Source organism: Tursiops truncatus, chromosome 5, assembly GCF_011762595.2.
Source record: "Tursiops truncatus isolate mTurTru1 chromosome 5, mTurTru1.mat.Y, whole genome shotgun sequence".
Classification (NCBI taxonomy): Eukaryota; Metazoa; Chordata; class Mammalia; order Artiodactyla; family Delphinidae; genus Tursiops; species Tursiops truncatus.
The window spans coordinates 77696771-77768859 of record NC_047038.1 but is presented as its reverse complement, the minus strand read 5'-3'; the positions used below and the strand labels follow the sequence as shown (position 1 = coordinate 77768859).

Genomic DNA, 72089 nt, shown 5'->3' with positions numbered 1-72089 from the left:
AGGAACCCAGAGAGTCCTTGTACTTCGTTCTAAATTTATAGATGAAGACACTGAAAGCTGGAGAATTTAACTGCCTGCTCAAGCCAAGACCTAGTTGGTGGTCAATGTTACATTAATTCAGATTTCCCAACTCAGGTTATGGATTCTACACTCTCCCACCTCTCAGATTAAAATTTCATTGGAAGAATACTCTAGGTATTTTGTAAAAGCTAGAGATTATAATTGGGCTAAACTGAGTCATGAATTCCATTCTTCCAATTAAAGTTCCTTGCAAAATAAAAATGTACATTATAAGTTATAAATTTGCTTTTGTAATATTAATTTAAGTATTTTTAAATGTAATATTAGTATTTTTAAATGTCATATATCAGAATTGTATTGAACTTCTAATTGAATATATCTATGACAAACTTTAAGATTGATAAACATTTGATATTAAAATCTTAAAAATAGAAAGAATTCTGAATTATGAGTAAAAAGGATTGTACTCTACTCCCAGTCTTTAAATGAACTATATTCCTTGTGGAAGTCACTTTGCATCTCTAAATTTAATTTTCATCAACTGCAGACCAAGGTATTTGAATTTAATGTCATTTGTGATTCCTTTAATACTAAATTCCCACACTCCTGTTTGAATTTCAGTTATCTCACTCTGATTGCAATTCCTTTCTAATTGCAAGCTCTTTTTTCCATCCCTCATTTTTCCAAATATCTTACTCTCTACTGTCATATTCATTATCCTAAACACTGCTGTGATAACAGCATTCATGCAGAATCCTTCAATGACTGCTCATTTCATTATAATTAAAAATCAAGTGTATTACCCTGGAATTTAAGACTTTACTTTTTGTTTGTTTGTTTTTTTAATAGTAGGGTCCTAAACAAACTTTCAACCTGTAGCAAAAAGTCTATCTAGTTTAGAAGGCTTTAAAAATTATTCTTGTATATCAAACATTTACAATCAATCAACATTTACAATGTTTGATTTACAATCAAACATTGATTTACAATCAAACGTTTACAGCTCTTTATTTTTTTAAAAAAAATTGAAATCAAAAGAAATAACTGTGAAATACACTTCATCTTCTGTACTATCTACACTAATTTTCCTGTACCGCCGGCTTGCTGATAGCATATCCTGGGAGTTCTTTCCCTTTATAATCATGTGACCCAATCCCTCATAATAAATTCACTTCTATGTATCTGTGTCTATATCTATATTTCCTATTGATTTTGTTTTTCTGGAGAACCCTTGTCTTGAGAAGATTTTTTTCTCAGCACTATACATTAAAATATTCCAGTATCCATTAATAGAATTACTAAAAGCAAAGCACTAAACAAATGAGAGGGTATATAAGATAATGAAAGAAACAATAGAAGAAAAATGGTTTTAGCCAAACTAAAGGAGTTTTCAGATAGAAAGAACCAATAAGTACCTCTTTAAATGAGTGAAAAAACTTCCATACCTAATTTCGTTGATGTGAAATGTAAGAACACTAAGATTCAAGATTTAAAACTAAATATCCCCAAAGACAAAGTATACTACAGAGGAACAAGAATCTGAGTGTTGTTACAACTTGGCAAACACTAGCTGAGGATAATAGAAACAGACTCAATGGAAAAAGAAAGACATGATGAATGCATGTAATGTGACATCTGGTTTTATTTATCAATATGTCTTTTCCTAAGGACAGGTAAAAATATTTCATCAGGTTTGACTAAAACAATTTTCTTATTATTGGTATGATCTTAATTTCTTATCTTTCTTTTTTCCACTTCTGATGATGAATTTTATCTGCTTCCATGTCTCTCAAATTACTTTTTCATCCACACAGCTCTATGACAGATCTTTAATTCCTCAAATCATAACACATTAATTAAACAAAAATAGACTCCATAATTGAGTAAAGATTATATTCTAAGTTTTAAAAATCTCCATTAATTGACTTTTAAGATAGCTTTATTTCCTTTCTCTGGAACAAATATACATTAGTGTGTTTTACTACCCACCAGACAGTCGTTTCCCTTTTCTATTTGCACTGTGCTCTAGTATTTTTCTCGTCTGTGTGTTTCTTGTTAATCTGTGATTATGTTCCCTCTGTTGAAGTAATAAGTAGTATTTTTCTAGATTGTCTTTCAGTGAGGACAATTAACTTGAGATAGTTCAGAGCTGAAACAGATTTCTAATTATATAGATACAATGATGCCACCATACCTGTTAAAAACTACCATGCTTTCTTTTGGTTGTAAAACTCTGGGTGACTTTTAATCATTTAAGATATATTTTCATGTCACTACCATACATAATTTTAGTGAACACATGTTTCTTGTCAACTATCAATTCTTTAAGGGAATCAGCCTTCTTGAATTCCATATGGTCTAAGAGAATGTGTCAATGACCATCTCAATCCTTCTCAAAAAATATACAGTACATCCTGGTCACATAATTGATTCAAGGAAGAACATTCACTGAAGCCAAGTGAGCTATGTAGTTTTACTCTTAGGATTGGAAGTATAGACCCTGTCCTACCCATACAACACAGTATAGGTTGGATTTAATCTTGAACCATCTGAAGTCAACTTCCTTACTTCACCTAAAGAGAATAATCTGAGAATGAAATCTACATACGAAAGGTAGAATACAGATGAAAGGAGTAACAGAAACTTGACCACATTGCAAACTCCCAGTATCCACTTGTATTTTAAGCTATGGGTTTCCTAATTAATTCAGCTGAATTTCTTTCACTTGCACTTGAAAAATTCTCAGTTAATACAGAGGTATTATCTCAATTTTACATAAGATGAAACTAAGATTGAGAATTTAAGTAACTCTGTCAGTGTCATGCCCACATGTGCATGCATGCACACATTTATTGATCTTTTTATCTACTTGCTTGTTTGAAACATTCTTATTCCCTCCAAAATTGCAAAACAAATATTATATAAGAGACACCATGTTAGGCATCTATATTTCACAATCTAATATCCTTTCATTAAAACAAACTTGTAAATAAATAAATAAACAAATACACAAATGAACTAACTACAACTGTGGAAAAGACAATTAATTGATCACTTAACATAAATACTTTCCCCGTTCCTCTAAAATTATTTAGTTATTAAGGCCATCTGAAAACATTAATGTCACAAGATATACTGTGGTGCAATGGGTGGGTGGAATTTTGTTGGAAGGTTTCTGAGAGGAGTTACCCTTCAACTTTTCTCACCATTTGCTAGACCGGCCCAATTTTTAACAGTAGGAGTGAAGCTCTCATACTTTGTAGTATCAATGAAAATCACTGAAATATGGAATAAAGAAGTAGAATATCCAGGGATTCCTTTAATATCCAAATCAAATAATTAATACTGAGGTTGTAATTGGACGTGTTTCCTCAGGTGATACCTCCCTATATGTAGCGGTTACGTAGCGCTTTACTAAGATCTGCTAGAAAAATATAAACTCTCATTTCACTGGCTTTTCTGTGTAGAGTCTTTCAACATGTGTTCTTGATTTATGGGTTCCATCTGCTTAATTCCAGAGTTAATCAACCCCTATATGTTTTCAGAAGCGGCCCAACTAATTTAATACCCAGCATCCTTGACAATGACACATAATCTCCACCATCCCAAGTGTATTTCCTAATACTAAGCTTCCTAAACTGTCTGAAATCCAAGTATCGCTGATTTTTCTATAGTCCATATACACGATATTAATGGGAACATAATCATTTTTCTTTTCCAAACTGGCTTCCTTAGAATCTTATAGATATAAGATCCCTAAAGAATCCACAATGAAATGTACTATTTGGCAACGTCACATATAGAACCAAGTATCTATTTCTGGATTTAAGAATTTTTGAAAATATTTCCACAAAATTTTCTGCAATATCTTGTCACATTTGTTCAAAATATCCATATAGCTCTTCAGTTCTGTACTTAGAAGACTGGCTCTATTGGAGAAGTACACTTCTCACAATGGTTTTAGGGTTGGACACATGACTTTCTTTAGAAAAGGAAATATGCACAGAAGTGACATAATCCACCTCCGAGTAAAAGTTCTAAGAAACAAGATTAGGATTTTTCTTTCAGTCTGGATCCTGAATGAAGACTCCATAAGCAGAGCCAAATCTGACCCATAGCAACATACAATATGAGCAAGAAATAAACTTTTGGTATTGCTATGTTTTAGGAGTTATCACTACAGCATAACTAGAAAAAGCTAATATATTCATACTACTTACAATTCTTATATGATACTTATTTTTGGTATCTGACACTAATTTTGGAAATCTCTTGGCCATTATTTATTCCAATATTTCCTTCTTGCTTTATAAATATTTGTTTCATTTCACAAAATTTGATTCTTATGGTGAGTAATGAAAATTTGGCTAATCTTCAAAACTGTTCCAGTTAGAGGAATCTGGCTACTAGTATTCTCTATGATTCCATGAAGGTCTTTTAGAATATATCTGCTGCGATTAAAATTAGAGTTGGAAAATTTTTCAGATGTTTCTACTCATTTGCATTATATTATTTTTCCTTGTAATTTACACTGCCTCAACTAATACACCTAGGAACTTAACATGCTTTCGGCTTCCTATATTAATATTTTCTCTTCTATACTCCAGATCATCATAAATATATTTGAATAAACTTCCCCATTAATACATAGGGATAAAGACAACAATTTTCTCAGAACTGATAATCAAACTGAAGCTAGAATAGTCAAGACAGTTCACTGGAAAATGAATTTTTTTCTGTCTTGTTTTCGTAATATTTAGTATTTATCTTATTTTGAAAATTGCTTTTATATCTAATTTTATGATGTTATGAAACCAAAAGTTCTAAACTTTTATTCACTCTTTTTTTGGCAGCTAGCTACTGAGCACCTTTTACATATCATAGATTGTGCTTATTCCTGTATTTATCAAAAAAATCACGAGCAATATGAAAAATAATATGCCTGTTAGTGATTCATTTATGTTGTAATGTTCAGAGATTAACAAAATCTATGTAAGTATTAAGAGGAACCTGTCATTAATTCTTCCACTAATTTATGTCATCTTGGGTAACATAAAATCTATATACTTCAGGTTTCTCAAAGAAAAAGGCAATATCTTATTTTTTTATTTCATAGGGTTGTAAAGCAAAAGCAAATGAATATATCTATGATACGTTCTAACATTTGAAGACTATAAAACAAGTGAAAATCACCAAATTAAATGATTTTTACTATGGACATATTTTATAGTAACCTATAAAAAATGCATCATATCCCTTTATTCTTTATAAAGTACTGTTTCAACAAAAAAACATAACGGAGAAAGTGGAAATCAGATTATAAAAATGTTTTCTGGTCCTATGTGTGTACAGGTGCACATCCACACACAATTACCTTCAGTCTACAAAACATTAGTTTCCTAGAAATTGCCTTATAGACACACACTCTCATTATCAAATCATGAGCATCAGCACAGCTGTTCATGTCAGCATTAAAATGATTATCTTCAAATGGGCTTCACATGTGTGAAAAATAAGAGTTTTATTCTCTCATCTCTGCCAACTTTCTCACTAATCTATCCTCATTTTACTTGAAGCATGTCCAGATAAAACCATAAAAGGTAAAACTATGGGTTTAATGTCCTGCTGTTAGTCCATACATAATAATTAGAAAAAAATATGAAAGACATTTCAATCTGCTCTCTGATTTGTAGTACATCTAGGTACATGATACTATGTTAAATATTTTAATAAAGAGCTGATATATTTTAATTAGTATATGTGTATATATATTTATATATGATGAATCACATTTATGACTATACGTGTGCATATTTAAATATGCCTATTATTTATTTCTCCATAATACAAGCAAGCACACATTCATAAGTGGAAACTACAAGTTGTTATGTTCTTTATTCATAGCTATATTACTATGCAAAACCCATTTTTACTAAGTCGTATGCTTTCCTTCTTGCATATATGTCAATAAAATTTTTTCTCAAGTCATGGTATTTTTCATTCTTTTTGGAAATAAACAATAATCGACCTCCCTAACTGGGAGGTTGCATATCAAAGGTACCTTTAATTCTACGGTACAGCTCTGCATGCTCAATATTTGTTTCACATCACTGTCATATCCTGGCAGATTTGAATGACAAGTCCAAAAGCTGCCATTTTAAATTTTGTGTAAAGAGAGGAAAAAGCAGACTGTTTTGTAAATAGGTTTTCTTGCTTTCTAAAATGAATGGGGTGCATGAATTTGTGCAGCCCAGTTAAAATCTATAATTATAACGACATGGCTGCATCAAGAAGGATTCAGCAAACACCAAGAAACTGCTAACTATAGTTGAAAATTTTATGAATACCAAATTAATACCCACTACAGAGCCACCTTTAAAGTCACATTTACTGAGGGAAATGTAAATTTGCTGGATGCTATTGAGAAAGCAAACATTATTTCAAGCACTAGGAATGAAAGTACAGAACTTAAATAAACACCTATTTCTAGTTTTAATCCATGCAATTAAAAAGGTCAAAAGTGCTAATGTTGATAAAGGTCTTTTAGAAAGAGAAGTAGTAGATGAGACCCTCGTTATCAATCATCATCAAGAAATGTCCTGACAGCAATTACCACACCGTCATAAAATAAGTATCTCAGAGGATTCTCAAGAGCATAAGCTCATTTTCGTACCCAAACAAACTCTAATTTTACATTATTAAAGACACAGGGATAAAGGTGTATTTCATACATCTAACACAATTATGCTGAAATTTGCAAAATATGCTTTGCAGATTGGATATGTTTGGTCATAATTATATTAAATAGTAGCTCATATAATATTTTACTTTTGATGTGTCCTCTCAAATTATGTACTCTGCACAGGGCATGGTATTTCCCAGAGCAATTGGATATTTGATTTCATTATTATTATAATCTTTTGGTGATAAAGTGGTAAGATTTCTATTTTAATAAAGAAAAAGATGCAGGATTATTGTAAGATTTTATGCTTACAATAAATTTCTAATTTAGAAAAAGAAAGTAAATACAGGCATTAAAATAAAAACATATGACTCAGAGATGATAAATGAATCTAAAGAAGTTAGAATTATGTGATATCTTCCAAAGTTACTCATTAGTAATTTCACAGTTTGAGAAATAAAATGCGAAAGATATTTAGTAATAAACATAAACAGTCATTCATTGATTAATTTATACACTGAGTCCCTATTAATTTCCAGTTAAGTGTACTAGCCACTTCTTATATACTTAATATAGTGTACTAATATTGGGTGTCAATAACAGTAATATTCTAAGGGGTATATAAAAATGTTGGTTACACCTTCATTAATTCACCATTCACTAGTCATTTACACTAGTCATTGTGATAACTTCTAGTGATAAAAATAAAGATGAGAAAAATTCCTTGCTCTTGGGTAGCTCTAGTACTAATGTTACCCACTGCAACATGATAACTACATTGACAGAATTGTGTTTAAAATGCTGTAAGAGTCCAAATGTTACTCTGCCCTACGGGATCCAAGAAAGATGGCAGAGGCAATATCAGATAAGCAATGCAATACCAGATGAGTAATTTCAGCAGAGGCGTGGAAACAGTAAGAAAGAATAAAATTGGAATGCTAGAAATAACCACAAAACACTAACACAAATGAAAAATTACTTAATGTAATTATCAATAGACTCAACATTGTGGAAGAAAAAAAATTTGTGCATTTGAATGTTGGTCAATAAAAATTACCCCAAAAGCAATGCAAACAGGAAAAAAGGTTAAAAAAAAAAGCAAACAAATAAAAACAAAACCCCCATACTATTCAAGACCTAGGACATGATATAAAAAGATTAATATACATGTTATTGGAATCTTAGAATGAGAAGACAGAAAGAATGGGGAGAAAGAACTATTGAACGAAATAAGAGCCAAGAAATTTCCAAACTTAGTGTCAGACTCCAATAATGTCTTGTCAATATCAGGTATTACCTAACACGATACAGTGAGAAGGGCACTTCACCTCCCTTGTATTCTCCCCCAAATCAATAACCCCAGTCTCATGATGAGAAATCATTAGACAAAGCCAAATCAAGGGACATTCCATAAAATGCCAAACTACTAATTCTTCAAAAGTAACAAGTTTAAGAAGAATAAGGAAAGATTAAAAAACTCACAGATATTGGGGTGTTACTGGGACATAATAACTAAATGGAATATGATATTCAGGACTGAATCTTGGCACAGTAAAATGACATTACTGAAAAAGGCTAGCAAAATTTGAATAAAATCTACAACTTAGCGAATAGCATTGTACTACTGTTACTTTCTTGATTATGATAAATATACAATGTTTATGTAAAATAATAACATTTGGGGAGCTGAATGAAGGGTGTAAGAGATCTTTCTTTACTATCTTTGCAACTATTATCTTTGTTAATCTAAAACAGTTCCAAAATAAGAGCTTAAAGAGGTATTAAAAAATAAATTTGGATACAAAAATGTAAAATAAAGGTTCAAAATAATATAATTCTGAAAGTTTCCTATATTCTATAAACATATACTTTATTTCCATATGTTTCTCTTCTAATGGCTGATGTTTATAAAATATAAAAATTCATTTTGAATTTAAAATGCTTCTTGTTTCTTTAAATTTAATACTCATAATAGCATTTAAGAAAATGCAAATCAAAGCCTACTGCCATTATTAGAAAACATTAAAGTCTAAAAGGAGAGTTAGTTGTATTCTGAGGAGGTAGAAGTTTGAAAGGATTGTCACATGAGCAAAAGATGCAAATTTAAATGGATTATAGTTGGAAATAAATATTCTGATTATATTATATATGCTATTTGTTATTTATATTAAATAAATATTTTGATTATATAACCACAATCTTCCTGGTTAGTCAAATGTAACCAGACAATTTCATTACATGTAAAGCAAATCTAAAGGGATATCACAAAAATATGTTCAGATAATGGAAAGATTCATTAAGTAGAAAGAGAGTCGTTATAAAATCTGTTAACAAAAACTCTCTTGTCTAAACTACTTAATGGACACACAATTCCAGGTTAATATGTGTATGATGCAAAACACAATGTCAATCCTTAGTTTTATCTAATCTAATTGTAAGGAGATTTTTAACATTAAAAGAATATCCAGTTTTAGTGCATTCTAGTTATCTATGCATTTTGTCCCTATGCATATTTAATACTCTTAAATAATTGTTTATGTCATATAGCTTCTACCATTTATACATCTCTCAAATTATTATCTCTGCTCTCTTCGTGATGCCAAATCTTATTGAGAACAATAATCTTTTTTTTTTTTTAACAAAGTTCAGCAGGATGTATGTGAATCAGTGTGTGGAATATTTGCAGAAATGCATCTTTATAAAGAGAAAAAGTAAGAGGTGTATTTCTCAAAACATTCCTCATCCTCACATTCACTGCTTCATATATACCCTACTAATTTTGTTTTAAAATGATATTGCAGTATAAAAAGAAATAAGTAGCATGAGATTTAACAAGTAGGAGTATCCTATTTGTGTTTTGTACCAAAGCTGTTGGGATATCTCCTCTGCCATCAAAATTTGAGAGAATGTAATTCTATCACCTGCCTTTTCCATCTATGCAGTTCTATAAGATTTTTATTAATTCTTATCTTTTCTATTAAACCTCAATAACTCCTTAACCTTTTTCTGGGATTATAGCCCCCATTGCCTCTGCTATTCTTACTGTAGAAACTTGCAATGTTTCTTACAGTGATATTTTGTTTTATTATTTTTGTTATTTTAGTTATCAGGTGATCTTATTTCTTGTTTACATTGCTATTAAAATTATAATAGCTCAAAATATATTTGTATGGTGAAATAAAAATATGATGCAAGGCACCAATAACTGCTGCAGAATATATAACCCACATGGTGCAATGATATTAATTAGAATGTAATGCATCTGTGCACATTATTGGTGATTCTAGCATATGCCATGCATGAAAAATGTAATCAGTAAATCAAAGAAAAATGTTTGCATATTATTGTAAGACACTGATAAACCACTTTAGCAATAAAACTAGCATTACTTGGGGTTTATTATTACTTTTGTGCATACCTAAAATTCTATTTTAGGTACTCAGTATTCTAGAAGTTCCTTTATCAGAACATTTATTACAAAGACATGTCATAAAAAGTATAATAGACAGACTTCCTATTCATAATTTGAAAAGAACTTTAAGTAGTTACCACTATCCTTACCATAAGAAAAAAGCTGAACAAACGACATTGATAACTTTCTTTGGATTTATCAGAGAATAGAGTTTGCATGGGAGATCTCATTCTTCACTCTGGAGAGACAAATTAATCCAGAGTCACAGCCATGATCTGCTGACCTTGAGCAGACTTCACTGGAGCCATAAACTGTAAGAACCTTTAAATGGTAATTTAGATTAATTGTTGGAGGCTCGGTGCAGACTAGCTTAAGAGTGCAAAAATCCCAGATGACAGTATTTGCAGGGGGGGACCACACTTTCATAGGTTTTACCTCTAAGAACCCTAACACATTCTCATGATTAAAAGCCAAGAAAGATGTCCTCATGAGTATGACAGGGCAAGGGAAAAAGCAAATGTTGTGAAATATGTCTAGAACGTTCTTCATAACAAAAACCTACCCTATAAGGGGAAAAGACTTTAACAGACCCTTCTATCAGTTGAGAGAAGAGAATTTCTCCAAATCCAGACCCCTCTAGTCCTATATCACCTAAAAAAGGAAAAAGAGGTAAGAAACATCTGTGAATGTCACAGCTCAGGGACAGGGGCCCACTAAATGACTGAGATTTAATCTTGGAATTATCTGACAGAGAATTTAAAATAACTATCATTTATATGTTAAAGACATATAACAAAAAGTAGACAACATGCAGTAACAGATGGGTAAAATAGAGAGATCTGGAAATTCTGAAAAGAATTAAAAGAAGATGATAGACATTAAAAAAAAAAAAAACTGTAACAAAACTAAAAAACGCTTTTGATGGGCACGTTAGTAGGCTGGACATGACCAAGGGAATAATCAGTGAACCTGAAGATTGGTCAACAGAAACTTTAATTAAAATGCAAAGATAAAAAAAAATAATAAAAAGACCAGTATGGGCAAAGGATTTGAATAGATATTTCTCCAAAGTAGATACAAAAATGGCCAATAAGCACATGAAAAGATGCTCAACAACATTAGTCATTAGGAAGGTAAAAACCACAATAAGATATCACTTCACACCTCACTAGGATGGCTAGAATCAACAAAAAAAAACTCTCATAAATTGCTATCGGGAAGTAAAATGATAACAGTTATTATGGAAAACAATTTTGTAGTTTCTCAAAAAGTTAAACATAGAGTTACCATATGACTCAGCAATTCCAATCCTAGATATATACCCAAGAGACTGAAAATATATGTCCACACAAAAACTTGTACATGAATATTCAAAGCCACATTATCCACAGTGAAAAGTGAAAACAACCCAAATGTTCATCAATTGATGAATGGATAAATGAAGTATGAAATATACATACGGTAGAATTTATTTAGCAATTAAAAGGAATAAAATACTGCTACATGCTACAACATGGATATAACTTTGAAAACATGCTAAATAAAAGAAGCCAGACACCAAAGGCAAAAAAAAAGAGACCAGAATATGCAAAAAATGTGAGAATTTCAGCAGGTATAACGTACATATATTTATAGTACTAGAAGGATAAGAAAGAGGGAATAGAGCAGAAGAAATATTTGAAGTAATATGGCTAGGAATTTTTCAAAATTAATGACAGGGCTTCCCTGGTGGCACAGTGGTTGAGAATCCGCCTGCCGATGTAGGGGACGCAGGTTCGTGCCCCGGTTCGGGAAGATCCCACATGCCGCGGAGCGGCTGGACCCGTGAGCCATGGCCGCTGAGCCTGCGCATCCGGAGCCTGTGCTCCGCAACGGGAGAGGTGACAGCAGTGAGAGGCCCACGAACCGCAAAAAAAAAAAAAAAAAAAAAAAAAAAAAAAAATTAAAGACAAATACTGAACTTCAGCTTCAGGATGTTCAGAGAAAACCAAGCGAATAAATACCCCCCCTCCAAAAATCTATAACTAAATATATCATATTCAATATAAATTAAACCAAGACAAGGAGGAAATCTTGAGAGAATCCAGAGAGAAGTACAATAAAGGCATAGAGGCCTTAAGCAAAGTGAACATGAATACAAAAGAAAATTGACATTTGTCTTGGCAATATTTTTTTTGATATGACACCAAAAGCACCACCAACAAAAAGAAAAATAGACAAGTGAGACTACATCAAATCAAAAAAGGAACGAATCAACAAATTTAAAAGGAAACCTATGGAATGGTAGAAAATATTTGCAAACCATGTATCTGATAAGGCTCACTATTGAAAATATATAAGGGACTCATAGAATTCAATAGCAAACAAACAAACAAAAACACCCAAACCCCAAATAACCCAATTGAAAAATAGGTAGAGGACCTAAATTGACATTTTCCCAAAGAAGATAAAGAAATAAGCAACAAATATATGAAAAGGTGCTCAGCCTCACTAATCATCAGGGAAATGCAAACCAAAATCACATTCATGTATCACATCACACCTGCTAAAATGGCTATCATCAAAAAGACAACATATAATAAGTGTTGGTGAGAATGTGGAGAAAAGAAAATCTTGTGCACTGTTTGTGGGGTACAGCCACTATGGAAAACAGTATGAAGATTCCTCAAAAAATTAAAAATAGAACTGCCATTTGATACAGCAATCCCATGCCTTACTGTTTGTCCAAAAGAAATAAAATCATTACCTCGATGAGATATCTGCACTTACATATTCATTGCAGCATTATTCATAATACCTAAGATATCAAAACAACATAAGTATTCATCTACAGCTGAATGGATGGATAAAGAAGATGTGAGATATATATATATATATACGTATATATATATATATATACACACACACATATATATATAGAGAGAGAGAGAGAGAGAGAGAGAGAGAGGGAGAGAAAGAGAAAGAGAGAGAGAGAAGAGTTTTTCGGTCATGAGAAAGAAGGTCATCCTGTCATTTATCACATGGTGGACCATGAAGGCATTACGCTAAGTGAAATAAGTCAGACAGAGAAAGACAAATACTGTATAATCTTATTTATATGTGAAATCTCAAAAAGCCAAACCCATAGAAACAGAGAGTAGAATGGTGGTTGCCAGGGGCTAAAGGGGTGGGGGAAATCAGGAGATGTTGATCAAAATGTACAAACTTCCAGTTATAAGAAGAAGTTCTGGGGATCTAATGTATAGTATGGTGATAATAGTTAACAGTACTGTATTATATACTTGAAAGTTGCTAAGAGAGTACATCTTAAATATTCTCGGTGCTAGAAATAGAGCTTTAATTGGGCTTTCTCAACAACAGACCAAGAAACTGACCTGTTTGGAATGTTACCCTCTCAATATCAGGAAGCAAAATATCAGAGCAGTATCCTTGTGTCAAGCTAGTCCTTTTTGCTATTAATTCCAAGAATATGGTGAAAGACTTGACCTACATTCCAGTATCTTCACTGACAACAAGAACAACAAAAAACTATGGGGGTCATGCAATAGGTTACATATATAAAATAAAACTCTAAGAGCATATTCTGTATTAACTGCTATCTATACATCACAGGTTTGCTAAGTTCTGTATGTAATAAGAGGTGAGGGTGGACTGTATTTGGTGGTCTACTTTGAACTCTATAATCAAATAAATATATATTTACTTTAAAAGCACTTGTATCATGAGTATACTACCTAACTGGCTTCATCAAGAATGGATATTAAACCCTAGTATTGACAGCTATGAATTTCTAGCAACATTTGTGCTCAAATGGGAACATTCTGGAATATAATTCATCCTTGGCACAATTATTATTTTGGGCTTATAAACTTGTATCCATGTCTTTTTTTTGGACAATATGTTTTGAAGTCTATATACAAATTTCTTCATGGGTCTCAGTTACCACTTCTGGTACATAGTTCTCTGTTGTGATATATTCATCTCGAGCAATCTTCATTGACCAAGTAATAGTTTATTATTGCATGTAATTCTTCTATGCTACCCTGGAGGGAAATGGAATGGGCTAGATCATCAATTCATATTTTCTCTGGAAAATATATGTGAAATTACAGCCTCTACTTAGTTCCAATTCCATTAGAATTTAAACTCAGTAAGCAGCTATGACGACTACAATACCTTTTTCACAGTAACTGAAAAATTACAAAGATATGACTTGCTTATTAAATACATATTGAAGAGCATAACAAAATGACCTAATCCCTAAAGAAAGAATGTTAATGAGAAGTTTGAGGAACGAGTAGTAAAGGATCTTCTAATGCAGTAAGAGTAGTAGATTTTAAACTTAAAGCAATGCCAGACTTTTTAAAACTGTAAGTGCACATGTGTGTTTGATATGTGTGTATATCTATACCAATGTAAATATCATTATAGATAAATTGACTAATTCTGGTTAATATTCCTGAGTTTAATTTATATGAATAAGTTAATATTTATGATTATTAGAGAGACGAAGTAGATTAGTGATTGCTAGAGTATAAGAGGAGGGGAGAAGGGAGACAGGGTGTTCTTTGGAGTGATTAAAAAAATCTTGAAATTAGAGAGGTAGTGATTCCACAACAATGTGAATGTACTAAATGCCACCTCATTGAAACATTTATTTATGGCCACTGAAATTTAAAGTTCATAGAATATTTATGTGTAAAATATTTTAATTTTTATCATTTTTCAAACATTTAAAACGTTAACATTCATTCTTAATCTGAATCCCCTAAAAATCAGGCTGTGGGCTGGATTTGGCCTGTGGGCTGGATTTGGCCTGTAGGCTCTACTTTGCTGATCCGTTGGTCTAGAGACAAAACATTTCTACTTTTCTGGAAATGAGCTTTTGTCCTCAAGCAAGTTACCAACTCCTATGTTTTCTCTATTTATGGAAGTTTATCATGTTGAGGAAAACAAGCAAATCAGTCTAATTTCCACTGAAAGTGCAGTGGCAAATCAATGAGTAAGATATCTGCTCAACTGTTATTGAACTTGCAAATAATTTCTTTAAAATAAGGAAAACAATGGGTTTACAAATATTTACTTTAAATAATTTAAAGTGTTTTCTTAATTACATGTTGAAATTTTTTAAAAGTTTTATGAACTCATTCCTACTAGTGTAATTAAATATTCTTCTACAATTAAAAATTTTTCTACAATTAAAAATTTTTCTACAATTGAACTGTGCTGATAAAGTGAAAAAAAGTACAGACCATTCAAAACTAAACATCTTCCCATAACTTCTCTCCCAAGTAATCGTTGCTTTAGACTTTACGTACATATTAACAATTATCATTTATAGGTGTTTTATTGGTAATGCTATGTATACAACTTTGCAACTTAGATTTTATGTGTATATCTCTCTGGACTTCCTCTTAATACACATTTAACAGGGTATAATTACATAGGTGGGTGGGTGATTATTTGAATTAATGTCTGTCTCCCACACTTGACGGTATGATCTATGCACACAGCATTAATAACCGTATAGTATAGTGCTTGCCACATACTAGAGATAGCTTTCTCTTCTTAAGCCTTCATTTTATGCTATTATATGTTTATACAACCTTTTGTTGATGTATAGTTAGATCGTATATACCACCTTTACTGATATACAATTGGGTCATTCCAACAGTTTTATCACAAACAATGGTGTAACAAATACCATGGTAAAACTATAATTGCCTTTTAGAAGTGGATTTACTAGGTCAAAAGGTAAGCACATTCATAATAATCCCACTAACAGACTTCTTGTTGGTAACTTTTTTTTAACATCTTTATTGGAGTATAATTGCTTTACATTGTTGTGTTAGTTGCTGCTGTACAACAAAGTGAATCAGCTATACGTACACATATATCCCCATATCCCCTCCCTCTTGTGTCTCCCTCCCACCCTCCCTATCCCACCCCTCTAGGTGGTCACAAAGCACTGAGCTGATCTCCCTGTGCTATGCGGCTGCTTCCCACTAGCTACCTATTTTACATTTGGTAGTGTATATATGTCAATGCCACTCTCTCACTTCGTCTCAATTTACCCTTCCCCCTCCCCTTGTCCTCAAGTCCATTCTCTACATCTGCATCTTAATACATGTATAGTTTTTCAATATCCCCTAACATACAAAATGATTCTCATCATATGCCTTTTCTCTGAAGCCTTGATGTTGAAGGGGCAGGCAAATATAAAACCATTGGTTATCATGCTTTATATTTTAGGAGATTATGAAAATTTGGATAGAGGCACTCGGATAGAAGTACTGAATCAAAACAGAATATTATTTGAATATAAACTTGCCCTCATAATGCAACATTGGTTCTGTAAAAAGAAGCTTGAAAGTCAATTAAAGAAGAGAAGATTTAACAGCTTTCTGACAGAGACCTTTTATGGATGGTTCTTTGTGAAAACACCTTGCTTGTTTGAGGTCAAAATGTTTCTTTACCAGAGTTAAACAAAATAACAAAGATAACAATGAGACATGAGCCACAGCTACAGATTCTAGATTCAAAGCCACGTGGTAATTTTGTCTGACTGAAAAATACAACCAAAATGCCTATGCCCATTCAAAAGCAGCTAAGGAAGAAAAGAAATTCAAGCTGATGACTAGAGACATATAAGAAACTGACATGTCTCCACCTACTGGCTTTCCACAGAGAGCTTGTGATGGATGCATTTTGTGTTCGTGGGTTTTCAATTTGTCCTAGGAAGCTTCAGAAAAGTCCATGTTTATAATGTACACAATGTGGTTTTTCGTATTTTGAAGATTCAACCAGAAATGTACTACTAACTATAATGATAGATATTTAAAAGCTATCTGGCACTTGATTGTATAACATATCACATTGTCAGAATTGCACCTTATTAAAATTAAAAAGTACATTTCCAGGGGCTTCCCTGGTGGTGCCGTGGTTGAGAGTCCGCCTGCCGATGGAGGGGACGCGGGTTCGTGCCCCGGTCTGGGAAGATCCCACATGCCACAGAGCGGCTAGGCCCGTGAGCCATGGCCGCTGACCCTATGCGTCCGGAGCCTGTGCTCCGCAACGGGAGAGGCCACACAGTGAGAGGCCCGCGTACTGCAAAAAAAAAAAAAAAAGTACATTTCCAGATGAAACAAGTAGCAAGTAAAAGCATTGAAAAAGTTGTAATATTCTGAATATAATAGTGGAAAAGCGTAAGTTTCACTTGGTTTAGACCTAAATGGAAGTGCTCAGAAACATTGCAGATACAAGAAGTTATATATAAAATTGAATTTCAAGGGCACTTTATGTAACAAGTCATTTCTATTTAACAAAGCTTACTTATCTATAGTCCAGTGTTTGTTATATACTGTAATGGAGCATTCATAATTTGGCTGAAGCCATTAACGCACCCAGATCAGATTAAACTGTAGGCACAATGACTCAAAAATCTTACTGGACTGTGTACTGATGGTGAATCTAGTAGTTATGAATAATCAAGTGTATTTCAGTTTGTTAGCAACTCAATGTAAATTTCTTAACTTTTCAGCACAATGCTTCACAGATTTGAGATTCATGTTAAAAAAAAGAAGCCTAATAGCTTTTTGATAGTTGTTAAATATATTTAGACTCCTTCTAAAGGATTTTTAAAATAAAAACATGACTCTAAAAATATATTTTTAACTGTTTTCTCCATTGACGTTAAGGTTATCTTCTAGGATGTATCTGGTGTTTCTGAAGTGTGGACATTTATTTAGGCATTATTTTAAATTAGGTATTATTAATGTATAAAACCTGAACTTTTTTTTTTTTTTTTTTTTGCGGTACGCGGGCCTCTCACTGTTGTGGTCTCGCCCGTTGCAGAGCACAGGCTCCGGAGGCGCAGGCTCAGCGGCCACAGCTCACGGGCCCAGCTGCTCCATGGCATGTGGCATCCTCCCGGACCGGGGCATGAACCCGTGTCCCCTGCGTCGGCAGGCGGACTCTCAACACTGCGCCACCAGGGAAGCCCTAAAACCTGAAATTTTTGGCAGAGATATACCATTTTATAAGAAGATTTTTATTTATTTTCAAGACCAAGTTATGTTATAATTAATGTAAACAATGTTTGATTTTTTTTTTTCTTTTTTTTTTTTTTTGCGGTATGGCTCACAGCCATGGCTCATGGGCCTAGCCGCTCCACGGCATATGGGATCTTCCCGGACCGGGGCACGAATCCGTGTCCCCTGCATCGGCAGGCGGACTCTCAACCACTGCGCCACCAGGGAAGCCCCAATGTTTGATTTTTTCACAGGCTTTTTTTTATTGTAAAAGTACTACTCTAATTGCTTTGAAGTTTCAGAAAATTATAAGAGGAAAATAAGAATAATCTTACCATTCAAAGGTAATCACTGATACCACTTTTTATAAAAACATTGACATACTCTGTGTGTCTCTTCTTTCTTTCTTTAATAATAACCATGAAATAATGTATCCAACTCTGCAATCCAGATTATTAATTTGATATAATATTGTATTATTAATAATTACAGAACAAGTCCAGGTATTAATCAAGATTCTTTTGTTTGAATATGACAACCACTCACCTGAATGATGCTAAGGGAAAAAAGAGGAACTTACTCATTCAACCATATCCTAAAAAATGTCAGTGTGCATAGCTGTTTCTCAGGGATAATGAGATAAAACCTTCATGTGTGACTGCCTTCCAGGATTTTCCTTCTGAGTCTTCTCTGTTTTATGCTGCATTTTACATACATATTTTTACTATACTTCATGTATGAAGAGGTTACCATTCCCATAGCAATTTCACAGCCTTGTTATGACTGGCATCTTCCATCAGGTAAGTGTGATTTAAGCAGAAGAGATGTCTCCCATAAGAAGGCTGTGCTGCTTCCATATGATGGTGGTGTGACCAGTTTAACAATTGTTACCTGTTATCTTCCGCCACATTACCTTTGCCTACAACTGAAAAAGTCTCCTAGCTTTTTCTATTCTACCCCCCCGCACCAGCCTAAATTCCTCAAAACCTACCAGTGTTGACTTTCTGAAATATAAATCAGATAAAATTACTCCTCTTAAAATCTTCCAGTAGTTTTCCACTGAACCAAGAATAAATCTGAATTCCTTACCATAGTCCACATGGTCATAAATTATCTGTTCCTGCCTACATTGCTGGCCTCCTTTCCTCCATACCAGACCTCACCCTCTCTCATGTTACTTCAGCTAAATCATCTTCTGTCCATCCCTCAAATACATTAAACTCATTTTCAGGATTATGAATTCTTAAATCATGGTCTATGTACCCCTGGAGTCACTGAGACAATTTCAAGAGCTCCAGAAGGTCAAACCGATTTTTATCGTAATACTAAGATTTTATATGCCTGGTAGGTTTTATTCTCTCATCACTTGTGAGAATTTCCCACAGTGGAATTTTCAAGAGTCTACATAAACTATGATATCCCACAGGTTAAAGGCAAAAGCAGATATAAGAACCTAGACACGTGTATTAAGGCAGATATTAAAGAATTTTGAAAAAATATATACTACACTGACATTTTTCTCCATGCTTATTTTGTTTTGGAAGATATACTTCAATTAAAACATTATTTACATCTGTGTCTCTATTTCTGTTTTATGAATTATGACATATATACACTATTGATACTATGTATAAAAGAGATAACTAATGAGAACCTACTGTATAGCTCAGGGAACTCTACTCAGTGTTCTGTGGAAACCTAAATGGGAAAGAAATCCAAAAAAGAGGGGCTATATGTATACGTATAGCTGATTCACTTTGCTGTACAGTAGGAACTAACACAACGTTGTAAAGCAACTATACTCCAATAAAAATTAATTTTAAAAAACATTATGTTAACATGTATGTTTATTGACTTTAAATACAACATTTAATATATTTTTAAATTCTCAGTTTTAATTTCTAATATGGCAAAAAATGGTAGATACAACCCAAAAAACACAAGTTCTTTGATTCCTCAATGATTTCTAAGAGTGAAAGGAGAGCTTACCCCAAAAGTTAGACACCACTGCACCAGACTTTTGAGTTAGCTTTACTTCTGTTTATTCTTTCCCAAAAATTTCACATGACTCTTCCATCGTATGCTTTCCATGGCCTCTTTCTCAAAATTCATGTCACTACTCAGAAGTCAACTCTTACGGAGAAGTCCCTCCAGTGACAGAGTGAAATAGAAGCTCACCACTGAGCTAGCACAAAGGAACAGATTTTTAAATCAGATATTATAAATCAAAGATAACACCTCACATAAAGGGTACAAGAAATCAGCTGTCATGGACAAATCAAAGACAGTTGTGAGACTTTGATGGTGACTCTCGTCCTTCTTTTCCACCTGAGACACACTTCCTCTAACCCAGAGCAACGAGTTTTCTAAGCGAAGTACATGGCTTACTTCTCACAGAGAGAACCTTGTTTATGACATCACTTTATACACCAAAGTATTCTAATAGCTAACGTGACATTTTCTAGGGATCAGTGCCTGAAAAATTTATAGATTCTGGGTTTACCATGAGTGATCCTATCTGAGGACATCCTGCTAAAATTATTCCATGTAAGTATTCTATTCACTGCAAATACTATTAGTCTATTTGTTAGGGAATCTTTCTGGCAACATATTCATGAGATCAGGCCACTTATTTCTTTCTTCCCCAGGTGCATCCCTTTCTTAATAAGGAGAGAAAATAAGCATACCACCTACTTTAATAACTTTCTTCCAAACATTAGAACCCTAGTTCTTAGAAAAGTACTGAGAATACAGTAAGTGTTCAGTACAATGTGTTATCTGAGTGACTGGAAATCATTATTTCAATGCTCTTGAATATACAATTTATGCCTTTTTAAAAGACAACTGGAGACCCTTTACATAACATTGTGGTGAACCTTCTTGCACATCTTGATACCTAATTCTTAAGTTAAATTCTCAGAAGTGAAACTCTAGGTCTAAAGACATATGTATATACATATCACGTTTTTAGGCATGTGACAAAACTGCCATTAGAAAGATTATAACACTTTGCATCCCTGTCAGTACTACGTAAAACTATCTACTAAGTCACAGTCTCACATATATTTTGTAATGAAAGACATTAAATGTTGCTAATCCTACAAGCCAAAATAAAGGAAACTTTTAAAATGTATATTTCTTTGACTACTAGTGAGAATAAAATATATTTCATACAATAATAGTAATTTTTGATATTTATAAATTGTTGATATTCTTTATTTTTTCTGTATTTTTCTCCATATTATCTCTGTATTTTTCCATTTCCAGGCTTATGTATACACATATACATATTTTCACCTGGTTAAGATAAGAATTAAACATGCCACAACTCTGTACATATCTGTTAACCTCTGATTTTTCTGGGTATAGTTACCATCATGCTTTGAATGACTGACTGAAAACTACACCATGAAATGTGGTTTATTATTGATATGCATGGTCTTCACAGAGTAGGTATTATATAATTGTAATGTCATAAGCTATAATTCAGCTCTGGATCCTCCGCTCACAATTTTATTTAAAAAAATTAGCTACTTAACACAGAATATTTGTATATTTCATTGTACTCCTGAAAAAGTTACTTTCTGCAAACTTTTAGAAATGATTTTGCTTCTGTTTTATTTTAAGGCTTAAAACAGAAGTCATAAATCAAATATCTTCAGGGGACAGACAGGTAGTTTTAGTGTCCAAAAAAAAAAAGGTAACATAATAAGGTGTGGTGCCAATGGTGGCCAACTTCATTTTATATAATTAATTTTGCTCAAACAAAACCTGTTTACTGGCTGAATCCAGAGTCAGTTCTAATAGTTCTCAACCTTTAGTTTTCTAAAGAACTAAAGAGAATTCTATATGTTCAGTAAAAACCATCACTCATTGTAAGTTTCATAGAATTGATTAATCCTTGTTTTAAACATACACACATGTACACGTGTGTGCCCACACTACACATGAAAATATATGTGTATGTATATGCATATGTGTATAATATTTTCACTATCAGTTTGAGTCAGACATGTAGGTGATATTTTTTGTTTCCGTATTCCATATAAACTTTGAAATTGGCAATAACAAAACAAACCAAAAACCACTGTGTAGCAAAAAAATTTGGATGTAAGGCTAGTTTGTACCCAGCAACAAGAAAATTTTATGAGATATTTATTTAATAGCATCCTACCCAACTGGAATGAGTAAAGAAGCCATTTGGAAAGAATGAATATTAATTGTTCTTATCTCTCTATTTCTTCCTAGAATATCTTTCTCACAATGTTTGTTTTTTTTTTTTTTTCCAATCATCTCATTTAATGTAGGTCAATTTTTATGTTCATATATTATATTGGTGTTTTAATGATGTTCTTTATGTATGTTACTTAGAAACTCTTTATGAGATATCAGTTTGAAATTGTTGAAATTACATGAAGAAAATGTGGTACTCTCTAGAGGCCAAAACATTTATGTATTTTATATAACTTCTCAGTTAAGTGCAATTTAAATTGGAATTCAGCTGCTGTCTCAAAAATTCTCTTTCCCAGGCATTTGAAAAAATTGTTATAAACTTTAGGTCTCCTACTAATTAACACTGGAGACTAACTTGTTAGAAGTGTTGGAGTTTCTTGTATTTTGCCTTTAAAAAGCCCTTAATAATTAATTTTTTTCTAATGATCTGAGAATGATTCAATTTATTGATATATATAGTACATGGGTAAAAAATGATATTTCCATTTATTTCTGGCTTTAATAATAACTACTGGAATAAACAGAATATCAGTGATTTTCTTGATATGATATTCCTCTTTTAAATACATTAAATGAGATATGATAAAAACATTTACATTTTGACAGTGGTAGGTACAAAATGGAAATATGGATAAGCACAAGAGAAAACACATGTACCTATAATTAAAGTAAATAAATAAAGTAAAATGATAATTACAGAAAAATTTGATTCAATAATACTTGGATTACAGGATTAAATGCACCAATTTGATGAGTGATTTTAAAGATATTCTAACTTACTGATTAATATTAATTCATTTCTTTATCCCTTTTCTTTTTTCTTAAATGGTGAAAAAATCTAATTTGTGTTATTGAAGCAGAACTTTCTAATTATGTCAAAATTAATTGATCTCTAAAATTTTATGTAAAGTAAAAAATTTGGTATTTCTGGGCCAGAAAATTTCTGAGAAAGAAAGAATTTGGAGGACAGTTTTGTATCTAGCAAAAATAATGAAATAGATCCAGTAAGCTGGAGAGCTGAGCATTATTTTAATAGACATGGGAAATAAGGGCTGCACCTGCCTCTCTCAGCTCTGGTTTGCAATGCTTCACTCGCCCTGGCTTTCAGCCATTTTCAACCATGCTATGAATGAGGTATATAGTTAACATTAAGTGACAAGGTCACCACTAATGATGTCCTGGAGGGTAGCCAGTCTAGTCCTAAATTCTAAATTGGCCATGTGGAAAGAAATGGACATGAAACATGAAAAATTGCTGCACCTAAATTCAGTAATAATAATACAATAATACATAGCTTCTATGCTTTACAAAGCACATTAATGTGCAGAGTTTATTGCAATAATCACAATAGGGCAATGTTTTCAGCCACACTTACAAAGATATCTATGTTCAGAATCAAATGGCAGGTTTAAGGTCAGACATTTATTAAAAAGGATTCTTTCTTAAGCAAGACAAGGAGAAAGAAAAATGAAGCCCAAAGTGATAATTGTTAATCTGAGTTTAAAAGTGATACCCAATACAAAATAGCAAAGCAACTCAATACATGTAAAATAAAAGTCCTGGTTGCAAAAGGGAATAGAGAGGAAAAAATAAAGCAAAAGGCTCCAAAGATAGTAAACCTGATGGTAGATGCCTTTTACAGTTCTGACCAAATGTGTGATTCAATAAGCCCTTGATTCTATGGTTTGTTAAAGAAAAGTCTAACAGCAAAATAAAAATTATATAAATTTGACTCAAATCACATGGCCTTATTTTCTTTAAGTATACTAGCTGCTCCTAACCATTAACTACCTTTTCTTGTGACCTTGCTGAAAAAAGTTTGCATTGCTTTTTCACTGAATAATTAGTTATCTACGTTGTGAGCTGTTGAGTCTCCATTCTCTTTTTTATTTTAAAACTGAAATCAGTTTTTCAGTTTGCTATACATTGATACTACTAATATAAATCTACTAATATGAATGTAAAACCTATGTCCTGATGATATTTAATCATCAATATCTTTAGCTCTTATTAGACAGTTTCACTACCCCCATTTCTACTATATTTATATAATTCTTGTGCTAGGAGAACCCCCAGAAGGCTACTCACTTTATCTCACAGATGTGACACAGGTTTAAAAGATTAATCCTCACCTTAACCCAAATAGTGAAGAAAGCAAGCTCATACCCCAGTCACTAATATGCCACTATTTGCAGAATAGCACTGAAAGCTAGATAGCTAATTTAAAAATTCAGGTCCAATTTTTTTCTTAGACAAATATCTAACCCTTCTTCAGTTTACATCAAGTAATGGCAGGGTGACCAGTTTAAAATCATTCTAAAGGAGGAGAAAAATATGTTAGAGAAAAATGCAAGGCTAATTATGTAGCTCAGTAATGAATGCATAGGCTTCTTTTTGAACACTGGGTTCAGTGAGTTAGTGAATGTGAGAACAGAGGGCACACCACTTACAACTTACCAGAGGGTAAAAGATTTCTAAATAAAACCCCAAAACTGATGATCTAAAATACTGTAGATTTATTAATAGAACATGTAATAAGCTATCTGTATATTTCAAAATTATCATGGCTATATGTATCTATGACCTTAAATATGTATATCAAGATAGAAAAAAATAGACTAAAACTGTGGTCTTGTTTTTTTAATTCTAAAGACTTTATGTTTTTAGAGCAGTTTTAGATTCAGAAAAAAATTAAGAAGCTACAGACATTTCCTATATATATCCTGACCCTACACATACCTAACTTCTCCTATTATCAACATTCCCCATCAGAGTGGTACATTTGTTACAACTGATGAACTTACATTGACAACATAATCACCCAAAGCCCATAGTTTACATTAGAGTTCATATTTGGTGTTGTACATTCTACGTACAGGTTTAGGCAGTTGTATAATGACATGTATCCATCATCATACTATCATACAGAGCATTTTTACAGCTCTAAAAATTCCCTGTGCTTCAACCTACAAAGCCTTTCCCCACCTCTCCCAAATCCCTGGCAACCACTGACTGATCTTTTTACTGTCTCCATAAATTTGTATTTTCTAGAATGTCACATAGTTTGAGTCATACAGTATTTAGCCTTTTCAGATCGGCTTCTTTCATTTAGAAATAAGCATTTCAGTTTCCTTCATCTCTTTTTATCACTTGATAGGTCACTTCCTTTTAGTGCTAAGTAATATTCTTTTTAGTTTGTTAACATGATGAATTACATTAATTGATTTTTGAATGTTGAAACACCCTTGCATACCTGAGATAAATATCACTTGGCCATAATGTATAATTCTTTTTATACATAATTGTACTTGACTTGTTGATACTCTGTTGAGGATTTTCGTATCTATGTTTATGAAAGATATTGCTCCATCATTTTCATTTTTTATAATGTCTTTTCTAGTTTTGGTATTAGGGAAATGCTGGCCTCATAGAATGGTCCACTGACAACCAATTCCCTCAATTTTTTTATCTGAATAATTCCTTTTTTCTCTTCACAGGAGAAATTATTTCACAGGGTACAGAATTCTAGGTTGGCTTTTTTTTGTTTTTTCTCTTAACACTTTAAATATTTCATTCTCCTATCTTCTTGCTTGCATGGTTTCTGAGGAGAAGCTGGATGTAATTCTTATCTTTGCTCCTCTGTAGGTAAGTTATTTTTTCCCTGTGGTTTCCTTCAGAATTTTTTTCTTGATCTTTGACTTTCTATAGTTTGAAAATGACATGGATGGGGTAGTGTTTTAGGCATTTATTATGCTTGGTGTTCTCTAAGCTTCCTGGATCTGTGGTTTGTTGTTTGACATTTGGAGAAATTTTCAGTCACTATTTTTTCAAACATTTCTTCTGTTCCTTCTTTTCTTTTCCATCTGGTATTCCCATTGCTTGTATGTTATACCTGCTGTAGTTGTCCCACAGTCCTCGGATTTTCTATTTCGGTTTTTGTTGTTATTTGTTTGTCTTTGTTCTCTTTGTTTTACAGTTTTTAAAGTTTCCTTTGATATAGCCTCAAGTTTAGAGGCTCTTTTCTCACCAGTATTTAGTCTACTAGTAACCCCATTGTGATGGTTTTATGTATTAACTTGACTGGGCTACAGGATGTCCAAATAGCTGGTAAAACATTTTTTTTGAGTGTGTTTGTGAGAACATTTCTGTAATAGATTAGCATTTGAATCAGTAGACTGATTGAGTAAGGAAGATTTGTCCTCACTAATGTGGGCTGGAATCATACAATATGGTCAGGGCCTGAATAGAACAAAGAAAAGGGCAGGGAAGGGGGAGGAAGGACGAATTCTTACTCTCTCTTCTTGAGCTAGGAAGTCTATATTTTCCTGCCCTTGGACATCAGTGCTTCTGGTTCTTGGGCCTTCAGACTCCAGGACTTAAACCAATGGCTCTCCAGTTCAGTTCCCCTGGTTGTCAGGCCTATGGACTTGAACTAAAATATATCAATGGCCTTTTTGGTTCTCAGCTTGCAGAAGGCAGATTGTGTGATTTTGCAGCCTCCATGACCACATGAGCCAGTTTCTATAATAAATCTCCCCTTATACCTATCTATCTATCTCTCCATCTATCTACCTATCATCTACATATCCTATTGGTTATGCTTTCGAGAATACTGGCTAATACACCCATCAAAGGCATTCTTCATTTCTGTTATACTGTTTTTGACCTCTAGCATTTCTGTTTGGTTCTTTCTTAGGATTTCCATCTATCTACTTACACTACCTATTAGTTCTTGCATGCTGTCCATTTTATTCATTAGAAATTTTAGCATATTAATCATAGTAGTTCTAAGTTTCTGGTCTGATAATTCTAGCATTCTGCCATGTCTGATTCTTTGCTTGCTTTGTGGTTTTTTGTCTTTTAGTAAGCTTTGAATTTTTTTTTCTTGATAGCCAGACATGATGTGCTGGGTGAAAGGAACTGCATGAAATTGGCCTTTAATAATGAGTAGCAAGGTGTAGGAGGAGGGGAAGTGTTCTATAGTTCTATGAGTAGGTGTCACTCTTAGTGAGCTTATGCCTCTAGACTGTGAACTTCACAACTCTGTCAGGTTTTTCTAATCCCTCCAGTGGTACAGGATAGCTAGAGGGGGCTAGAGTTGGGTATTTCCCTTCTTCCACTAGGAAGGCTAGAACTAACTGGAGTTGGGTATTTCCATTCCCCTAGGTCAGTTAGGCTCTGATAATCCCCGAGCTCGTTAGGCTCTGGTTAACTAGTTTTTCTTGAGAGCAGGCCTGTTAAAAACAGAGTTCTCTTGTATATTTCAAAATATTTCCTTTTGCCCATTCCCTGAGAGAAGCAAGAGGAGAATTTTCTCTAATATTTACTTGGAGAATCTGGTTGAGCTCCTAGAGGTAAAGTTGACAGAATTATGGGGGAGCCCCTGTGATTGGGTCTCACTGGAGTTTTTGACTTTCAGAATTGTCTACACTGAACCTCTGGCAATTCATCACTTACAGTTAAAGTTTTCCTATCCAGGCACTCTTTCCCATGGCAGTGTCTACTCTTGAGCCTCTGTTTTGTTAATCTGTGCCTCCATTTATTGGCTTGTCTGACTCTCCAATCTTCGGTGAAGCGATTTGCCATGTGTCTCTCCATTGCTTACGGATCCAAGAAGAATTGTTGATTTTTCAGTCTGTTAAGATCTCTACTTGCTGTTAGGATAGAGTGGTGACTTCCAAGCTACTTACATACTGAACCAAAACCCAGATATGATTTTTTTTCAAAACGCAATTAATGACATTCCATCTTTGCCTCTATAATCTGATTAGAGTGCTATGTGTCCACCCTCAGACTATTCTTTGTCATACTGACACTTGGATGGATTTCTGTGCCTTGTTACACACACTTTTTACTTTCTTTCTGCTGTTAGATAGACGGATGTTGCAATTGATGGCTTCTGTCTTGTTAACTATAATTATATGAAAATGTGTTCAGAATAAATGTCTCCTTAGCCCTCCACACCACAGGCTTATATATCTTAGAATCTATTGCTCTCCAAAAGCTTTAGCCCATTTGTTTCTTTTCTTACCTAATTTTTCCCCTTTTTTCCTTCATTTGGCTTAGAATTTCTGGTGGCTATTAGGTCTGAGCTATTAGGAAACCTGATCATAATAAAACTAAATACTGTGCAGAAAGAAACAATGGTACCATGCCGATTGCCTCTGGCACCATTCAGCAATCCACCTCCCAAATATTTATTCACTTCATGCCGATAAGGGAATAAAGTTATAGCTCCATACTTCAAGGAATTTGCAATACACTAGTGGAATAAATACATGTACATATCACTAAAACAAAATGCCATGTAAGATGTCGGCCAAAAAGGTACAAAGTGTTATTCAATTTAATTCAAGGAATACTGAGTGTATTAACAAGCACTGTGCTGCAGGCTGGATAGAAAATGATGTTTTCTTAGCAGCTTTCTGTCTAATGAGAGAGACAGGAAAGTAAACAAACCATTATGATACACTGAGAAAAGTAATATAATAGGGGAATGTTATAATAGTTCAAAAGAAAGAAAGTGCAGTTCCCACACACCACTCTGCTGTAAATCAAGGATTTTTAAAAATTAATTTAAGACTTTAGAATAATAGAAGAAGTGTCTAAAGATCCTCTATGAGAAAAGTTGCATTAGACATTTGGCTGAATCCAGAAAATGATACATATGTTGACAAGTTCTCTCTCTAAAAGTTGATGCTATTAAAGAGTACAAACTCAGGAAGAGATAGTCTCAAAGACTTTAATCTTTAAGATAGCCTCAATTCTCCTAAAATGTCTTCAATCAGAAAAATTCTATTAATAAAAATACAGGAGTTTACACATTTTCCAGGTAACTCTTAAAATGGATAACCATAATGTTAACTAAACTCAAACACAAAATTTTAGAAGCATAAACTATTAAAGCAGGAGCGTTTGGCAGAGACAAGATGGAGAGGGGTCATGAATGTCACTTTAGCCTCCAGAATTTGTTCTTAATTTCAAATTACACTGGACATAGTTCTATAATTAATTCTTGATATAATTCAATGAATGTTTATATCTTTACACGTTATGATTTATAGAACAATTTAGCGCAGGCTACCTCATTTCAGTCCCATAAATACACTTTGGAATAATCATAATTCCAGTTTTATAAATAAGAGGAAGAGAGATTGGAGAAGATAAAAAATAGCAAGCTGGCCAAGTCACACCTTGAATCATATCTAATTTCAAGTTCAGCAATTTTTTTCACATTTCGGCTTCTGGCAACATCTTGGTTCCAGATTTTGTGTCTTTAATTTCTGACTCATTTTTACCTTATAATCTAGAAGCTTTCTGTAGACAAATCTATCCAGTCTTTCTCATTTTGACATCAGACTTTTCAAAATATTAGTTAGGTAAAGATTTCAATACATAAAACCTAAAAGAAATAAAACTTCTAAAGCACTTAATATCCCCCCCAAAAGGTCTTTGCATTAATTTCTTGTACAGTTTTCTTTCAACAGAACTGTGTACTCATTACTTTAAAAATGTATGTTCATGACCATTCATCATACCCACATCTTTCAATTTATATTGAGTACTAAAAAACATTTGATTTTTTTACAGATTCTTTAAAGAGAGATCTAATACAAAACATAGTTAACCTGATTAAAGTTGTTACAAAAACATATTAAAGGACACCAAGTGGGTTTGCCTTCACCTTGTCACATTGGTAAAAATTTGTACTCTCTAACTTGGGCATGCATTTCCAATGTGGATAAAGTAGTAGCCCCCAAAGGGACAAAAACTGGTCCTTGAGGGGACACAAATGTTAGATATTATAATGATGCACGGTCCTCCAAAAAGTCACAACAGTACATCAACAGATATATAGTATATCTTTGGTATTAAATATCATGGCGGTAGGCAATTAGGGAAAAAAAGTCTAAAAAGGCTAGTAGGAGAAGGGGACAAAGATAAAAAAGAGTCGAGATATACAGTTTTAAAGATTCTATCTCAGTGAATCCCAGAATTCTGTATTCTAAGAGAGAAAGAGACAGAGAGAAAGAGAGAGAGAGACTTTAGTTGTTGAATTTTTATGAAGTAGAAAAAAAAGCAGGTTTAATATACTGGTCCACTGTATAGTTACCACTTATCCACTATTCCAAAATCCCAAACTTTGCTTTGAAGCCCAAAAAATTTCCATAAGTTGGCATCTGAATAAAAACAAATCTGGATATCCCTGAAATCTCATTTTCTATCTTCTTTTTGTTAGCTTATCAAAGAGCTGTTTCAGCAAATCTGAGTTGAGTCAACAAAACAAATAGCTAATTCCAGAGCCTCCTCTCCCCCTTTCTAGGGAGGCCACTTCCTTGACCTCTTAAATTTCCATAGCTTCACAGTCACCTAGATGTTCCCTGCCCCACCTGCATTTTTCATCCTATAAGTGAGTGAATATTTGGGGGACAGGGGTCTTCTTCTAGAGTTAGTTGCATATGTGTCCAGCCCAGTTACATCCAGACTAAGCACAAACCTGACATGAATTGATGTGAGGTTTTTACTGACTTTACTTATACCACTTAATGTAAATATTCATTTGTATGACACTAGAAATATTCATATTTTTGCTTACAGAGTGCTGCCCCAAACCTCACTGGGGGTGTTATTAAATACACAGAATATTAAACACATTACCTTTCTAAAATTCAAAAAATTCTGAATTTCAGAAATTATCTGGTCCCAAGGGTTTCAGAAAAACAATTACAAACATGTAGAAAATGCAAAGTTGTGCCAGGGCACTTGAGATATCGTAACAAAGATTGAGGTATGGAATAGGAAAAGTAGGAGATGATTTCTGTGAACAGTGGGTTTGTGGTTAAAAGTAGGTTAGATGTGATAACCTCGGTGTGTGGGATGAACTTTAGAGCTGATTTCCTAGATGCTATGATGTAACACAAGTGTAAGAAACAGTTTAAGCCATAAAAAAAAGGAACTAGATAGATATGTCATTAAATCAGGGCTTATTTTGTATCTCAAGGCATTGCTCTATTATAAATGCTAGTTTAATAGTTTAATCATTACAAGATGCTTGTGTGATTAATACCTACTTATTATTTAAATCCTTAAATGGAGCTTTTTTTCCAAATAATCACCCATCCAAACACTGATGCTTAGTACACAGTTGTATGATGAACATTGAAGATATTTTTGCACACCTGCCTTGTGTCAGGCACTGTACAAAGTATTTTACATACATTATTGTGATAAAGCCTCCCGACAACCTTAGAGAATATGGATTATCTACACTTTCTTTTTCAATGGAACAAAAAATGAAAAGATTTTGACCAACTGCTCAAAGTTACAGCTTTTAAATTAAAAAGTCAATTGGGAATTTATGTTTCTCGTTCTCTAATGTTATTTGTTTTCTAAAAAACTTTTAAACGTTTTGGTAAATTACACATAAAAAAATTTACCACTGTAACCATTTTTAAGTGTTCAGCTTCATAGCATTATGTACAGTCCCCTTGTTGTGCAAACATCACTACCATTCATTTCTAGAACGTTTTTTTCATCTTTCCAAATTAAAACTTTGTACCTTTAAACAATAATTCCTCATTTTCCCCTCCCCTCAGCCCTTGACAGCAACCATTATACTTTCTGTTTCTATGAATTTGACTACTCTATGGACCTCACATAAGTGGAATCATATGGTACTTGTCCTTTGTTGACTGGCCTATTTCACTTAGTATAATGTCTTCAAGATTCATCCAAGTTGCAGCATGTGTAAGAATTTCCTTCCTTTTTAAGGCTGAATAACATTTCAAAGTATATATATATATATATACACACACACACCACTATGTTTATCCTTTCATCTGTTGATAGATACTTGGGTTATTTCCACCTTTTGGCTATTGTAAATAATGTTGCTATGAACATTGGTTGACAAATAACTGTTTGACTCCCTGCTTTCAATTATTTTGGGTATATACCTAGAAGTGGAATTCCTGGACCATATTCTATCATTAATTTGTTATGGAAATGCCATACTGTTTTCCACAGAGCCTCCTCTATTTTACATTCCCACTAGAAGTGTTCAAAAACTCCAATTTCTTCACATCCTCACTGAAACTTATTTTTTCCAGTTTTATTTTTTTAATAATAGCCTTCCTAATGTTTGAGGTGGAATCTCATTTTTATTTTGATTTGCATTTCCCTAATGATTAGTGATGTTAAGCATCTTTTCATGTACTTATTAGCTAATTGTATGTCTTCTTTGGAGAAATGTCTATTCAAGTCCTTTGCCCATTTCTGAATTAGATTGCCTGTTTTCTGTGTTGAATTGTAGTTCTTTATGTGTTCTGGATATTAACCCCTTATCAGATATGTGATTTGCAAATATTTTTTCTCATTCTAGGTTACCTTTTCACTCTTTTGATAGTGACCTTTGATACACAAAAGCTTTTAATTTTGATGTAATCCAATCTATATTTTTGTTGTTGTTGCCAGTGCTTTTAGTGTTATATTCAAGCAATCATTGCAAATTCAATATCATAAATCTATTCCTTTTTGTTTTTCTTTCATAAAGTTTGTGTTTTAGCTCTTAGGTCTTTGGTAAATTTTGAGTTAATTTTTGTATACTATATGAGGTACAGATCCAAGTTCATTCAGTTGCATATGGATATTCTGTTTTCCCTAAACCAATTGTTGAAAATACTGTCTTTTCCCCATTGAATGGTTTCGGCACCCTTGTAGAAATTACTTAATCATGTGTGAGAAAGTTTCTGGGCTCACTATTCCATCTGTCTATGTCTGTCTTTATGTCAGTACCACACTATTTTGATTACTGTAGCCTTTGTAGTATGTTTGAAATCAGGAAGTGTGAGAACTCCAATTTTGTTCTTTTCAGGTTGTTTTGTCTATCCAAGTTTTTTTGAGATTCCATGTGAACTTTAGGATTTTTTTTTTCTATTTCTGCAAAAAAATAAATAATTGGGATTTTTATACGTATTGTGTTGAATCTGTAGATTGCTTTTAGGTATCATTGCCATCTTAACAATAATAATTTTTCCAGTCAATGAACACAGGATAACTTTCCATTTATTTTTTTCTTCTTTAACTTATTTCAGCAGCATTTTTAGTTTTCACCATACAGGTCTTTTGTCACTTTCGTTAAGTTTATTCCTAAGTATTTTATTCTTTTTGATGCTACTGTAAACAAAATTGTTTCTTAATTTCATTTCAGATCGCTCACTGTTAGCATGCAGAAACACAACTGATTTTTGAGTGTTGATTTGGTATATTGCAAATTTGCTAAATTTGTTTACTAATTCTAACAGGGTTTTGTTCATTTTTGGGGAACCTATTTCTTTATGGCATATCATTTTGCTCTATTACATTGCCTCTATAATTAGCTTGAATTCCAGTCACAATCAATGGAGTTGTGGAAGAGGCATAACTCTCATTTGTTTCCTCATCTCTAAAGCAGGGGCTATGAAAATAATGATTAAATAATAACAATAATGATGTGGTTAAAACATAATTTAGGCAAAAGTTGGTTATCAGCCCTTCTCTAACACCATACTTACTTTGTTTCTGTGAGCATATCTATCAATTCAATCAAAACATAGTTATCTACACTTATCATGGTACAGTGATTTGCTAGTACTTAATACCTGAGCCTCAGTTTCCCCTTCTATTACTTGGGTGTGATCGGAAGTTGTGAAGATTCAGTGAAGTGAATTGAGGTAATGGACACACTGTCTGGCTTATCAATCAGTAAACAGTAGAAATTGTTATCTCACAATGTCCTCACATCAAATGAAATAATATATATGAAAAATACATTGTGATCCAGAAAACCGTCTATATAAGATAATGATTTTTAAAGCATGTATTCTTTCATTTACTGCCCAGTAAGGAAGTCATTTTATCCCACAAGACTTCTCCAAGAACAATGAGTTTCTAGTCCTGGAAGACAGAATGATCATTAAATATTCTCTGCACTTGCCTCTTGCAATTGGATCACTATCAATTGCCCACTGATCGTGAGAAGCCCCATTTTGTCCACAATCCCTCCGTCACTACTAACAAGTACTTTCGAAACATGTGTAGCTACTTCACATGAAAGCTCTAAAGTGCATAGTAATTCAGCCATAGTTTAATGAGGATTAATGAGTTTATACATGTAAGCATTTAGAATGCTGCATGATACATAGAAGGCATTACACAAGTGTTCATTTGATAACTAAAATTGTTATGTGAAAAGTTATGTCCTACAAATGTTACATCTTTGTTTTCTGCTTAATTGGGTGATTTTGTGTTTGTGTCCTATATAAAATTCTAATGAGAAAATATAAGAATATAGAACTCAAGATAGAAACTTCAACAATTTCACTCTTTACTACTATCTGCTTAGCCCTACTTGAAAAAGAAATAGCCTGATATTTTAGAAAACTTGGCTTCAAAAATTCTTGAGGCTTTTTTCTTCTCCCACATATCTCAGGATAAGTTGTAATTGCTTGGATGTTTATTTATAAATATCATATCAGTTAAAATACACGTATTGATTAACTCCATAGTGTTGAGCATGGGATGGTTATCTATGGATCCACTATGGATTGGGGAAGTCTAACAATTAGGAGACTTAAGAGGAGGCATTGGTCAGTACAGGAAAAGTCAAAGTCTTGGAGTTATACCAAATTAAAGTGTTGGTGCTACAATTGCTAGATAACAAGTTTCTTTAAGGAACTTCATGCACTTTATGACACCCACATAGGCTAAAATTATGCTTGGTGTGGAGATAATCTGATGTCATAGAGTTTAACAGGATATTCAGCTCACAGAGTAGCTTATGAAGAGTGCTAGTGATCAGTCTGGAATCACTTATGTACTATGAAACTTTACTATAAAATGCATATACCTGAAAAAAGCACCAGACTGATACATCAGATGATGTGGAGAAATTACAACACAAAGAAGCAGGGAATTGTACACCTCTCAAGGAGACACTTTAATGAGTCCTTAAAAGAACATCCTTGCTGGTATGTAGGGTGTTTGTTCTTTCACAAACTGGGTACCTTTCAGAAATCAGAAAAGTCCTGGGATCATGTGTACTAGAAATGAGATAATACATTGTCATACAAAAGTTGACTTTTTTCTGTGCAAATAGACAAAGAGAACAGAGACACTATTAACTTTGGCAAATGTTCAGTTCTTATAGCAACTATAGTGAGCCTAACATTAGCACAGCTAAGTGAAAGTGTGTTTATTATAGCTTTACAATAAGCCTCCATGTTTTTATAATAAGAAACCATAAAAATAGAATGGTAACTATGATAAATAAAAATAGTTGCTATAAATAAGGATACACCACCTTAAAATTATCCAACTGATTTCATAAAAAAAGATGTGTTTCTGAATATACCTTGAAATTAGAGACTCTCTTACTTATATTTTTTCCTGAAATACAGAGACTAGCTATCCATGTTGCACATAGTAGTCACTCCATTTGAATGTAATGAACGTTAACATGGTTACCACAACTTTCTCTTCTAAGATTTTTAACCTAACTTCTGCAGTATATATATTTATTAAGGTTCTATTTTTATGTAATGTCTATAAATTATTAATATAGTAGTTCCTACATTACTACCATAATAATCCATTCTAAGAACAAAGTGCAAAATTATTGCTTGCTGAATCACAGATTGTAAAAAATTAAAGCAAAAGCAGGTTAATGTAAAATAATTATAAAGGGAAAATGCTTATTGAAATGTTATACTGCAGGAAAACATTTCAAGAAAAATGATTTTAAAAAAGACTTTGAATCATAGGCTTTGACAGAAGAAAGCAAAGAATGATCATTACAGGAAGGTAGTATTTGTACAAAAATTATCAAAATGGTCTAGACATTCATTGAGTATAAAAAACAGAATAAAAGCACTATAATAGAACAAGAGAGAGACAATCCAATAGTGGTATTCCTTTCAATGCTCCCATCATATACAGGAAAATGGTGATTACTTCTCTGTAGCCAAAGTCTCATTCATGGTCTGGCCACTGCTCACCTCTTCTATTTTATCTTTCACCAGTCCCCTCATCCTGCTGTGTGATCCATCTCCATGACAAAGTATACACACCCCAAATTCCAATTTTACTGAAATGCAGTATACTGGCAATAGTTATCTAATAATATAGTTTCAAACTACCATGGTATTATACATTAATTTTCCCTGCCTTTAATGCCGTTCTTTTTCTTCTCTATTTTGTTAACTCCTTGTCTAAATTCTACTTGTGAAGTTGATGGCAGGAGCTGTGCTTTATACTTTTTGTATTTCCAGATCAGGACATATTGTAAGGTCTAAATAAATTAACTAACAAAAATAAGAGTGTCCTATTAGAATAAATGAATGAGAAAAGTAAAAGTTATCAGAAAGATGTAAATTATTTTAATAGATACAAAACACAAGATTATTTCAATTTAAAAAATTATGCGTTACAAGCTAAAAGAGGGAATTTTTGCTGAATTACTATTGCTTATTTAGTTACCTTTCTAGGCAAAAATTAGGATAAAAGCATCTAAAGAGAAGAGGCACTGAATGGGGTGTCAAGATACCGGGGAAGTCTCATATCTATTGTTAACCAGTTCTCTGATGAGGGAAATAATGTGTCATGTAACCAGCATGGAAAAAATAAAAACAAAACAAAATTCTACATGCCTTTCTTCAATATATTTGCTTTCACATAATATTTTAGTTAAGATTACTATTGATTTTTGCTCTATCGTAAGTAGCAACACGTTTCATAGATAATAATGCAGTTAATAAAGTAAAAATTGGAAATGTTTCCATTGTTATTTCTTACAGGTGCTATACTTCAGTAATAAAATATGGTAGACAACACGTTATGTTGAAGCAATAGCACAGGTAGCAAGAGGTGCTGGGAGTAGCCTAGGAGAGCAGCTTTTGACATGGTAAGTTTGACATGTCTATTATACTATGGGGAGTCTTTTGTGCCTCTCACTAATTTCCTGATTTCCATTATTTCTAGACATATGGAAGACTGAACTTGCTCAGGGTCCTGAGTTTGGGTGTTTCCAGTACTAGCTATTGAGGTAAGGGAGGTAAGCGTCATTGTTATTTCTAAGCTGTAACTTTTAATTTCCAGTGTGATAAACTATAGAGTTCTCTTTGCCATGTTAGGATGATTGTGAAATTTTGGAGGTGTCGAATTCCACATCATAACCTAGCCTATCCTGACTGTTCGAGATTTCAGTTCATACATGTGAGATTCCAACATAAATAAAAGTCTAAAATATGTGGTATCTGATTAGGTGTTCAGAGGCAGGTAATAAGGTAAATGCTATCAAAGGCTAAAAAGATGGAGATCAGGGACAGATCCACTAAGAACTTATTTACAAAACAGAAGTAGAGTCACAGATGTAGAAAGCTAACTTATGGTTACCAGGGGATAAGAGAGGGAAGGATAAACTGGGAGATTGGGATTAACATATACACACTACTATATATAAAATAGGTAACTAATAAGAACCCGCTGTATAGCACAGGGAACTCTACTCAATACTTTATAATGGCCTATATGGGAAAAGAATAAAAAAGTGGATATATGTATATGTATAACTGAATCACTTTACTGTACGCCTGAAACTAACACACCATTGTAAATCAACTACACTCCAATAAAAATTTTAAAAAAAGAAGTCAAGGGGCTTCCCTGGTGGCGCAGTGGTTGAGAGTCCGCCTGCCGATACAGGGGACGCGGGCTCGTGTCCCAGTCCGGGAAGATCCCACATGCCACGGAGCGGCTAGGCCCATGAGCCATGGCCACTGAGCCTGTGCGTCTGGAGCCTGTGCTCCGCAATGGGAGAGGCCACGACAGTGAGGCCCCCATACTGCAAAAAAAAAAAGAAGTCAAATAAAACTTAGGCCTCAGGTCCCCCCACTTATACAGTCCACTTAATAGCCCTAGGACGGAACTTAGTAATGTGCTCACATTTATTTTACAAGTAAACATATTTACAAAATGTGCAAACATCAGGTACTGTAATCTCATTCTGTAAAGACCACTGTCTCTTTTTACTATAACTTCCTCCCCATCACATTTTTCTTCATATTGAGTGGATTTAGAGTTGCCACAATCATTTCTTCCATTTATCTAAGGGATAATTGAGTTGGAGATATATTTAGTTTGAGCTTAATGAATTATAAGAATGTGACTCACTATTTATAGCTAAACTGCTGTTAGCCATGCCAGTGCAGAAATGCTTTCCAGAATATTTCTGCAACCCTCTGTGCCACTTTACTTGGAATTATGCAATAGGAACATGTCCTGTAGCACCTGGAACCAGAAGAAGGTGAGTTGTGGAGGAGTCACAAGACTGGAATGTTTAAAGTTATAAAGTAGTAGATGGAATATTTTTTCCAATTATCAAATTGTAAAATTATAAGTGGAAGACTGGTTTTTTACAGAAGCCTAGTCAAAACTAAAGTTCTCTGTAATATGGAAAATAATGTGATGAATATAACTATAAACACACAATGCATTTTTTCTTTTGTATAGGAGTTGTAGAATTTATGAGAATTCTTTTAGTATTAATGGGGCAAAAAGATGCACCATTACTACTAACAGTAGTGTTTCTATGCATGAAGTCTTATGTGTCCAAATTGTCAATAATTTTTAAAAAGTTCTACCATGCTAAAGGAAAGACAGATTTACAGTTCTATTCTCTGAGAGAAAAACATATTACAAAATTTAATATAATATTAATATGCAATAAAAGATAATACAGTCAAAAAAGCAGAAAGATTTATAGATATTTCAGAGAAATATGTTTTTATTTAACTTGTGTTGCCTCTGGCACTTGTTATGTTTTATATTTGTGATTTATCTTCTCATTACAAATATTCAATTTTGTGTTTATAATTTATAGTTATTTTTCAAATGAGGGCTATTAAGCTTCTTCTCTGAAAACTTGAACCCATACCATCATACTGATTCAGATTCTATGATAGTATAACTTTTTTTTTTTGTGGTACGCAGGCCTCTCACTGTTGTGGCCTCTCCCATTGCAGAGCACAGGCTCTGGACACGCAGGCTCAGCGGCCATGGCTCACGGGCCCAGCCGTTCCGCGGCATGTGGGATCTTCCCGGACCGGGGCACGAACCCGTGTCCCCTGCATCAGCAAGTGGACTCTCAACCACTGCGCCACCAGGGAAGCCCTATGATAGTATAACTTTTAGCAAAACTTGTGTTTGATAATTTGGGATTCAGATAATGTCTAATAAACTTATAACCCTGGGGTTATAATTGTTGGAATACAGATTGTTGGAATACAGAATGTTAATAATGTATGTTCACTGTTATTGGCTGAATTTGGCAAAGTACAATATTAATAGAGAGAAATGAGCCAGAAAACAACTGGCAGTAATGAATGAAAACAGACAAAGTCCCTAAATTCAGGGCCTATAGATTTGGAAGAAGAAACTGCTCATTAACCACAGATAGTAAAATGTGTCATTTAAAACTGAAAATAAAGATATTTGTACATAAATATTCAAAGCAGTTTTATTATCAGTGGACAAAAACTAGAAATAATTAATGCCATGTAGCACAGCTAAAAAAAAAAAAAACACTAGAAATAACTCAAAAGTCCATTAATAAGTAAATGAATAAAGACATTTTTGTACATCAACAAAATGGAATGAAATACAACATAGCAATGAAAAAGGGAGAATATCAAAATAATTATGGGTTTGTGACTTCGAATAAGTCACTTAACCATGTATATCTTCAGTGTTCTTATCTGCGGCGAGCCGTTTCTGACCGGCAGAATAACGAGCCGCCACACGCAAGATTCTTCTCGTATCACACTTTATTGGAGCACAGCTTGGTTGAAGAAAGATGGAAGGAAGACCCCGCAATCCTATAGCAGTCTGCTTATATAGGGATTAAGAACATGTGTCGCTCTGTGATTGGCTTTCGCCGATGGTGCGATTTGTGAGCCAGCATCGGATAGGTCGCTACTTAGCGCAAGTGCAGTGGCCACAGGAAGGATGACTCAGCTTATTTCAGCTTCCTGCCGCGTAGCAGTTAGCTGACCGCGCCCTACATCTCCCCCTTTTTTATTTATTAGAACACCAAGCAGAACATAGCCCGTACGAGGGCAGTTTTCTGTTGGCATATCTGAGACACCTTCCTGCGTGCAATGCCAACAAGGGCTGCAGGGTGCAAAGGCTGACTCAGAATAATGGCTGATTCCCTATAGAGGTGCAATGGCAACAAGGCCTCTCTGTGCAAGGGCAATCAGGACAATGGCTGACTCCCTATAGAGGTGCAATGGCAACAAGGCCTCTCTGTGCAAGGGCAATCAGGAATAGGCCTTGATTCCCTATAGAGGTGCAATGGCGACAAGGCCTCTCTGTGCAAGGGCAATCATTTCGAATTATTCAGGGCGGAGAGCCAGGCTGCGGGAGAATCTCCTTCATTAATAGCCAGAAGTGCCTGAGTGAGCAGGACCCTATCTCGATGTGCCCTGATGCGCACACGACAGACCAACCAGAGACACAGCATAATCCCAAATACACAGCAGACTCCAAAGATTCCTACCCCCACCCACTCCCCAAAGGAGGAAAAGGCAGAAGAGAGCCAAGAGGCACAATCTCCAAAGGCAACGGGCTCCAGCCCGGCAGCACTCAGTTGCACAATCTGAATAATCCTTTGTGGAATTCCAACTAATACAAAGCTCAGCATCTTCTCCGAAGTTTTCTTCAACAATTCTCGTCAGTCTTGATGGCACCCAGATCGGATCTTGATCCGACGGTTCACTCCGTGTGTCGAGTTCTGAATCGGTCCTCCATGCAGGGCGCGAAGTTCCCGGGTTTCGGCACCACTTGCGGCGAGCCGTTTCTGACCGGCAGAATAACGAGCCGCCACACGCAAGATTCTTCTCGTATCACACTTTATTGGAGCACAGCTTGGTTGAAGAAAGATGGAAGGAAGACCCCGCAATCCTATAGCAGTCTGCTTATATAGGGATTAAGAACATGTGTCGCTCTGTGATTGGCTTTCGCCGATGGTGCGATTTGTGAGCCAGCATCGGATAGGTCGCTACTTTAAAACCTCATTAGTATACTTAGCGCAAGCGCAGTGGCCACAGGAAGGATGACTCAGCTTATTTCAGCTTCCTGCCGCGTAGCAGTTAGCTGACCGCGCCCTACATCTCCCCCTTTTTTATTTATTAGAACACCAAGCAGAATGTAGCCCGTACAAGTGTTCACTTCATGATGTGCTCACCGTTCGAGGGCAGTTTTCCGTTGGCATGTCTGAGACACCTTCCTGCGTGCAATGCCAACAAGGGCTGCAGGGTGCAAAGGCTGACTCAGAATAATGGCTGATTCCCTATAGAGGTGCAATGGCAACAAGGCCTCTCTGTGCAAGGGCAATCAGGACAATGGCTGACTCCCTATAGAGGTGCAATGGCAACAAGGCCTCTCTGTGCAAGGGCAATCAGGAATAGGCCTTGATTCCCTATAGAGGTGCAATGGCGACAAGGCCTCTCTGTGCAAGGGCAATCATTTCGAATTATTCAGGGCGGAGAGCCAGGCTGCGGGAGAATCTCCTTCATTAATAGCCAGAAGTGCCTGAGTGAGCAGGACCCTATCTCGATGTGCCCTGATGCGCACACGACAGACCAACCAGAGACACAGCATAATCCCAAATACACAGCAGACTCCAAAGATTCCTACCCCCACCCACTCCCCAAAGGAGGAAAAGGCAGAAGAGAGCCAAGAGGCACAATCTCCAAAGGCAACGGGCTCCAGCCCGGCAGCACTCAGTTGCACAATCTGAATAATCCTTTGTGGAATTCCAACTAATACAAAGCTCAGCATCTTCTCCGAAGTTTTCTTCAACAATTCTCGTCAGTCTTGATGGCACCCAGATCGGATCTTGATCCGACGGTTCACTCCGTGTGTCGAGTTCTGAATCGGTCCTCCATGCAGGGCGCGAAGTTCCCGGGTTTCGGCACCACTTGCGGCGAGCCGTTTCTGACCGGCAGAATAACGAGCCGCCACACGCAAGATTCTTCTCGTATCACACTTTATTGGAGCACAGCTTGGTTGAAGAAAGATGGAAGGAAGACCCCGCAATCCTATAGCAGTCTGCTTATATAGGGATTAAGAACATGTGTCGCTCTGTGATTGGCTTTCGCCGATGGTGCGATTTGTGAGCCAGCATCGGATAGGTCGCTACTTTAAAACCTCATTAGTATACTTAGCGCAAGCGCAGTGGCCACAGGAAGGATGACTCAGCTTATTTCAGCTTCCTGCCGCGTAGCAGTTAGCTGACCGCGCCCTACACTTATCTATAAAATGAGCACAAGAATATTACCAGCCAAATGTAGTTGTTCAAAAGATTAAATAAAATAACCAATTTTATGGAAATAGCTTGATGTCTAGCACATACTGAACATTTAAAAAATTGCTATTTTTTTAATTACATGAAGAAATCAAGTTTTGAAGTTGTCAGGATTTTTTTAAAATGTCTCAGATATAATAAAATAAAAATTATCTTTGCCTATGGCCTCCACACGCACACACACAAAAACCGAGATGGGGGCTGGAACTTTTCTTCGGAGAATAGCACTGTTGGATAGACCCAGTTTTCCATGAAATTTTTCAGAAAATAAGCTATGATCTGAAGTTTTCATTTTAAATGAATTATTCTGAAACTATCAGGAGAGTGAAGAGCTAATCAAAAAGGTTTTCTGTAAAAAAATCTCTCCTTGGCCTAAAGCCAATCGATCAGAAAAAAAAAGGAAGAAGCAAAGAAGAGAGGATAGTCTGGTACTGATGAATTTCTAATGAACATTGAGGGTCAACAGGTCAGGCTACAAAAGTGTGATGGCCCATAAATAATTTTTTACCGACTTGAACTTGCAGTCACATATATCTTTTATGCTTTCTTCAAATGCAAATGTCTTTAGGTTTTGAAGAGTGAAAAACTATCAATTTATGATTCTATAATAAGTTGACTAATGATCAGAATCAAAAGATGTGTATCGATATAATTATTTTAGCAGAAGTAAAATGGTAAGTAATAGATACAACATAATAATAGGTGTGCAAAAAGATAAAGGGTAAAGAGAAGAAATCAAATACAATAGCACTGTTAGCTTTAGCTGCTTTGATTCAAAGAATTGAGTTTGGGCTAGTTCAAGGGAATTTACTTTTCTTGTGTTTTGTTAGCTTTTTAAAAAAAATTGTTTTGTAAAGAAAGATAAGTCAAATCCCACAGAAATTCAAGAAGATCCATGATAAAGGTGAGCTCATGGCTGGATCTGGATTAGAGGAAACTCTTGGAACCTCAGCAGCACATTTTGTGGCACTTCATGTAAGGGTTTCTCCCTTTTCTTGACTAATTTACCCCTCAACCTGGTCCAGAAAGCCAGGGGTATAATTTGTTACAAAATGTTGCCTGCCAATTCTGCATCAGTTGATAGGAAGCAATTTATAAAATAAATATTCAAAGGTGCCACAGATCATTCCCTATATCTGAGAATTCTCAGGTGGTAATAGAGAAAAGCTGGGTCTAAATTAAGAAGGATAGTATAAGAGGTATGGCCTTTCTTTAGAAAGATATGGAAAGGTAACAGCAATTATCTAAAATTAAGGTGGTGGATTTATGATAGTGAAAACAGACTCCCATATTCTGGGATAAAATGCTGATAAAAAGATGAGGGTAAGTGAGTCCCCTGTTTATGTTTTGTTCACCACTGCTTCCCGAGTATTAAGCACAATGCCTGGGACACAGTAGTGCCCCGTTCACAGCTGTTGGTTAGCTCTTCGTGTGTGTGTGTGTGTGTGTGTGTGTGTGTGTGTGTGTGTGTGCATGCCCCTAATTTCCTATGTACTCACTTCCCCTGTTCTCTCTTTCTCTCCTCCAGAGGTAAAGAATTACCTTGACATATTGTCTCCACCTTCTCTCTTCCCATCATCTCATGAACCTATTCTTATTAGGCTTTTGCCCTCACCTTTCTACTTCAAAGAGTTTTTTTGTCAAAGTTAGCAATGACCTCTACTTTGCTCAATCCCACAACTAAATTTCAGTTGACATTTTACTTAACTTTTCGGCATCATTTAACAAAATTTATTATTCTTCCACCCATAAAATAATTTATTTACTTAACTTTGATGGTATTACACAACTCTGGTTTAACTTTTCCTCACTGGTCACTCTTTATCAGTCCTCTTGCTGGTTCTTCCTCATTTCTCTGATCTCATTTCATTAATGTGGAAATGTTCTGAGATTCACCCCTTGGATGTCTTGTGTTTTTCAATCTAATTACTCTCTTGATGATCTTATCCAGTCTATGCCTCCTAAATTCATATACTGCTAAAGCAATCTACTCTCCTGAAATTCAGAAATAAATATATACCTTGCTATATAATATTTCAACTTGGATATTTGATAGGAAGCTCAAAATTAACATGTCCAAAAGAGAGTTCCCAATCTTCCCGTCCACATTTACTATGCTAATTTGTGTCTCCATCTCAAACAGTGACAATTCTGTCCTTCTAGTTATTCACGTCAAACAACTTGGTGTCACCCTGGATTCCGCTTGTCTTCTCATGCCTTTCATTCAATCTGTCAGCATGTCCTGTCATTTCCATATTCAAAATATGTCCAGAGTCTAAACATTTTTCAACATCTCTACTGCTACTGCCCTGTTTAAACCACAATTTCCATTCATCCAGATAATTGTAATAGTTTCCCTAACCTGTCTGCACACTCTGCTGTCAAGGCAGCAAAGTAATCCTATTCAAGATTCATCATATCATGTCACTCCTCTTCACAGAATTCTCCAATGCCTTCCTATCTCACTCAGTAAAAAACAGTGTTGATAATAATCTACAAGGCCCAACATAATCCCTTACAGGCACTTTGGCCTTGTTTCCTTCTACTCACTCCACACACTGTTTTCTCTACTTTTCCTTGAACAGGTATATGTGTCATCTCAGGATCTTTCCAATTGCTGCTTCAGCTGCCTGGAATACTATTCCCCCCCACTCATCAGCATAACTTTGCTCAGATATCAACATCACCTTCAGAACATTACCCAAATATTACTCACCTAAAGAGAACTCCTTTTATTAGCTATCCAATTTGAATTTGCAAATTCCTTACTTCCCACCACCCTCTTTCTTTTCTCTAGTTTTTTTTCTCCAAAACACTTACACCATTAACACACTACATACTTTACTTCTTTTTTCTGTTTATTATGTATATCCCACTATTTAAACATAAACTCCTTGAAGGCAGGGATATTTTATCTTTTTGTTTTTAACTGTTGTATTCCTAGACCCTAAAACAATGTCTGCCTCAAGATAGGAGCTTAAAATATAATTGTTACATGATTGAATATTAAATGTCAAATTATTAATACTGACAGCAGAAATTTAGGAGTTCAGATGAGAGGGCACCAGGGGTTATAAGGATGTCTACATAGATAAAATGGTACTAGATTTAGAGCTCAAATAAGGGCATTGTACATATGAGGAAAACAGTAAGCAAAGGCAGCAATATGCCAGGAATGTGCAGAGTTACTATAATTACCTATCTGGAACAGGTGACTTGTAGTGGAGAATAGTAAAAAATCACTTTACAAAATTATTCTTGTCCCATCTGATAGAATAGGACAGGAATCTCCCCACTAGAGAGCTTTAAGAATTTCTTACTTTTTATTAAAAACAAAACAGAACAGGGCTTCCCTGGTGGCGCAGTGGTTGAGAGTCCGCCTGCTGATGCAGGGGGCACGGGTTCGTGCCCCGGTCCGGGAAGACCCCGCATGCCGCGGAGCGGCTGGGCCCATGAGCCATGGCCGCTGAGCCTGCGCGTCTGGAGGCTGTGCTGCTCTGCAACAGGAGAGGCCACAACAGTGAGAGGCCCGCGTATCGCAAAAGAAAAAAAAAAAAAAAAACAGAACAGAAATAGAAGCACTTTCTCAACACTGAGAAAGACCAATGCAAAATCCTTAAACCAACCTGGTGTCATGACTTCTAAAACATTCTAAAAATGATCATTCTGAGAGGTGAAAAGGCACCGGTAGCAACAAAAATCTTTAAATGAGTTTCTGGCTAAAATGATGTTTAATTACAGCCACACAATTAGTGTGTTCATGTGTGTGTTTGTGTCCTACCCGTATCTCCTTGTGCTTCACCATTTCAGTGCACTTAGAAAACTTCCAGTTGCTATATGTGAATCTTTTTGCTTGAGGGCTTTTTTTTTTTTTTTTCTGGTTGCTGGAACGTGTTCTGCTCATGCACAAGTCTTGAAGAATTAATATCACCTACTAGTAGTCCTCAACTAATCACTATTGTAAGTTGATGTATGCATGCCCCAAATATTTTGTCCCTTAGGTGGGATAACTCTAGGACACTTTTGACTCTTAGAGATTCCCAGTAAGGTTAAGCTCTAATTGTACACGGTAGTCACTTATCTGAGAACCCAACATATTGGCTGTCTTCCCTTTATTACCTTCCTTTCTTACTGCCATATGGGTGTCTTGTAATCAATTCCTAAACAAACTATTCACTCTCTGATACTCTTACATTTGTATTTGCTATTGAGTATACATAAAGTCAGACACATTGAGTCTTTTGGAGAAATCTAAAAATCTAAATATATTATGAACATAACAGAACAAGTCCAATAGTGTTAAGATTATCAGCTAGAATTTTCATTGATGATCTTTAGTTACTCTATTTTAATGTTAATAACTGTATCTTATTAAATGGGGTGATCATCTGTACACAAATGAGTGCATGCCACAAATATCCTTTGCAAACACCAGTTTAATTGTGGTAGAGAGGAAATGAGTGCTAAAGAAATTAGCAGTCTAGCTAATAAGAACACAGCAGGTAAGTCCCTTTAAGGGTTTCTCCTCTTGTGTTGACCCTTGCTACCTCATTTGTGAAATTCAGCTTCATTATATCATCAAGTGGTATGAACATAGGCCAATAAGCTCCATGAGGTAACTATGAACTTTAAAGTCTTAACATATTTCCATTGTAATTAATCCTTTAAACCTCACTGAAGTCACTTTATGTCAATTCTACATTTCCACATGTAGCTAACCATCTTAAAACATAACCATATTTCCTTTCTTATTTCATTTTACCATAAGTTCTCACATATTTATTTGCCAGTTTTTTAAATTCTAACATAATAAATTGACTAATTATTAGGCATATAATTGTTAATGGGAGGTACTTAAAGAAGGTTTTGTTTTTAATTATTTGACTTATGATCATCACAACCCCAAGTGCTTTTTTCTGATAAGAAATAAACTGATATATATGTATCAAATAAGTGTTTTTTAAAATATTAATTTCAGAAGGAATATACTAGTACATGGGTAAATCAAATTTGAGTTAGGTAAGTTTTTTTTTCTTTTTCTACTTCTTTTGAAGTTCCACACTGAAACTTTCTACATAGAAAACTGGTTAATCTTACATTTATCAACTGAATGAAAAAAAAGAGAGAGAGAGAATTAGCAAACACTACTGCATCAATTTAGCTTAGTGAGAAATAAATTATAGCATAATGGTTTTAGGGACAGTGTTCTTAATCTGGAAAAACATTCAAAGACTAGTGATTCCCAAGGTTTTAGAGGAGAAAGAAAAACCCAAACATTGACCAAGTGAGGCTATCTTCTATAAAGTATTTTTATTTCAGGATCAACTGCTCTAAAACAGTATTTCTAGAGTAAGACAAAAAGACAAATGGCAGTAAATTCAGAATGTTCATGTAAAACAAAAATCTATTGTTGAAAAGAGAACCTCTCTTCTGTCTTACTACAAAATAGCAGTGCAGTTATGAAAGAACTGTTAAAACATACAGGCCACATTTAGAATATTCTATATTACCAATCCATAAATTTTAAAGCATAATTTTAGACTCCATTTAGAAGATTTCAAGTCAAAAATCGAGAAGAAAGTAATAGCTCAGAAATGTTAAATTTAAAATAGCATTACTTTTCCTCAGTACACTTCAATTTTTCTAATTCAGAAAGCTTAATAGTAACATGTTTTATGAAAAAGAAAGAGAAATGAATCTCATTGGTGAATTATTGTATTGATTTTAACATCTAATTACCTCTATGTAATTAAGAACTTCAAATCTAAAGTTTGCTATTTAAACTCAGTATTTTGTATCCTAGAAATAAAATCTCTTAAAAAATTCTTTGAGAAGAATTTTTATTTATTTATGTTACAAGCTTGTATATAAATAGATTTCATTAAAATTTTTTCTTCATCAAATGCATTTGCAAACAATTATAATAATTAATAGTAAAATCAGTTTCCTGATTTTAGAATTTGTAAAAGTAATCTATATGCTTATATATTTGGGAAATTTCCAAGAAAGCATCATAATTGGCAAAATCTCCAAATTTATTTGATAGAACAATTTTCTCCTTCTTCTCTAATCCACACTGCCATCCGTCTTCCCAAAGCCTTTTTCACATAGCGTTCAATAAAAAGCTATCGAAATAAAAATGTTTATGAATAGGATGACATAACCAGGACAACACTTTTGGAATTTAGACACCACCTACATGGTGGTGCAGAGAATATATTAGAAGTTAGAGACACTACCACCTCCAAAAACAGTGACAGATTTGACAAATCTTTTTGCAAGTCTTGCTTAGAAGTATAGTGCATCACTTTGGAATTGTAGAAAAGTTGATACCTAATATTCTGGTCTCTAATTTTGGATATATCTGAAATGGAGATAGAAACTTTCTCTGTTGATATTTCAATTAGCGGTGAAGATTTATTTTATAGGCAAGTTTATGTCTTAGATTTGTTCCCAAACTATGTGTTTAAAGTTAATTTTTGCAACATAATCTATAGTTTGGAAATCCAGTAGGATGCACAATGGCTTTGTAGTTATATATATCTAGAAATATGTGTGATGTGGTTTGTGCTGAGCGGAAAGTGACAGCTCTCCTAGATGCATGGTTCCCGAAGTGTGAATCAATTTGATTCCCAAGTTTAAAAAGAGCTTCATCTGCAGAAATTAATTATGAATTAGTAGAATTTTAAAGTATATATTTTTAAAATTTCATTGACTGTATTGAACTTGTGTGCAAAGTTACAGAAAGAAGAAAATGTTCCTATAATGCCACCCAAATAATGAGACCAACATACTACTCAGTGTTAGTTTAAGACACACACACACACACACACACACACACACATCCAATATTTGCATCTAAGGAAAATCATAAGAAAAGAGGCAAACAGTTTTTTATTCAATTCTTATAATTGCTTGCCTTATAATTAAGTTAGAGTCAATGAAATACCAGATAAAACTATTTTTAAATTTTCATTTAGAGACTCCTAAATACTGGTCCGTTTATCCATTTATTAATTACTTTATAAAATAAGTGTGGATTGAATTTGTGTATCATGAGGTGTGAACAGGACATTCCTTTCTTAGTACATGATCTGAGTGATAGCACCTGAACTGGGTAAGATATTTGCAACTAAATATTTCCTAAGAGTTTTTGAAATTGATGAAGTTTTGAAATCTAAGTATACACTCTAATTTTAGGGTTTAAGACCATGGAAGAACAAATTCTTCCAAATGGCCTTCTCTGTCAATTAAGTTGTTTTATTGAGTTTATAGTAAGTTGGGTGTTACTTGTCTCATAACATGTAAATCAGATCTAACCTCTGATGACAGATCTCAAAGTTGACCTCAGTCTCCTAATAAGTATGAAAGCAACAGATGGATTCTTTAATTTTGAAGAATGATATAAATGACGTTATATTCCAGGTATAACTTTAAAATCAGCTCCCATTTGGCAAGATCAAGTGTAATTTGTCTTTTCTTTAAGGGGAATCTCTTTTTAAGCTATCACATGATATTTGTTATTGCTTCTGAAATATGTTTTAGACAACTTCATCCTGGACATTATTTCATGGGTTCTTAGTTTTCTTTTTGATTAGAAAAAAAAAATGTTTAATGTATTTTATGCCTCAGATTATATAAGTAGAAAATTACCTTCTATCTCTGGGTTGTTCATTGAAGATTAGATTTTTAACATTAGATAATGTAAAATTAGGAAGAATATTCTACACTCAGTTATATTTTTAAAAAACTTAAATGATCAAGTCAATTAATAATTATATTTTCTTTCTAGAGCATTTCATTGTTAAGTTAAATAAAAGTACAGGTTTAATGGTTTAGATTCATAAAATTCAATAGCTTTTTGTGGTTTATACTATGCTATATTTTCTCTAGCACATCATCTGTTATATTTCAAATCAATCTTGATGTAAAAAATGAGAACAATAAACATGATTGTAATTGAGGAGTATTTGTTAAATGTGATTTAATAGGTCCTATTGTGAGATGTGTCTAGTACACAAGCAGAAATGAAGACTAACATACTGAAGTAGAAAAGATAAATAAACCCCATGGTTAGTGAGTAGATATAGAGCTCGAAATTGTTTGGTCTAGGACAACATCTAAAATACAGTTTGATACATACAGAAAATATAATTAAACGATAATTGCACTGAAGCACAAGGGTGGGATAAACAGCTTGTGAATCAATAAACCAGGAGGAGGCAAGCTGACGTATTTATTGATTTATGATTCATTTAGCTTCAAGTTTACACCATTTCTAATTCAGTTGGAACGACTGTATTATCCTTCATTTGGAGAACTGGGTGAAGTGATTTTCTCATATCATATGGGGGAAAGACTGTCTGAATTAATACCATTTTTAGGTTTCATGTGAGTACACTCCTATGAGTTTTTTCTATTTACTTATCAAATCTATGGGCTATGATATACTACACTAAAATTTGTCTATTAACATTAAAATTTACATTAATTCAGAAACTTTAGGACAGCATACACTCCTAATGGATGAAAATACTGCACTTTCAAGAGTTTAAGACATGAATATTATCTTGTAATGCACATCCTACCATGGGTTCTAATAAAAAGCTTTCTGCACTTTACCCCAAGAAAACTGAATATTTTAAATAAACCAGACATGCTTATTTTTGCCAAGGAATGTCATGATTAGCTTCTACATAGATAACTTTTTATATCTATTTGTTGCTACACTGAACAGCTTCATAGATGAATCCTAAGTATTCATTCCACTTTCACTCATCAAAAAGCAAAAATTCAGCTTTTTCCTCCAGTAACATAAGTAAGCAGCAGTATTAACACCTGAATTAGGGCACTTTGGCAGCACCTCTCTCTGAAAGTGTGCGTAGTACATAGAATACTATTCAGTTGTCATGTTAAAAAATAAACAACACTATTATTTTGTTCAATCACAGAAATCTGTCAGTTTACCAAGGATCATATTGGAAAAATGAAAAACTTGCTGTGGTGATTAAGAACTATACAATTTATGGTTGAATTTGTACTAATTAAATACTTCTCAAATCAAGAAAAATAAAGTGCAAAGGCTTACTATTCAGAAAGGAAATATTTACAAATTATTTGCCTTTTGACCCAAAAGGTGTAATCGCCACCCTTCATCATGTCATCACTTACCAATTTTCATAAAAAATTGCTCTTCGGCTTCCCTGGTGGTGCAGTGGTTGAGAGTCCGCCTGCCAGTGCAGGGGACACGGGTTCGTGCCCCAGTCCGGGAGGATCCCACATGCCGCGGAAAGGCTGGGCCCGTGAGCCATGGCCACTGAGCCTGCGCGTCCGGAGCCTGTGCTCCGCAACGGGAGAGGCCACAGTGGGTGAGAGGCCCGCGTACCGCAAAAAAAAAAAAAAAAAAAAAATTGCTATTGAAAAAATGATGCTTAAGTTTAAAAGAAGCATGTGTCATTTCCCTTAACTGTATAAAGAAAAATGCTCTCTATCCCTGTAACTGTCAATTCATGCATTTATTCATTCAATGGCTTTGAATTGGTATCAGAGCATTTAACTTGTCTTGGCATATTTAAAATCTTGGCTTAAGTCCTTTTCTTGCACACATTACTCCAGTGTTTTTGTCATCAGTCTTAACCTCACTGATCATTGAAATGCAAAATGTACCTCTCCACTGGTTCAGGTTTCTCCCCAGTAAGTGAAACATATCCATTAAAAAGATGATCTAGGGTAGATATAGGTCCTTGATTAAACACTTAGCAACATATGGCATGACACCTGTCCTTGCCTAAAACATTTCCTTGCTACCTTGTCAAGTGAGGAATGAAAAGCTATTTATATTTAATGCTGTTAAATCCTCAACAGAAACACATTCTGCATTCCCCTTCTTTCACTGGGAAGATTTCCTAACAAGAGAATAATTTTTGATTCCTCATCAATATAGTTTACTATCCAATGGTTGCTCAGATCTGAAAAGCTGACTTACAAGTGGAAGAGCTTGTTTTTAATCGCTTGCTTTCTTATAGGCAGGACCTTGTATAATACTTATGAGTAAAATTTGGGGCTTTATTGTTTGGTATTTTAAAACTTGGCTTTCGTGCCTTAAGCATGTGTTTACACAATATAAAACAAGTACATTACATTTTGGCAGGAAATAAACAGTTGATTTATGAGCATGTGTGGCAGAGTTTTTTGAACAAATTAGTTTCTCACAAAGAAATGTTGCTAGAAAGATGAAATTAAAGTGGCTAAGGTTAAAGTTGCTGAGGAAAATTAAAGTTAGCCTACACCTGAAGATATAGATATGCTTGACAAAAACAAAATCAATGTCTCACATCAAATTATAAGCTGAAATAATCCTGAGAGGCTTGTATTTGCCTGGTTGTCTCTATCTCTGAGCCACTGCACCTACTGAATTTGTTCACTTCATGGATCTTCTCCTCCTCCTGGATACCGTGTCCCTTTCTACACTGAGCACATGTAGATACAAAACTCAAGCACTCTCAGTTCTATTATCCCTTGATACCAGCATACACACACACACACACAGCACCTTTATTTGTAGCAAAATTCTTTTTTTATTTGGTTTTTATTTTGTTTATTTTTTATACAGCAGATTCTTATTATCTATTTTATACATATTAGTGTATATAGGTCAATCCCAATCTCCCAATTCATCACACCACCTCCACGCTCACCGCCTTCCTTCCTTGGTGTCCATACATTTGTTGTCTAGATCTGTGTTTCTATTTCTCCCTTGCAAACTGGTTCATCTACACCATTTTTCTAGATTCCACACATATGCGTTAATATATGATATTTGTTTTTCTCTTTCTGACGTACTTCACTCTGTGTGGCAGTCTCTAGGTCCATCTACATCTCTAGAAATAACCCAATTTCATTTATTTTTATGTCTGAGTAATATTCAATTATACATATGTACCACTTCCTCTTTATCCATTCAGCTGTTGATAGGAAATTAAGTTCCTTCCATGACCTAGTTATTGTAAATAGTGCTGCAATGAACACTGGGGTGCATGTGTCTTTTTGAATTATGATTTTCTCTGGGTATATGCCCAGTAGTGGGATTGCTGGGTCATATGGTAATTCTATTTTTAGTTTTTAAGTAACCTCCATACTGTTCTCCATAGTGGCTGTATCAATTTACATTCCCACCAACAGTGCAAGAGGGTCCCCTTTACTCCACACCCTCTCTATAATTTGTTTTTTGTAGATTTTCTGATGATGCCCATTCTAACTGGTGTGAGGTGATACCTCATTGTAGTTTTGATTTGCATTTCTCTAATAATTAGTGATCTTGAGCAGCTTTCCATATGCCACCCGGCCAGCTGCATCTCTTCTTTGGAGATATGTCTATTTAGGTCCTCTGCTCATTTTTTGTTCGGGTTGTTTGTTTTTTTACTATTGAGATGCATGAGCTGTTTATATATTTTGGAGATTAATCCTTTGTCCGTTGATTCGTTCACAAATATTTTCTCCCATTCTGAGTGTTGCCTTTTCGTATTGTCTATAGTTTCCTTAGCTGTGCAAAAGCTTTTAAGTTTCATTCGGGCCCATTTGTTTATTTCTTATTTTATTTCCATTACTCTAGGAGATGGGTCAAAAAAGATCTTGCTGTGATTTATGTCAAGGAGTGTCCTTCCTATGTTTTCCTCTAAGCGTTTTATAGTGTCTGGTCTTACATTTAGATCTTCAATCCATTTTGAGTCTATTTTTGTGTATGGTGTTAGGGAGTGTTCTAATTTCATTCTTTTACATGTAGCTGTCCAGTATTCCCAGCACCACTTATTGAAGAGACTGTCTTTTCTTCATTGTATACCCTTGCCTCCTTTGTCATAGATTAGTTGACCATAGGTGTGTGGGATTATCTCTGGGCGTTCTATCCCGTTCCACTGATCTATATTTCTGTTTTTGTGCCAGTACCATATTGTCTTCATTATTGTAATTTTGTAGTATAGTCTGAAGTCAGGGAGACTGATTCCTCTAGCTCTGTTTTTCCTCCTCAAGATTGCTTTGGCTATTAGGGGTTTTCTGTGTCTCCATACAAATTTTAAAATTTTTTGTTCTACTTCTGTAAAAAATGCCATTGGTAATTTGATAGGTATTTCATTGAATCTGTAGATTGCTATGGGTAGTATAGTCATTTTCACAATATTGATTCTTCCAGTCCAAGAACGGGTATATCTCTCCATCTGTTTGTGTCATTTTTGATTTCTTTCATCAGTGCCGTATACTTTTCTGAGTACAGGTCTTTTATCTCCTTAGGTAGGTTTATTCCTAGGTATTTTATTCTTTTTGTAGCAACGGTAAATGGGACTGTTTCCTTAATTTCTCTTTCTGATCTTTCATTGTTAGTGTATAGGAATTCAAGAGATTTCTTTGCATTAATTTTGTGTACTGCAACTTCACCAAATTCATTGATTAGCTCAAGTAGTTTTCTGGTGGCATATTTAGGATTATCTATGTATAGTATCATGTCATCTGCAAACACTGACAGTTTTACCTCTTCTTTTCCAATTTGTATTCCTTTAATTTCTTTTTCTTCTCTAATTGTCATGGCTAGGAATTCCAAAACTGTTGAATAAGAGTGGTCAGAGTGGACCTCCTTGTCTTATTCCTGATCTTAGAAGAAATGCTTTCAGTTTTTCACCATTGAGAATGATGTTTGCTGTGGGTTTGTCATATATGGCCATTATTATGATGAGGTAGATTCCCTTTATGTCTGCTTTCTGGAGAGTTTTTTTTCATAAATGGGTGTTGAATTTTGTCAAAAGCTTTTTCTGCATCTATTGAGATGATCATATGTTTTTATTCTTCAATTTGTTAATATGGTGTATCACATTGATTGATTTGTGTATATTGAAGAATCCTTGCATCCCTAGGATAAATCCCACTTGATCATGGTGTATGATCCTTTTAAAGTTTTCTGTTTGCTGAGGATTTGGTTGAGGATTTTTTCATCTATATTCATCAGTGATATTGGCCAGTAGTTTTCTTTTCTTTGTAGTATATTTGTCTGGTTTTGGTATCAGGGTGATGGTGGCCTCGTAGAATGAGTTTGGGAGTGTTCCTTCCTCTGCAATTTTTTGGAAGAGTTTGAGAAGGATGGGTGTTAGCTCTCCTCTAAATGTTTGATAGAATTCACCTGTGAAGCCATCTGGTCCTGGAATTTTGTTTGCTGGAAGATTTTTAATCACAGTTTCAATTTCATTACTTGTGACTGGTCTGTTCATATTTTCTATTTCTTCCTGGTTTGGTCTTGTAAGGTTATACCTTTCTAAGAATTTGTCCATTTCTTCCAGGTTCTCCATATTATTTGCATAGGGTTGCTTGTAGTAGTCTCCTACGATACTTTGTATTTCTGTGGTGTCCGCTGTAACTTCTCCTTTTTCATTTCTAATTTTATTGTTTTGAGTCCTATCCCTCTTTACCTTGATAAGTCTGGCTAAAGGTTTATCAATTTTGTTTATCTTCTCAAAGAACCAGGTTTTAGTTTTCTTAATATTTGCTATTGTTCTCTTTGTTTCTGTTTCATTTATTTCTGCTCTGATCTTTATGATTTCTTTTCTTCTACTAACTTTGGGTTTTGTTTGTTCTTTTTCCTCTAGTTCCTTTAGATGTAAGTTTAGAAGGTTTATTCCAGATTTTTTTTTGTTTCTTGAGGTAGGATCGTATTGCTATAAACTGCCCTCTTAGAACTGCTTTCGCTGCATCCCATAGGTTTTGGATCATTGTGTTTTCACAGTCATTTGTCTCTAGGTAGTTTTGGTTTCCTCTTTGATTTCTTCAGTGATCTCTTGGTTATTTAGTAACGTATTGTTTAGCCTCCATGTGTTTGTGTTTTTTACATTCTTTTCCCTGTAACTGATTTCTAATCTCATAGCATTGTGGTTGGAAAAGATGCTTGATATGATTTCAATTTTCTTAAATTTACCAAGGCTTGATTTGTGAACCAGGATGTGACCTATCCTGGAGAATGTTCTGTACGCACTTAAGAAGAAGGTGTAATCTGCGGTTTTTGGATGGAATGTCCTATAATTATCAATTAAATCTATCTGGTCTATTGTGTCATTTAAAGCTTGTGTTTCATTATTAATTTTCTGTTTGGATGATCTGTCCATTGGTGTGAGTGAGGTGTTAATATCCCCCACTATTATTGTGTTACTTTCGATTTCCCCTTTTATAGGTGTTAGCCGTTGCCTTATGTATTGAGGTTCTCCTGTGTTGGGTGCATATATATTTATAATTGTTATATCTTCTTCTTGCCTTAATCCCTTGACCATTATGTAGTGTCCTTCCTTGTCTCTTTTAACATTCTTTATTTTAAAGTCTAGTTTATCTGATATGAGTATTGCTACTCCAGCTTTCTTTTGATTTCCACTTGCATTGAATAACTTTTTCCATTCCCTCACTTTCAGTCTGTATGTGTCTGTATGTGTCTGAAGTGGGTCTCTTGTAGACAGCATATATATGGTTCTTGTTTTTGTATCCATTCAGCAAGCCTGTGTCTTTTGGTTGGAGCATTTAATCTATTCACATTTAAGATAATTATCGATATATATGTTCCTATTACCATTTTCTTGTTTTAGGTTTGTTTTTGTAGGTCCTTTTCTTCCCTTGTGTTTCCCACTTAGAGAAGTTCCTTTAGCATTTGTTGTAGAGCTGGTTTTGTAGTGCTACATTCTGTTACCTTTTGCTTGTCTGTAAAGCTTTTGATTTCTCCATCGAATCAGAATGAGATCCTTGCCAGGTAGAGTAATCTTGGTTGTAGGTTCTTCCCTTTCATCACTTTAAATATATCATGCCACTCCCTTCTGGCTTGTAGAGCTTCTGCTGAGAAATCAGCTATTAACCTTATGGGAGTTCCCTTGTACGTTATTTGTCATTTTCCCTTGTTGTTTTTAATAATTTTTCTTTGTCTTTAATTTTTGTCAATTTGATCACTATGCAACTTGGCAGGTTTCTCCTTGGGTTTATCCTGCCTGGAACTCTCTGCATTTCTTTGACTTGGGTGGTTATTTCCTTTCCCATGTTAGTGAAGTTTTCTACTCTAACCTCTTCAAATATGTTCTCAGGTCCTCTCTCTCTCTCTGTTCTCCACCTGGGACCCCTATAATCCGAATGTTGGTGCATTTAATGTTGTCCCAGAGATCTCTTAGGCTGTCTTCATTTCTTTTCATTCTCTTTTCTCTATTCTGTTCCACAGCAGTGATTTCCACCATTCTGTCTTCCAGGTTACTTATCCGTTTTTCTGCCTCAGTTATTTTTTTATTGATTCTTTCTAGTGTATTTTTCATTTCAGTTATTGTATTGTTCATCTCTGTTTGTTTGTTCTTTAATTCTTCTAGGTCTTTGTTAAACATTTGTTGCATCTTCTCGATCCTTGCCTCCATTCTTTTTCCAGGGTCCTGGATCATCTTCACTATCATTATTCTGAATTCTTTTTCTGGAAGGTTACCTATCTCCACTTCATTTAATTGTTTTTCTGGGGTTTTATCTTGTTCCTTCATCTGGTACATAGTCCTCTGCCTTTTCATTTTGTCTATCGTCCTGTGAATGTGGTTTTCACTCCACAGGCTGCAGGATTGTAGTTCTTTTTGCTTCTGCTGTCTGCCCTCTGGTGAATGAGGCTATCTAAGAGGCTTGTGCAAGCTTCCTGATGGGAGAGACTGGCAGTGGGTAGAGCTAGGTGTTGCTCTGGTGGGCAGAGCTCAGTAAAACTTTAATATGCTTCTCTGCTAATGGGTGGGGCTGAGTTCCCTCCCTGTTGGTTGTTTGGCCTGAGGTGACCCAGCACTGGAGCCTACAGGCTCTTTGTTGGGGTTACTGGCATACTCCATGAGGGTACTTCTCAGAATTTCTGCTGCCAGTGTCCTTGTCCTCACCGTGAGCCATAGCCGCCCCCCACCTCTGCAGGAGACCTTCCAACAGTAGCAGCAAGGTCTGGTTCAGTCTCCTATGGGGTCACTGCTCCTTCCACCTGGGTCCTGTTGTGCACACTACTTTGTGTGTGCCCTATAAGAGTGGAGTCTCTGTTTCCCCCAGTCCTGTTGAAGTCCTGCCATCAAATCCCTCTAGGCTTCAAAGTTTGATTCTACAGGAATCCTCCCATTGTCAGACTCCCAGGTTGGGAAGCTTGACATGGGACTCAGAACCTTCAGTCCAGTGGGTGGACTTCTGTGGTATAATTGTTCTGCAGTTTGTGAGTCACCCTTCTAGTGGTTATGGGATTTGATTTTATTGTGGTTGTGTCCCTCCTACCATCTCACTGTGGCTTGTCCTTTGTCTTTGGATGTGGGGTATCTTTTTTGGTGAGTCCAGAGTCTTCCTGTTGATTGTTCAGCAGTTAGTTGTGATTCTGGTGCTCTCACAAGATGGAGTGAGCACATGTCCTTCTACTCCATCATTTTGAACCAATCTCTGTACCAAGATTCTTTGAAGTGTAGTTCTATTGTAATAGGTCAAGTAACATGAAAAAGAATGTTAAATATCCCTGTCCCTATAACAGTACAAAATAAAAAATCAAAACAATACATAAGATATTCATTTGCCTATTCTTTGCACCAAATTAGTACAAAAATTACAAGCTTAGAATCTAATAAAAAGAGTGTTCTCTCTAGCCTGTCTTATCAGTGTGACAGTGAAAGTTTATTTAAATGGTTTAAATAGTAGAGACAGAGAAGGCAAAGAAGAGTACCAAAGTGGGAGATGGTCAAGCACTTGCTTAGGAGTAGCTAAGGGTCATTTCTTACTTGTTAAGGCGTCTAAGAGGAAGCTATTTATTCAGTTAGATACAGACAATTTCTCTTGCCCTATGGTGTAATTAGGGTCCTAGATAAACTTACTATACTCATCTTTTTTAAAAGTAAAACATCTTCTTGTTTTCTGATTTATCCCTTAAAGGTATGATATGGGGAGTGATACTTAAGAGGAGCTTTTATATCCTTCAAGGTTAAAGTTAACTTACATGCCATATAGTATCTCAGAAAGAATAATTCCTAACCCCAACATATACCCCTGACTTCTTGGAGGAGTTGTTTCAACACCAACTTTGGCTACACTATTCCAAATGGCATATCACTATCCTTATGCAACAACCTAGAAGTTTACTACATTTATCTTAGAAACTCAGTTTCAAACTGAATTAATCAATATATGTCATTGCCATAACATGACACTTCAAGAGTTTAGATACATATTTTCTTTTAACATATTAATTAATTATATTTATAAATAGTTATTTAATATGTATTCTATTCCAAGAAAATTGTTAAGTATTAGGGATACAACAGTGAATAACACAAGTGTTATCTTTGCCCTCAAATTATTAATAGTCTATTTAATGGAGTGGTACAAAAAGACATGCATGTCAGTGGGCATGTAAATTTTTACAGCCACTATGGAAAACGGTACAGAGATTCCTTAAGAAATTAAAAATAGAACTATCATATGATCCAGCAATCCCACTCAGAGTATATATATCCAGGAAAAATGAAAACATTAATTCAAAAAGATACATACACCCCAATGTTCATAGCAGCACTATTTAAAATAGCCAAGACATGGAAGCAATGCAACCCAAGCGCCCATCAACAGACAACTGGATTAAGAAGACAAAATATATACATACACACACACACACACACACACACACACACACATATATATACACACACACAAACACACACACACATTTATTTATATAATGGAATAATACTCAGCCATAAGAATAAATGAAATACTGACATTTACATCAATGTGGGTGGACCTAGAGAATATTATGCTTACTGAAATAAGTCAGAAAGAGAAAGACAAATACTACATGACATCAATTATATGTGGAATGTAAAAGAAAATACAAATGAATGTGTATACAAATTAGAAACAGACTCATAGATATAGAAAACAAACTTGTGGTTACCAAACAGGAGAGGAAAGGTGGGAGGGATAATTGAGGGACATGGGATTAACAGATACAAACTACTATACATAAAATAGATAAGCAACAAGGATATACTGTAGAGCACAGGGAATTATACCCATTATTTTATAATAACCTATAAGGGAGTATAATCTCCAAAAATACTGAATCACTATGTTGTACACCTGAAACTAAAACAATGTTGTTAATCAACTACACTTCAATAAAAAAGATATGCATGAAAAACAAATGAGTGGGATTCCACTAAAAGCTGAGTGACAAAAGTAAATGGAAAGATATACCAGGCTAATGGATTGGAATAATTAATATTGTTAAAATGGCCATACTATCCAAAGCAATCCATAGATTCAATGGAATCCCTATTAAAATACTCATGGCATTTTTCATATAACTAGAACAAATAATGCTAAATTTTGTATGCAACTACAAAAGACCCTATATAGCAAAAGCAATTTTCTATATTACAAAGCTATAGTAATCAAAACAGTATGGTACTAGCACAGAAACATACACATAGATCAATGGAACAGAACAGGGAGCTCAGAAATAAAGCCATATTTACATGATCTATTCATCTATTACAAAGGAGACAAAAAGAGACAATGGGGAGAAGAGAGTCTCTTCAATAAATGATGTTGGGAAAACTGGACAACTACATGCAAAAGAATGAAACTAGAGCACTTTTTTACACCATACACAAAAATAAACTCAAAATGTATTAAAGACCTAAATGTATGACCTAAAACTATTAAACTTCTGGAAGAAAACATAGGCAATATGCTCTTTGACATTGGTCTTATCAATTTCTTTTTTAATCTGTCTCCTCAGACAAGGACAACAGAAGCAAAAATAAACAAATGGGACTACATCAAACTAATAAAATTATTGCAGTGAAGGAAACCATCAACAAAATAAGGTAACGTATTGAATAAGAGAAGATATTTGTAAATATACTTTCAGTAAGGGGTTAATATCCAAACTTTACAAGAACTCATACAAAGTAAGAATATTTTTTTCAAGTGAATGCAAAATGAGTAAAAGGGAACTATAAGTTTATATAGAAATTACTCCTGCAAAAGTCATATTGCTAGGGACTATGGGTGCCATGTTCAAAATATATATCTAATATCTACCACAGTGTATAAGTCATTGTAGCTGAGTAATAGATGCAAGTTGAATCTTCCAATGAATGCTTTGCTTGAATTTCAGTGGCCAGGAAATTTTGCTGCCATCAAACCTAATATAATACTGATGATTTTTTTCCCTAGACCAAAACATGCTTTTTAAATGTATAACAGTCTCTTTTTGTTTTGTTGTGAAATGTTGACTGTCTTCAGAATTACAAACACTGAAGTCAATTGACAAATTTTACTTCACTTGCTTCCTTCTTCATAAACCAATCAGATTAGTCTTTATCTGAGGAATGGAGTAATGGTGATAGTATTGATATGAAGAGAATATTTTGATCTTTAGGAGAATTTATACCTTGATTTGCAATTGAAAACAAATATTTAGCTACTTTTAGATGAGACAGTCATGTTATAGAAAATACCAGAAAATTTTAAAAGTTCAACTATGTAATAGTTATTTAAATATAAATTGAGATAAAAATTTTAAAAGATGATTAAAGACATGGTAGCAACTTAAAAGTCCATCGACAGATGAATGGATAAAGAAGATGTGGTATAAGTACAATGGAATATTACTCAGCCATAAAAAACCATGAAATAATGCCATTTGCAGCAACATGGATGGACCTAGAGATTATTACACTAAGTGAAGTAAGCCAGAGGAAGACAAATACCATATGATATCACTTATATGTGGAATCTAAAAAATAAAATAATAATAGTACAAATGAACTTATTTACAAAACAGAAATAGATCCACAGGCATAGAAAACAAGCTTATAGTTACCAAAGGGGAAAGGACGGATAAATTAGGAGTTTGGGATTAACATATACACACTACTATAAATAAAATAGATAACCAACAAGGACCTACTTTATAGCACAGGAAACTATACTCAATATTTTGTAATAACCTATAAGGGAAATGAATCTGAAAAAGAATAGATATCTATCAGTGTATAATTGAATCACTTTGCTGTACACCTGAAACTAACACAACATTGTAAATCAACTATACTTCAATAAAAAATAAAATCTATCACGTTCTAACATTTGCATATTTTTATTTACTTTTTTTTTTTTAGAATGTATTAGCTAGTTTTTGTCACTGGCAAAATTAACAATTCATGGGAAATAAAAGTAGAATCTGAGTGATAAAATAAAATCTAACTTTTTTTTTCTTTTATATTCACCCTATACTCATAGGGTGCCCAACACTTTAGCTTGGCAGACCATGTGTAGAATTGCTGCACCTCAATTCAAGATGGCGGCTGGTGGCGGAACCCTGAGCAGCGCAGCTGCACTGACCCACAGGGACTCTGCCTTCTCCCCACTGATGAAAACCCTATAAAGCAACCCTGACTTTCAGGGAGAGCATGTGCTCTAGAACAAGAGCGCACACACACCCCTACACACACACCCCACCCCCCCTCATTCTCTGATCAGAGTAAAGCTTTCCTATGCTTCTGAACCAAACTCAGTCTCATTCTATTGGTTCAAATGACACTGGGCAAAAGGACCATTGTTGGAGATCAACTTGGGAGGGTTGGTAACAAAATTTTAGCACCTCAGATGGGAGAAACTGTGGCCTTTTCACCTGAACCTATCCACTAGGCTCTAGGCTCACCCTGGCTCCAGGGGGAGGATGGTGAAAGCTTTAGGAGGTTCATGTGAGGATGACAGACTCTGGGGTAAAATGGCAGCAGCCTTCAGCAAGTTCAGAGCAACTCCGATCAGAAACCCAATACCCAGATGTGGTGCGCACACAGTGTAGTCCCCAGAGTTATCTTGAAGGGATCATACTGTGGCACTGTCGGGGATCAGCCACTGAAACTCATGAGTGTCTGCCCACTGCCTCTGGCTGGCCTTCCCATGGTATAGGATGCCCAGGAACAAATGGGACCTGTGGATGAGAGGGAGCTGAGACAGTCTTTCCCACTGTCCTCATGGCCCCTGTACAAGGCAGTAGTGGCCACATCAGGGCTTTTACCCTCCTCGCCAATCTCCAGGGTCTACAATAGCCTTCTCCATAGTCACTTTTGGTTTGGTAAAGGAAAGTGGCCAGTCCTGTGAGCCAAGAGGCAAGACTGGGAACGGGCCCTGGTAATAAGGACCTCCTGACAAAACGGAACAAGGACACTGACTAAGCAAGTGAAACATGGCTTAAGCATGTTGGGTCTCTTAGAAGCAATACAGCTTCCAAAAAAGGTGGCAGTGATTCATTGTAGGGGTTATCAAATGGGAGTTACAGAGGTAATAAAGGGAAACAACAAGGTGGATGCAATTGCCAAAAGGGCAGCCCTAGTACCAGTAACTTGGTAACTACCCCTCATACCTGGAAGGCCAGATCCATCAATTATTCCCCAATCTACATAAAGGAAGAATTAGACAAAGCCCCAAGATGGGGCTTCAGTAGAGACCTAGGAGGCCATGGGTAGCTAGTTAATGAACTAGATAAGGCTCATTCAGACCAGAAGGACAAAACCTGGGGAAGAGTCACAGACTGATTTCAGGTTCATGCCAAGAGTACCAGGCAATTTCAGGCACCTCTTGGTTCTAATAGACTCATTTTCTGGGTAGAGAGAAGCAATCCCTGCTAGAACTGAAATGGTAGCTGAAGTGATTAAGGCATTTCTGAAAGAAATAATCTCCAGGTTTGGGATCCCAGGATCCCTACCAAGTGATAATGTTTTAGCATTTGCGTCTCAATTGATGAAAGGGAGAACGAGTGTCCTGGGAATAAAATGGACCATGCACTCTGCCTGGAGACCCCAATTGTCAGGGAAAGTAGAGAGATCCAATCAGACCTTGAAATGGGCCTTAGCCAAGCTATGTCAGGAAACTCAAGAATATTGGATTAAGTTGCTTCTGACTGCCCCCGCTACACATGCAATTAGCCCCAAGGGATAAATTAAAGTACATTTGAACTTTTGTATGGTAAATCCATTCCCCAAGCCCCAGAAGAGGCACTTTAACCCCCTAGAAATGGAAGAACTCAAGTATGCCCTCCTGGTAGGAGAAACCAGGAAATCCCCCATTGCATATAGTAACCAAGTACTGCCCACACCCAGGGACCTGGTTTTCCATTTTTTCTGACCAGGAGACTGGGTGAAACTAAAAACCTGGAAAACAAGCAGCTCGAAAGATCAGCTCACTCCAGCTGATGGAGTGGAATGAATGGATGCCATTGGTGATCCTAACTACACATTCTACCCTGAAGTTGCAGGGGATCACTCCATGGGTACATCACATTCGAGTGAGGAGGGCCCCTGAGCCTGAAACTCTGGAGAGACAACCTGAGGCAAGAGACCCCTTTGACTACTCATGTGAACCTCTCCCTGACCTGAAGCTTCTCTTTCGAAAAACAAGTGAGGCAGTGAGCTTCAACATCAGGGCACGCTTTTGCCTACAGGCAAAAGACCAAGATACCTTGGGCTTCCCTGGTGTCTCAGTGGTTGAGAGTCCGCCTGCTGATGCAGGGGACACGGGTTCGTGCCCCGGTCCGGGAAGATCCCACATGCTGCGGAGCGGCTGGGCCCGTGAGCCATGGCCGCTGAGCCTGCACGTCCGGAGCCTGTGCTCCGCAACGGGAGAGGCCACAACAGTGAGAGGCCCGCGTACCGCAAAAAAAAAAAAAAAAAAGACCTAGATACCATAATTTTTAGGAAAAATTTTACATGTGACCATTATTCTCTTGCTAATATGGGGGCCATGTATTTTAAATTGTCTGGTGTCCTTTGTCTCCAAAAGGTTAGATAAATTTGTTTGCTCAGGGATATGAGTTAGTTAGAGCAGAGAGCTGGTGACAATCAAATACATCTAAAGGCAGCTGGGGAGAAGTTCTGCTTCTCTACCCGGGGTTATGATGAATTACAGAAGTTGGACCTGTGCTCCTCAAGAATGAGGAGGAGGATAAAAGACAGAGGACGGATTTGTCACCAAAAATGCCCATTAATAATTCCCTGGAAATAAAATTGATACTGGGTAATAAAGTCTCACCTTTTTTTTTCTTTTCCTTTGTTTTAGTCTAGTTTTACTTGCTCACAGGGTGCCGCGTGCAGAGGCCTTGCACACATTGCTTCAGACCAGAGTCCCCTGTGCGAAACTACTCAGCTCTGCTGTCCGAGTGCAGAAGCGCTGCGCTCAACATTGCAATTCATGTTGGAGGTGGCGGGCCCGATGTCGAGCTGCCGTGCCGGCACTGCGATCTGGAACCACACGAGCAGCACAGCTGCACCAGCCCAGGGAGAAATCTGACCCCTCCCCCTCCTGGCAGACTGGAACCCTATAAAGCAGCCCCTCACACAGCCTGTCGGGAGAGCCCATACTCTAGAGCGGGAGCTCGGACCTCGTCATTCTCTGATCCAAGAATAAACGATTTCCTTTGCTTCTGAACTGAACTCCATTTCATTCTGTTGTATCGAAGGACACCTAGCAGGAAGACCCTTGTTGGGGCTGGACTCAAAATTGTCAGTAATATTTTTACCTTATTTCCTTTGTGTACAGAGCATTATAGTTATCAGTGAGTTATAATCACTGAATAGTGAATTATTAATCTGCATTTTAAAAATAACATAATTACATAAATTCCAGTAATGTTCCAGTGGCTGATTTATTTAATTCAATATGTACAACTAACAGTGTTTCCTCATTATCATTATGAATACCTAATTGTTTTCCTTCCTCTTTGAGTCTCAGTGCACATGATTATCAGGAATGTATCCATGGTGAATTTTTATGCATTTTCAAGCCTAGATTACTTGATAAGTGAGCTGTTTACAACTCCCTATCCTTTTCATGCTTTCTTATCAAAGGTACAATTTACTATTTCTATCATATATCTTGAGTTATGATATATGGTAGTATATGGGTGAAGAACCTATTCTCTAAAGCCAGATGAATCTCTGGTTCCAAACCAGCTTTCCTAATTCTCAATTATTACTAATGTTTCTGTGCCTCTGATGCCTCATATGTGAAATGGAGAAAGGCTTATGACTTACCTCATGGGACTGTTGTGAGGGTTAAATGTATGTGCAGCACCTAGCTCATGACCTGGCTTATAATTAATACTCTAAAAATGTTTCTTTATAAAGAGTACCAGTATGGACAACTTAGATTGACACTCAGTTAGTTTACGTAGAGATACTAGATATATTTACAGAAAAGGCAATCATATTAATAGTTTGATGTATGAAAATACAGTGAAATGGTTTGGAAACTAAAGTCTCTATTCTTTTTATATTTTGGAGAAAACCTTGTCGCAAGAGGGAGGAGATATGGGGTTATATGTATATATATAGCTGATTCACTTTGTTATAAAGCAGAAACTAACACACCATTGTAAAGCAATTATACTCTAATAAAGATGTAAAAAACAACAACAACAAAAAACGTTGTCAATGTGAACCTCTGCAGATAGTGTATTATGAAACAGATGTTTGGAAAATGACAGAAGAAAATACAAATTCTGCTTTAAAACAATTAATTTCATCAGAATAACAGAAAAATGTTTTAAGAAAATAATTCATGCTGTTGTGTTTGTTTTAGTCTTGTTTTCTTTCCACCAAATTATTCCTCTGACTCCTATTTAGTAGATAATTGAGTGATAGATATGAAAGCTACCAAGTGTTACACATAGCTTCAAGCACATGGCTCCACTTTTTTACTATTTCCTAATATCACAAATAACAAGAGTATTATAAAAAATCTTTTAAATGACTGAATTTAAGTGACATAATTATAAGTTTTTCTTCTAAATTTTGAATAAAACTTGACAAAGTAAAAATTAAATACTAATTATAATTGAATATTTATATGATAGCATATATAGACATAAACATAACTTCTCTAAAATTATTAGGGACTTAAAATTTTTAATTTATGAAGAGTCCTTCATCTTTGAATTAGACATTGTAGGTCTAATGACATCCCTTCTCTCTCCTAGCCTCTCCTACTCCAGTACTAGACTCATTGAATACATCTGCTATTGCTTTATCCTCAGTCTCTTCTCATCAGTCTCTTCTGGCTGATTCTAGGTGCAAAGAATCTGAAAACCTCTTTTAGGCTGAATTTGAGAATTAAAGATACCACATTTAAAAAAATGTTTGTGCCATTGTTTTATGGTTTGATTTGTGATTATTTCTATTAGCCTTGAGATTTTTATATATTATTTAAACTACAGTGAATTACTATTGTGACAACTTAATATTTAATGTCACTCTGTTTTGTGTTCTACCTAAACTCTGGGTGATTCCAATATTCAACCCAGCTAATAATTCAACTCTTAATTTCAGCGAGTGGAGAATTTTAGAAAATCAAAAGATAGAGATAAGTTCAAGGGTTCTCCATGCCATTTTTCCCATATTCAAACCAATCTCCAACATTAATAATCACCTGTGTTGCTTTTAGCCCTCTGATTTCAAATGGAAAGCATCCTTTGTGTTAATATTGGGGGCAGACAAATGATGAGGGTAGAGGAGTCTAAAATAGCTGCAGCCTACAGACAGACCATACTCCCCAAAATTTATAGGTAATGTTATCATCCCTATATATAAACTCCTGAGGCTGAGGGAGAAAGTGATCATTTCCTAATAATAAATTCTTCTCAGCCCCATGTATTAATCCTGTTAGCACGAGCAATGGGCAAAGTCTCAGGGATAACAAAAATAACAATCTTTTTGGTGCATAAAAAATAAATAAAATAAAATTCAAAAAAAGTATCAGTCTTTTTGTAAATAGATTAGGGAGTGTATATTTAACAGAATAAAGCTATAGGATTCTAAAAAAAAAAAAAAAAAGCTATAGGATTCTAAACAAAAGAACAAAAGGAGGGAATATTGAATATGTACATTCAAACTTCCTCAGTACAAAAATGAAGACGTGGGAGTAGCTTACAGGCCAAGGGAAAAGTGACACCTGTGATGCTTTGTTTAGAAATAATAATTAAAAATTCATTAATTATTTCCATAAGAAGGAAAATGTGTACCTAGACTGGCAAGAAATTTCAAATCTCTAGGGAGGGAGAATTTCCTAAAAATCCCCTATTTCACAGACATTGTGATAACTGTGGATTCCACTAGTTATAACAAAATTAGACCTGTGTTCCTAAGCCGAAAGTAATCATGTTTCATGTCTTCAGATATCAGAACCGTGTCTCTCAACCATCACAATGGGTAAGGAAGGTAGAATGTCTCCTGCCCTCCACACTGTAGTAGCCTTTCTAGCTAGCTGCAACCACCTGTGCCTCTATAATGTTTCTCATACTCTGGCTTTCTCTCTTTCCTTCGCTTCTCTCCTTGTGTAATGTATCACTTTAATATGCATAAACTTTACCCTAGGAGGTGTTAAATTACAGATTACAGGGCCCGCCTGCAGAGTTTCTGATTTAGAAGAACCGCTTTATGACCCCAAACTTTGCATTTTTAACAAGCCCCTCAGTTGATTGTAATCCAGTTAGCACTGATGATATTTTAGGAAAATATGTCCTAGACTAGATAGATCATTGCACACAAGATTGACCCCCTCCTAGTTCTCCATGTAGTATTTAGTGTGCTTGCAAATTCCTGTTGTTTAATTTGCTTAAGACATTCCTTATTGCCGTACAATTTTCATAAATATTTCATCTCTCATTGCTTGCCTGCTCAGTTTTCCTGGGTGCTAGTGTACCTGTGGCCAATTTTTCATTCTTTTCAAGTTCTTATCCCACTGCCGTGGCTCTCTCTTTCTTCAGATGTTTTAGCTTTCTACTTTCCCAAGATGTAAGGCCTATCAGTAATGAGCTTCCTCAACTTCCCTAACTCCTTTTCCTTTCCAAGTGACTGTTTTCACTAGCTCTTAGCAGATTTTTAAACATGAGTTATAGAAAAAAATGCTTCTACATTTTTCCAAGCTTAGCCTCCTCTTTTCTTGATCTTATCTTTTTGTTTCTTTCCAGAGATCTTGCTAAATCAATTTTCATATAGGTTTTTATTTTACAAATAATTACTGACAATCCACTATGGGTCAGATCCAAATACAAGGAGACTCCTTTCACAAAATTAAATTTTTTTTCCCGTGACACTTAAAAATCAAACTCATGAATTCCTGTCACAGTCTAAAACACTTCCCCTTCTTACTTCTACTTCCTAATAACAAAATTTCCTTCCTCTTCCTGTTAGATAACTTCTTCAAAGAGCATCTCATCCCAGTTATTAACCCCTTCAGCCATCTGAATTTGCCACAAGCTGCTGCCATTCTTCTGTTCGATTCACAGCCCTTAACTACCACCTCCTCTTTTACTTCTTGGTACCATTTGATTCTTAAGCAAAACTTCATGAATCTAATCTCATAATTTCTGAGAAACTGAACTTTCTGTAGCATTTTATATTTTCTTTTCTCATTATCATTTCCTAACATATGACCCTGTTTCTGTGCTGGAACACTGAGATTACCAAAGTTCTGTCCAGAACCTCAGGTTTTCTTTCCAGGAGTTCTGTCCCTTAGCAATCTCAACTATAAAATAAGTGCAATCATCCATAACTCAGAGAAGTTACATCTATTAAAGGAAATTGTAGGTAATATTCACTGCACAGTTTCTGGTATACATAGTGCATTCATAATAGATATTACATGGCTATTATTGCTGTGGATTTATTGATAGTAATCATTATTGTGATGACTTCTAAAGTTCCATTACCTTTCTGAAACTCCAAATATGCATTTTCTATGTTTTGCTGACTATACCTGAAAGAGTAATTTGTGATTCAAACTTAAAAGCAGCTATGTCTAAAATATTATCAGTTAGGCCTTCATCAGTTTTGAGATTTCCACTACTTAGATGGTTTTCCACAATTACCTTTTCCTTCTGATTATTTAAATATTCTCGGTAATAAACCCACAAGTATTCAATTGGAGGAATACATTGTATTTCCCCAGTGTGTCTGGGAAACATATTTTCCAAGGGAAAAAAATAATTCTGGGTTACTAAAATATGGGAGGAGTAAGGCAGCTTGATACTTCACAAGAAGCATGTTCAGGTCCCTGACTTAGTAGCACAGAAAGGAACCTTGTTGCTGGAATATGGCTTGTGTTTTCAGAGGAGACCTTCTAATGAATACCATATAGGACCATACTTATAGAAATATTTTAAAGGACATCTCAAAGTAGCAATTTTGTGGCACTGAAATGTTTTTCATTAATATAGTTTTAATTTTGTTCACATGAGAAATTAAGTAGTTTGATATCTAAGGGTAATCAAAATAAACAGTATCACCTTCTTCTGGATATAAGCACACATATATTTTGAACTACCAGACATTAATTCATTAAAAAATATTTTTGAGTTGTAAACTATGTGCTCAGAACTGAGCCAGTCATTAGGAATTAATTGACAGATGTAGACCCTTTCCATGTAGCAAAATTTGCACTCTGTTGAAGTAGATATATCAATTACAGTACAGAATGATTAGTTATATAGCTGAAATACAAGGTGTTATAGAAGCAAATAAAGACGTTTTTGCTACTTTACAAGGTCTTATTCCCTAAGACACAATCTAAAGTTATATCTAATAAAAAAGAAAAAAATAGCTAAATGAACTATTATCTGTATAGTTAATGCTACTGTGTGCAACATTATGGTCCTGATGCTAAAACTTCATTATCAGAATAAAAATGAAGAATCGAACCACAAATCAATTCAGGTTTATCAACTGTGCCATTATCTAGAGAAAAATTAATGGACTTCAAATGTTCAATTAACTACTTTGAAAATGTTGTTAAGGTATAAACTCAAAAACTCAGATAATTTAAAGAATAATTCTTAATTCTTATGAACTCATCTTTTAGTTTCTCAGTCTCACTCCTAAATCAGCCATTCCTCCAAGAAGTCTTTGTGCCTTTCATTGGAGAATGGTATTAGAAACCAAGCGCTGGGTGGGCTTGTGGCTATTGGGGTGTCACTACTTCTGGGCCCTCTCTATGGACAAAGTTAGGAAATATAAATACATATTCTAACGCATGTATAGACACACATCTATAATTATTTCATTGTATGTTAAGTTAAAAAGAATCCATACTGATGTCTGCAACTCTAATTCAGTAGAACATGATTCATTCCAGTCTTCTTGCTTATCTGTAATTTCCATGTCCAACAGTGAGAAAACTTGTCTCCAACCATTCACCATCTACCATCCATTTAATTGTTTATTCATCCCCAGTATATGCAGAAAGGAGTTTCAGAAT

At 35.0% G+C, this 72089-nt stretch overlaps 2 long non-coding RNA genes across 2 annotated transcripts; both read left to right on the top strand.

The window, feature by feature from the left end:
• Window positions 1–20622: 20622 nt before the first annotated feature.
• On the top strand, window positions 20623–37408 carry LOC141278695 (uncharacterized). Its single transcript, XR_012331741.1, has 3 exons — window positions 20623–20692; window positions 37210–37316; window positions 37394–37408. It is a non-coding gene; the product is annotated as an uncharacterized lncRNA (long non-coding RNA).
• On the top strand, window positions 37405–63173 carry LOC141278696 (uncharacterized). Its single transcript, XR_012331743.1, has 3 exons — window positions 37405–37466; window positions 61570–61657; window positions 63078–63173. It is a non-coding gene; the product is annotated as an uncharacterized lncRNA (long non-coding RNA).
• The last annotated feature ends 8916 nt before the right edge of the window (window positions 63174–72089 follow it).